This window comes from Euleptes europaea, chromosome 5 (genome assembly GCF_029931775.1).
Source record: "Euleptes europaea isolate rEulEur1 chromosome 5, rEulEur1.hap1, whole genome shotgun sequence".
In the NCBI taxonomy this organism is placed as follows: domain Eukaryota; kingdom Metazoa; phylum Chordata; class Lepidosauria; order Squamata; family Sphaerodactylidae; genus Euleptes; species Euleptes europaea.
Window position 1 is genome coordinate 24,024,330 of NC_079316.1, and position 72,089 is coordinate 24,096,418.

The following is a 72,089-nucleotide window of genomic DNA, read 5'->3' on the forward strand; positions in this document are numbered from 1 at the left end:
TGTCCACACATCTTCATCTATTTTTAATATATATATATATTTAATTTATTTTATTTATCAATGATGGGGACCCAAAGCAGCTTACATCATTCTCCTCTCCTCCATTTTATCCTCACAGCAACCTCCTGAGGTAGGTTAGGCTGGAAGTGTGTCAGTATCCCAAAGTCACCCAGTGAGCATCATGGAAGAGTGGGGTTCAAAACTGGATCTTCCAGATCCCAGTCTGACACTCTAACCACTACACAACACAGTGTTTCATGAGATAGCTGCTGTTGAACAGTAGCAAGCAGCTGGGCCTGGTAGTAAGTTGCCTGGTGATTGCTACCTGCTGCTCTTTCTAGATTTTAATTTTTTCCTGAAAATCTGGGACTGTTTCTGGGTTTGTAGAAAGACCTGTCTGTCCATGGCCCCAATCTTTGGATTTAAGTATCCACAGATGGACCTATGTTGGGAATTAGATATAGTGGTGATACTGGTGAGTCTGAAACTATTAGGCTTTGTCTGCACAGTCTTTCATATAAACTAGGCTATTTCTCATGCAAAACCACTAAGTGCACCAGAGGCCCATAGTTCAGTCTAAGTGCTACACTGGTGTCCTAATTAAGCATGTGTAGCTCAACATGTTAAGGTCTGATTCTCAAGCACCTGCTGCCTGGGAACTTGCCTATAGAAGTGAAGCATGTAGTGACCAGAGACACTTTTGGGGTGATGGAGCCTCATCTTTGGAATGCCCTCCTCCTTAAGGCCCACCTGAAAACTACCTTACTTTCCTTTAGGCACCAGATCAAAACATTACAAATTTAACAAAGTTTTAACTAAGGAGTTAAATATTTTAAAGGTATTTTCTAGTTTGCTCCTAGCACAAGAACCTAGTTTGTTTTTGTTTTTTTCCAATGTTATTTTAGACTGCTCTGTTTTATGTCCTTTTATGCCCCGGATTGTTTTTATTGGTACGTTTTAATGGACTTGCTAGATTTATACACACACACACATTTGACTTGACTTGTTTTATTGGCATGGTTTGTTTTTATTGTCTCCATGTTTGGTTACTAATTTGAATGGTGAGCTGCCTTGAGCAGGTCCAGAGAGATTTCATACACATTTTATGAATTAATAAGCAAACATGAGTTGTCACCCATTTTCAATGAACTGCTGTATGAGTGCAAAGTCACTTGGCTCCTTTCTGCTGCCTCCTCAGCATCATGTTTAAACTATCCCTAAGTCAAGGCCACAGAAGGTGAGTGCAGACCACCAAAGAAGACTCTTAGACTGCCATAGGTCAAATTGAGTCATGTGATAAAGCCTTTCAGCATTCAAGAAAACAGAAACGCCTGAGCACAGGCCAAGATGAAAGGCCCTTTCCTACAGAGTTTGGATTCAGAAGGATTTATACAACAACAAGGACAATGCCTTGGAGAGGATATATTGTGTTTTGACGGTGCTTGTTCTGTTGTCAAACGTCCTATGGAACAAAGCTTTTTCTTTGTACAGACTGAGACGTGGCAGTGTTGCACGGCAGCCTACTAAGGGCACTGCCATCTCCATTTTCGCCGAGAAGCTGCAATAAAATTTAAGACTTCTGTCACAGGTCTAATTTTACCTCGGTAAACAGTGCGCTACCACATTTGTCAATTCACCGATTCACTATTTGCAATGAGAGTTCAATTATCAAGAGCTGAGCAAACAGCCAAAATAAATATATTTGCCTCCAGAGGGAACAGGAGATATAGTGCCGTTCCTTTTGAAGCATTCTTCGGAGGTCTTTGGGAAGGAGATTGTTTAATTTAATTTCAAACAAAGATTCTATCTGGAGGGGGGAAAAGGTTCCACGAGTCCGAATAATAACTCTCTCGGATAATTTGGGGTTGCTAATTTCATTAGGGGATTAGAGCCACCCGAAGGTTTCTCAGGACACATTTGGAAAACAACATAAGAACATAAGAAAGGCCCTGCTGGATCAGACCCATGCCCATCAAACCCAGCAGTCTGTTCACACAGTGGCCCACCAGGTGCCTCTAGGAAGCTCCCAAACAAGACGAGTGGAGCAGCACCATCCTGCCTGTGTTCCACCGCACCCAAAATAATAGGCATACTCCTCTGACACTAGAGAGAATAGGTATGCAGCATGACTGCATACAGAACTGACTGTAATTTTTGAAAAGTGGAGTTGATATATTCTGTCCATCTATTGCCAAACTAAGTAGCATCCCAAAGGAATACATTTAATTTCTGTATTGCGCTAAACTAATTTTAATCTTATTCATCTCTCTAGGATAAACACTCTTTTACTTTTGGCAAGCTTTCTGACCTGGAAAATCAGGCTCTACTTTAACATCTGTTAAAAATAACTCCAAAGCTTTTCTTTTCTTTTTTTTTTAAAAACAACAACAACAACCCAAACTACAGTGTATTTTGAAGAACCAATTATTGTCAAACAGCTTGGGAAACTGAGTTAATCAGAGAGACGTTGAGAACTCCATTTCCTAGGCTGGTTGGTGCCAATGCACATACCAGAGGTGCATTTGGGCTATAATATGAGGCCTCTGTCTTAAACATTTAGACTTCCTCTACTGTCACCTCTCACTTTCCCTGAGGGAGGAATGGAGGGGAGTTACTCCCTGGGATATAATATCTCTTTTGTAGAGAAATCTGTTCCCCTTTTCTCAATGTTAATACAGAGGAAACATTTAAGTGCAGTGTGGCCTGTTTGAAAGGATGCTTATTCTGTTTACTCCAAATACAGCTTTTTCCTGGTTCTGTGACTGTCGCTAGTTTGGTCAAAAGAAAATCTACTGTGGCCTACTGGCCACAGGACCTTTCAATTTCAGAACAGCCCACCTAATATTTAAAAGAGGGGCAAGATCCAGACTTCAGCTTGTTGAAATGTATGTCACTATTGCATAGGATTGCCAGAGCCCTCTCTCTGATCTCTATCGGCTGGAGATCAGTTGTAATAGCAGGAGATCTCCAGCCACCACCTGGAGGTTGGCAACCCTACTATTGCTTGTTTTGAAGCTTGTAGCTGAAAGATAAATTATGTGGGAATCCATGACTGAATCGTCCAGCATTTTTTTAACTAGTAAAAGGGAAATACTAATTGAATGTGGATCAGGACTGCAATAGAGGAGGAAAGGGTTTAACTGTTTCCCTTGTGCCCTTTTCTTGATAGAAATCATACTCTGCCCAAGTGGGAAAAGACAAGTGCAATATGTCTGGCTAACTTTCCTTCTCCCCTACTGGGTCCTAAATAGCAACTAGGAGGGGACTTCTATTGGTAAAATGGCATGGGGGAAGAACTGGATCCAAGCCTATCACAGATCTCCCATTTATTGTGTAGTTCATTTTTCAGGATTGAAGCGGTCCCCACAACTGCTCATAAAATTTTATATCATCTTCACAATGGGTACCATATTTTTGGATTTGATTCAGTGCATGTGGTGGCCAGAAATGTTTACGCATAAAGCAACATATTCTGAATGGTTCGTTAGCATTGTGCCACAGTTCTAGGGTTGCCAGGCAGTGCCTGGCAATTGGTGGGTGAGTTGTTGGGGGGCACAGTGTCATGTACTTACTGGAGGTTTTACCAGAAGTGACAAAGGAATTGCTGGAAACTCTGCAGTAAAACCATATGTTCCCGGCAATTCCTAAAGATACCCTTTGTAATTTCTGGTAAGAATTTTCAGTTAAGTACACAAGGCTACATTAAAAAAAAAAAATCTTCTGCCACTGCTGTGAGTGGAGCAGGCAATAGTATCTGAGGCTAGGGAATCTGTCATCTGCCAAACTAAATCTTTAAACCATCCTCAGTGTCATTTGGGTGACTTCCTGAAAATCTTGATCTCTTAATGACAAATTTCAAAGCTAATTATTTCCAAGTGTTCAAGACCAACATTCCTTCATCCAAACTATGCCTGGGACTGGTATTTAATTACATAAACTGTACATTGTGATGATTAGGCAGCAGTTTTTTATACCCTGGAGTGTGTTAGCAGTGTAATGAAATACTCAGTTGAATTATATAAAAAAGAATTCTGAAGGAAACAATTGTGTGAAACAGTTGTGTGAAATGTTCTCCCCACCACCGCAAAGTGTTCACAGAGTGGCCAGGATTGTGCCTTATTGTAATAATTTGCATTATTTTTCTTTGCATGAGAGGTAATAGTTAGCATAATCAGGCCGAACAATGTCATCCACCAACCAAGCCCTTAATAGACTTGCTTCTGTTTCCTGTGTGGGACTCCAGAAGCAGGGAGATTGTCAAGTGCCTGGCAGGTCACAATAAATGGCTCGTTGGTTGAATTTGCCTTGATGGACCACTATGTGTCCAGGCCTGTCTTACTATCAGAAGCCAATACTCATTTCTAACATGTTTTCATTTTAAGGGGTCATTGGATCTGCAAGTCCCTGATGAAAATCCTTTCTATTCAATAACATGTGTCATTATCTCAGAAGGCATTCAGCTACAGAAAACTTATGTGGTTACTCTAGTCCTAAATTGTGGTAGCACCCACTTGGTGTTCTCAAAATTCCAAAAGTGCCCACATCCTCAAAAGAGCTGGGTACCTATGGCCTAGAACTTTTATCCATGATGTATACGTTTCATATGCACCAATCTTTTTTTATTCATGAGACCAGTAGAACATCTAACATATGCTCATACCCCAACTGCAGTCTACAGTAGTACAATACACTGACCATATAGCTTGGCTCTCAGTCCCTTTAGAGGGTTTAGCCTAAGAGATATATTCATACAACAGTGAACTATAAACTATAGCTCCATGTGGTAGATCTAACCAAATGGAAAAGCAAAAGTCTGTGTTGACTCTGCCCCCACAATAAATCCAGTGATACCTTGTTCGGTATTTCCTTGGATTTCCGAGAGGATTCAGAAATAAAGTACATAGCTGGAGGCTATAGACAACTCCCTTGGCAGGTGATTAGATCTGCTTTTATGAAGCTTTTGCATGGAAGCATTTGAATCTGCCTTGAAAGCCAGCTTGAATAGGGACCACAGCAGGGATCAATTAGTTTGCTCACTCAGGACATATATTTATGTTTGAAGGATACCCGTATCACTGTTAACTCCACTGTCCCCTGCTTTTCTAAAAGGTATAGGATAGCTTTCCAGCCTTCAGAACAGATAGTGAAAAGCAAAGGGGAAAATGATTTTGTGAGTACAAAACTATTCAGGAATGGGCACAGGTCATTACTTCCTTACATGATTAGTAAAGAGTTACCAATGAAGAAAGAGAGTTATGTGAGCAGGGAAAGACAAAGATTATTGGAGGAAAAAATAACCCCCTAGGAGTCATGTAATGTTATTATATGCTATAGCCTGCATGCAATATGTTGGATACTGATAGGACACATGCTAAGAAGGTAACAATCCAAAGAAGAGTATATGAACAATGAGAAAAGGAAATGGATTTTCATTATGAATTTGACTAGCAGGCTAAATTTTAAAATACTGGAGGTCAACCAATCAATCACTCAGTCAGCAAAGTTTCAAAAAGATGACCTTTACTGTGAAGAATGCTGGTGGTGAAGAGACTGAATTCATTTTGGCTCCTTTGCAGGTGGTAGCGAACTTGCTCTGTGAAGTAGTGGGTTCCTTGTAGGAAGTAAACAAAGGGCAAAATAATGAAGACGGAGCAGCGAGGAAACAAAGCACAATTTGGGTTTGTTTTCCCACTGGGACTCACAGTTTCTGTGTCTGTGAGGTCACACCTATGACTCAGCCTGATTTCTGTGCATTTGAAGTCATTATATAATTTTGTTGCATAGCCATTTCTGTTATGGGCAGTGCAGGCTCCCGCACAGGGAGAATTGTCTTTCAAGAAAACCGTTTCATGACATGTAAATTATGTGCTCAAGCTCAATTAATTCTCTTGTCTTTTCTCCAGTAGCTAACAACATCTTGGATCTTTTTGAACACATGAAAGCATGAAGCTGCCTTATACTGAATCAGACCCTTGGTCCATCAAAGTCAGTAGCTACATAGAGGCAGGCAATGGTAAACCACTTTTGTTTGTCTCTTTCTTTGAAAACCATGTAGGGTCACCATACATCAGGTGGGACTTGATGGCACATTATACACACATATGCAACCAACATGACCTATTGCATTCTGTACCAGTATTCTACTTAACAAATAACTGTTTACATAAGTGGTTGTCAGGATCATACGTCTGTCCCTAGCATCCCATAAGCAAACTCATCCAGGCAGGTTGTCCTGAAGCAGTAGTACTTTATTAGGAGCAAAAAGACAGATTAAAGAACTGACTTCCTACACGCAGGTGAGGCTAGTAATGGAGAAACACAGGCAGGTTACATGCTTAAAATGCTACGGAGAGGAGGCACTTCAATGGGGTATGATGCCATAGAGTCCACCTTCCAAAGCGGCCATTTTCTCCAGGTGAACTGATCTCTGTCGCCTGGAGATCAGTTGTAATAGTGGAAGATCTCCAGCCACCATCTGGATGCATAATCTCAGTGCAATGATTTAAGCATTTTGAACACAATACACTGGATCAATATGGTGTTTGTCGTCAAATGTTGGGTGGAAAAAAAAATACTCCCCACCCGACTGGTCTACCATGACTCAGAGCAGACCTTCTTCGTCATTGCTGGCAGTGCTGCAGAAACTAACAAGTCAAAGCTGCACTGAGCACCTTATTGTTTAAAAGATTAATCTGGAAGTTTTCCCAGAACATGCATCTGTCTCTATAATTTACATCTCAGATAATGAGTCCAACTTGAGGAGGTAGCAAGGATGAGTACATTTATTTACAGTGGGTGAATCTCTCTCTCTCTCTCTCTCTCTCTCTCTCTCTCTCTCTCTCTCTCTCTCTCTCTCTCTCTCTCTCTCTCTCTCTCTCTCTCTCTCTCTGGTAGGGGGAGCTCTTCTGGTATGCTCCAAATGTGTTAATGGGCTCCATCTGCAAAATGTGCAATGCACCATCTGCCAGTTGACAAGTAGTTGATGCTTGGCCTTATTTACTTGTGCGTAGGCAGGTTGCCTCCACTCTTTGGTGATCGAAAATCCCTCCACCAGTTTCACTTTCGTTCCCTTTCCTGCTGTTGTGGCACTGGCGATGTTTGCTAATCTGTGACTAATAGTGTAGGTGGCATTCTGGGGTGGAGAGGCATTTTGCATTCTCTCTCATGGGAACTGATAAAAAGAAAGCAGATATTCAGCTTTGAGCTGTGTGTCTTCTTCTGCCACAGTCATTTTAGCTTATGGATCAGCTGTGCTAAATTGGGTAAGAGTGGGAACTGGGAGGTTCCTGATTCCAATCTCCCCTCAGCCATAATGAGCTCCCTGGGTAACCTTGGGCTACCTGTGGGGTTGACAACTTCCAGGTGGTGGCTGGAGATATTACAACTTACCTCCAGGTAACAGAGATCAGTTCACCTGGAGAAAATGGCCACTTTGGAAGGTGGACTCTGTGGCATCATACCCCCGTCCCTCCTCTCCCCAAACCCCAGCTTTTTCAGGCTCCACCCCCCAAATCTCCAGGTATTTCCCAACCTGGAACTGGCAACCCTAGCTACCTGTCATTTCTCAGGGGCTAATGACATGATACAGACCCCAGACACCAGTTTGTTGTGTTTTAATTTGACTCCATTAGCATTAGGAGTTAAGGATTTGCCTCTTCAATCTCTTTTTTCTGTGTCTGTGGTTCAAAATACGTTTGCCTACCTTACATGATTGTTGTCAAAAGGTATACTTGTTGGCAACCCAGTGCATGTTAGTTACTCTTACGAACTTCACTGGAGTTCACTTCCCAGTAAGTCTATCTAGGATTGCAGCCTTAATAGATGTGAATGGCTTCATGGTTGATGCAAATGCCATTAAGTCACAGAATAAGCTCTTCCCAGTGTACACTAAAGATACAACTTCCTGCACTCCCCACTTCTACTACCACAAAAGGTTTTTATACCCCCATGTCTCAGGACAAGTTATCCAGTCAGCCAAAGTTAGCCAGTCGTAATACCAGAGGACCCAACTTCCACATGGATATGGTGACATTTAAAGGTTTCTTACTGCCTGCCTACTTGTGTCTTCTTTTCACATGTGTAAAGCACATCATGGCTGTTAGCACGAGAGTGTGCACTTTGCACATGATTGCATGACCCATGTTGTAAGATGCATCGAAGGTGCTTATGTCTCTTCTTGCTTCCCACTGCTAGGTAATTGCTTGAACTGATAAGAGAAGGATGGCAGATAGGAGACTCGCACATTTATTTAATCATGTGGCTCGACATTTATTATGATGCATGCCCTTCTGTGCTTCTATCAATCAACATCAAGGGCGCAAGGAGGAAAGATCTATGCACACCTAAATTTGTAGCCTGTTTTTTCTGGCCCTCGAGGCATTACAAGGCGAGGAAGCATTACTCTGAGCACCCACCTGTGAAGTATTCGTGCTGCAGACTGTGCCCTTTTGTGTGGTCTCATAGGTACTCTGTACAGCATGTGCAGTCAGTTCTGTGGCTGCTCAGATGTTGAACACTGGCTGCCCACCATCTCAGGGGTCCAGGAACGCCAAACGGAAATGATTCATTGTCTCCTCCCTGATAACTTCAGCATAAGCAGCCATTCCCCCAGTCGACAATAATTTGAAGCAGAAGCAGAGCTAGTAACCTTCTGAGAACTTTTCATTGTCTGACTGTATAAGCAGCTCACTAGCAACACTGTCGTCAGATACAAGCTGCAAGGAACTTGTCGGGGGGTAGATGGTTAATGTCCCTCAGCACCTGATGACAAAGGTGGGACTATAGTATGATAAACATAGTATATAAACTCATCCTCATTTAAAAGATGAGAATGCAAAGGTATCTTCTTTGCTTACTTATTGTAGCATAGTAAATTGTGGAACTAGGGCTGTTGATTCGGTTCGGCCCGAACTGAAAATCAGCCGACTTTCCCTTGATTCGGTGGTTTTTAGTTCCGGACGAACCGAACTCAAAACTGGCAGGCAACCGGGGGGCCCGAATTCAGCGATTTCGGGAGTTCATGAATAAATCCGGCAAATTCGGCCGTCAGTAAGCAGCATAACTGTCAGTAAGCAGCATTCTCCTCCCCCAGCCAATTGGTGGCCAAGCTGGGTCTTCTTCTGGCCAATCAGTCAGGATTGAGTACTGGAGGAATCAGCTGATGTGCGGCCCCGCCGGGGAAAGAGAGAGAGAGGGAAATCCTTGTGTGTGTGTGCGGGGGTGCTTGTGCACATTCGCTCCTTTCCGTGGCTGCAGGGGGCGCATTTTTTGGAGTACAAATCCCAAACTTTCAGGGGATATTCAGACAAGCCTTCTTAAGAGACCACCCAAGTTTTGTAAACATTGGGTCAGGGGGTCCCGAGATATGGGCTCCCCCCTTTTTCTTTCCATGGCTGCAGGGGGTGCATTTTTGGGTGTGCCGACCCCAAACTTTCAGCGGAGCATCAGACAAGGCTTCTTAAGAGACCCCCCAAGTTTTGTAAACATTGGGTCAGGGGGTCCCGAGATATGGGCTCCACCCCTTTTTCCTCTCCCCCCTTTTCCATTTCCGTGGCTGCAGGGGGTGCTTTTTTGGGGGTGCAGCCCCCAAACTTTTATCATAGCTTTGAAGTTACCACTCAAGTAGCCGAGTTCCTGGCCAAGGTCCTAAAGGAGGGAGAAAGAAGGAGGGGAACCCTCATTTAATTGTTTATTATAATATTTACCGATGAACTGTGTATTCATTCTTTTTTAGATCCATATCTAGCTGCTTTACATGTTTGTTTTGTTACTGTTAATGCCAATAAAGGTTCTGTTTTCTGTTTTCTGTTTCATAGCTTCAGACAATCCTTCTTAAGAGACCACCCAAGTTTTGTAAAGATGGGTTCAGTGGGGGCAGAAATATCTGCTCCCCCCCTTTTCTCTTTCCGTGGCTGCAGGGGGCACATTTTTGGGTGTGCCGACCCCAAACTTTCAGCGGAGCTTCAGACAAGGCTTCATAAGAGACCACCCAAGTTTTGTAAACATTGGGTCAGGGGCCCCCGAGATATGGGCTTTCCCCTATTGGGATGAATGGATCACCCTCGAGAGATGCATACATATGGATCTCATATTGGATACAAATGGAATCTCATTGGATTACCCAGCCTCCCAGCCGCTCCTGATGGAACAGAAGACAGCCACAGTAAAACCCCTTTGGGGGCTTTAATCTGTAATTTTTCTTTTCTGTGTGTGTGGGGGGGGGAAAGCAGAGTCTGTGTGTGGGGGGGGAGGGAGCAGTTTCTGTGGATGGGGGGGGGAAGCCAAAGGGGGCTTTTGCCGGTTCTGCCTGGGGTGTGTGTTCCCCCTCCAGTCTCTCTCTCCCTGGTTTGAGGGGGGGGGGGCTTCATTTTTATGTCTTCAGGTTTTCCCACATTCATACGATCAGTTAGGTTATTTTGGTGCTTGCTCAAAACTGGTTTTCAAATGGTGACTTAAAGAATGCATCTGCCTGGTCCCAAGTCCAATGCAAAAGGAGAAATTCCACCCACTCCTGCTCATTAAGCATAGCTAGCTGCCTCTGTCCCTTTCCATGGTTTGCAAACTCCCAGGTGTCAGGTGTTGCTTTGCACTGTTGCAAAGGTGTTGCATTGCGTGCTTGTGTTGCTTTGCAGTTGTATTGTTTTGCAAAATTTTTCACACCTGCCCCGCCCTTTGCATGTTTGCAAAGGTGTTGCTTTGCAGTTGTGTTGCTTTGCAAAGTTCTTAGCACCTGCCCCGCCCTTGCTCTCATCAGCTGTTTGTCGGGGCTGGGAGCTTTGTGCTTCGGTGGGAAGCTCTGCCCAGAGATGCACATTAAGGGTGGGGGGACCCCTTTCAGGGCCCATATCTCAGCCCCCCCGACCCAAACTTTACAAAACTTGGGGGGTCTGGCAAGAAGGGTCCTTTGAAGCTCCTCTGAAAGTTTGGGACCTCTACCCCCAAAAATGCCACCCCCAGAGCCATGGAAAGGCGCGGTTGTGTTTTTAATGGCTTTATTCGGCCGAATTTTTTTCCCGAACTTTGAATTCCCGCTGAATTGCACGGACCCGAAGCGGGGGAGTTCGGACTTCGACATATCCCGAATCTAAATGGGCCGAATTCAGCCGAATCCGAACTATACCGAATTTGTTTTAATTGAACAGCCCTATGTGGAACTCCCTGCTCCAGGATGTGGTGATGGCTGCCAACTTGGAAGGCTTTATGAGGGGAGTGGACATGTTCATGGAGGAGAGGGATATTAATGGCTACTAGTAAAAATGACTAGCCTGGGTGGCCCAGGCTAGCCTGATCTCATCAGATCTCAGCTGCTAAGCAGGGTCAGCCCTGGTTAATATTTGGATGGGAGACCACCAAGGAATACCAGGGTTGCTGTGCAGAGGAAGGCACTGGCAAATGACCTCTGTTAGTCTCTTGCCATGAAAACCCCAAAAGGGGTTGGCTGCGACTTGATGGCACTTTACACACACACATTAAAAATGGCTACTGGTCACAAATCAGGACTCACGATGCATACCTATTCTCTCCAGGATCAGAGGAGCATGATTATTATATTAGGTGCTTTGGAACACAGGCAGGATGGTGCTGCTGCAGTCATCTTGTTTAGGGGCTTCCTACAGGTGCCTGGTTGACTGCTGGACTTGATGGACCTTGGTCTGATCCAGCATGGCCTTTCTTATGTTCTAACAGACTGGAGAGGATGTCAAGAAACATGTGAATAGTTAGTCTATGCCCTTTTATGCAGGGATGTTTCCACACAGTCACCCTTGCCAACTGCTTCGGGGCTTCCTTTTGATTATGGATGCCTTTTCTGACTGTCAGAGGTCACCACATTCTCCCAGTACGTTTTGCCCACATTGTCCAGATTCTGGCTAAAAAAGCATCCAGAAAACAGGGGCAAAACATGCAGGGAGAGTGTGGCAGCATCTGATTGTTGGAAAAGGCATGCATAATCAAAAGTAAGCCCCGAAGCAGTCGGCAGGGGTGAACACCGGGAAACATCCCTGCAGAAAAGGCCTATATTCATCCTTCTGAGGTCGGTAAAATGAGTACCCAGCATGCTGGGGGTAAAGTGTCATTGACTAGGGAAGGCAATGACAAACCACCCCGTAAATATAGTCTGCCTAGTAAACGTCATGATGTGATGTCACCCCATGAGTCAGTAATGACCCGGTGCTTGCACAGGGGACTGCCTTGCTATCTAACCAACAGACTTCAAGACCCCTGCCTGAGACACTGGAGAGCCGCTGCCGGTCTGAGTAGACAATACTGACTTTGATGGACCAAGGGTCTGATTCAGTATAACGCAGCTTCATATGTGTTCATGTGTGTTCATTTTGGACACACCAAGCCTGACTCAGACTGTTCCAGTGTTACAGTTAGACATGGCTTTGTTTACCTGAACCTGCAGTACTGAAAGGTATTAAATCTTATCACCCTCCCATAAACACGATGCTCAATCAATTAATGGCTCGGTTGATGCAGCGCAACACCAAGGATGTTCCTTCCCCTTAACCCACCTGGCTTCTAATGTCAAGAATGGCTTTCTTTGGGAATGCCCTTCTTCCGTAGATACTTCAGTGTTCTTGCCAACTGCCATACCTAAACTGTAGCAATATTGAGACCAGGTCAAATTATAAGTAACCACCAACCTCGAAGGATGTGGAGCGGGGGTGGGGGGGTGGGAAGGCCTCCCTCTGTGCCCACCTAAAGGAAGTCAGAAAAATCCTACTCAGTTCCTAGAACGTGATCAGCTAATAACTCATTATTCCATAGGAATGGTGGAAGTGTCAAAGGCTGCTAAGGGGAAGGAAACTGGCTAAAACATGTACCCATTGACAACACTGCATGAGAACTGAACAATCCAGTCTGGTGTGTAGTGGTTAAGAGCGGTGGTTTGGAGCGGTGGACTATGATCTGGAGAATCGGGTTTGATTCTCCACTCCCCCACATGAGCAGTGGATTTGTTTCCCCACTCCTCCACATGAAGCCAGCTGGGTGACCTTGGGCTAGTCACACTCTCTCAGCCCCACCTACCTCACAGGGTGTCTGTTGTGGGGAGGGGAAGGGAAGGTGATTGTAAGCTGGTTTGATTCTTCCTTCAGTGGTAGAGAAAGTCGGCATATAAAAACCAATTCTTCTTCTTCTTTTTCCTCCCCCTCCCCAATGGGAGCCTTGTGGTCCATTCATAACAGCAGCTGTCACAAAGATGCGCCCCAGCTTTTGCTAAACTGCGAATTTCGAAATGTCTTGTGATAGAATAGTGCATTCCTTTGGAGAGGCCGGTCTAAACCAATTGTAATCAAAGAGCTTATACTGGAGTATCTATGCATGGGACTGCACTGTAACACTAACAGTGCAATCCACAAGGGGGGAGTGTTGAGGAGGGGGCGTGACCCTGGCACTGGTGCAAATGGCCCTTGCTCTGGCATAAGGGGCATTTATGCTGGTGCCGGGGCACTTACATCGGTGCTTGGGAGTGGCGTGGAAGCGCCACGCATGGGTGCGGGTGCAGACGTGGCAGCAGAGCATGCCGGAGCACTTCCAGGGTCAGGGCTTACGCTGGTGTCAAAGGGGGTGTGCCTAGCGGCGGGGCTGCCATTAGTTAGCTCCCTGAGCCCTTTCACCTCGGGAACGCCCACATTTGCCAGCGTGAACTTACGCCAGCAAAAATGTAGGCACAGCCACATGGAGCTGCAGACAGCAGCTCTACGGGGGTTGAGGGAGCGTCCCTGTTGGGTTGCTGCCTGGGGTGTAGCAAGCTGCTTAGGAAGCAGCTCAGCTGTGCCGTGGCAGTACCGTCCCAGCTGTGGCTCAGCTCCCCCTCCTCATATTGCGCTGTTTGTTTTTTGTTTTGTTTTTTAAATAGAGTTTATCCAGATGTTTGAATTGCTTGAAAATCATGCTTTAAAAAAGCACTTATTAAAATATTTATTGGAAAGTTCTAAGAGATGTATTTTTGAAAGAGGCAATATTTAGTTAACTGTTTTGAGGCCAACAGCTTAATATATTCAATTATGCAAAAGAAATAATGAGCTAGATATTGTTATGCAGCTGAATACCTGCGGCAAATCTTAATTTGTCCAGTCATAATTGCTGGCAGCTGAATTACCACATTGTTGCTTGCTTGCTTTTCCAAGCTAAATAGCAAAGAAGTATTCCATGTTAAATAAACATTAGGAAGCTACACTGCAGAAAGTCAAAGAAAAACTTTGACTGCTCTAAGAGGCTTTGACTACCTATTCCTTTGTAGCATCACATTCAAGCAGATAAAATAAATATGCAACCATCAAAAATACATAACCACGAGATTTTTGTCCCTAAATTACATTGAATTTATTATTTTGTGTACTATTTGCGTGTGTGTAAAGTGCCCTCAAGTCATAATTGACTTATGGCAACCCCAGCAAGGGGCTTTCAAGGCAAATGAGAAGCAGAGGTTGTTTGCCGTTGCCTGCCACTGCGGAGCCTTCCTTGGCGGTCTCCCTTCCAAGTACTGATCCTGCTTCCGAGATCTGAAGAGATCGGGCTATACCATGCTGCCTTCCCTCCCCAACTCAGTATGAAAGGTGAGGTATTTTGCAGTGCATTCTCAAGCAGAGTTAACATTCTTCTAAGTTCAGTCTAGCTTGATCTCACCAGATCTCAGAAGCTAAGCAGGGTCAACCCTGGCAAGTATTTGGATGGGAGACCTCCAAGGAATACCAGTGTCGTGACGTGAGGGAGGCAATGGCAGACCACCTCTGAGCGTCTCTCGCCTTGAAAACCTTACCAGTGTCGCCATAAGTCTGATGGGACTAGATGGCAAATAAATAATCAAACAAACAAATAAAAATCAAATTATCTGAATGGCTTACCTTATGTAATTGTTTAAAACTGCTCTCTCATTTCCCCCACCAACATTCCTTAAAAGGATGGGAAATGTGCAATTGTAACTCTGCACTGCATGTTACACAGTCACATACAAAACACGTTAACACCATGGCTGCTGGGTAAATGCTAATACTGGTGTGATATGTGCACTTTGCCTGTGCTTGTGTATGCATGTGCTGAGGAACTTTGAATCACTGCTGCACAATCAGGCACAACAGGATGGCCCAATGTTTTTAAATCTATACAGGAATCAAGAGAACAAACTCCAAACAACATGAAGAGGCAGTTCCCTATCCCATCCAAGACTTTCAAGACAATGTAAAGTACAAACTTCCTCATTCTTAGAAGACAATGCTCTAGAATGATTGCCTATAGAAGGTGTTCATTTCTTTTCGCCTGCACTCGACAGCAAATACATCTTGAGATTCTTGATAATTCTAGGGATCCAAAAGAACCTTTGTTGGAGTTGGGTCAGAGTAGTAGAGGGCAGGTGCTTTAAATAAGCCTTTGTCTGTCCACCCTTCACATATTGCGTCTACACACACTAGTGCTGTGACACTCACCAACTCCCCTCTCCATGTGGCTAGCAAGCCCTGCTACATATGTAGCTTTAACCCCAGGCTGTTGTTCTTGACTGGTCACATGTATGATTATAGTACAGAGGCTAGATTGTGGTGTATTGTCAAACTGGATAAATTCAGTGTAAAAGTCTGGTTAAGAGCCCCGTGGCGCAGAGTGGTAAAGCTGCAGTACTGCAGTCCAAGCTCCGCTCACGACCTGAGTTCGATCCCAACGGAAGTCGGTTTCAGGTAGCCGGCTCAAGGTTGACTCAGCCTTCCATCCTTCCAAGGTCGGTCAAATGAGTCCCCAGCTTGCTGGGGGTAAAGGGAAAGATGACTGGGGAAGGCACTGGCAAACCACCCTGCAAACAAAGTCTGCCTTGGAAACGTCGGGATGTGACGTCACCCCATGGATCAGGAATGACTCGGTGCTTGCACATGGGACCTTTACCTTTTTACTTTTCAAAAGTCTGGTATGAGTGATTCTGCTAGCACAGCACGGTTGCCTGATTCCCTGAGCCTCCAGGGGGCAGCTTCCAACCAGAGGGCACTACTGGTGTAATTGGTGGTGAACATTGCCACCACTGCAGATGGTTGTGGATTGTAGTGCAGCTTTCAGTGCAGAGGGAGTTCAAGGGACCTGAGGTGCTAACATGGTTCCACCTGCCTTTATACCAGTGCAACATCTAACTCTGCTTTTCAGCGCTCATCATTGACAAGCTAGCTGAATCTCTGCAAGAACATCTACTGAATTGCTGCTTTTCTAACTACCTGCCAGCCTCCAGGCAAGCAGATATGGCATAGAGCTAATTTTTAGGACTAGAGATTGTGTTTCTCCAGTCCCGCAAAAATTACTGCATCCTGATTCACACAGCAATCCAAGAACAAGACTCTATATGATAAAAAAAAATTCCAACTGAGTAATAGAAGCTACTTCTCTATAGCTGCTACATATTTATTTTATTAATTTTATTTTATCCCATTTTTCTCCTCAATGGGGACCCAAAGCAGCTTACAAACAAAAAATATTTACACAAATTTACATAAAACATAGTATTAAAAAACAAAACAAGACAGGAAATTGACAAAATATCCTGGATTGGTGTCTACCAGGTGGACATTTGACTAAAGCTATGGGTTGTGATCCACTTTGGCTCACACCTCCAAGGTTATAAATACCTGCAGCAGGAGAGAGAAAACCCTCAGCCTAGATGTTTCAAGTTGGCAGCTATCTAGCCTCAATTTCTGCTCCTGTTGAAAGAGTGTAGGGCCCTGCCCAAGCAATGAATACTTGCAGCAGAAGAGAGAACAAAACACTCAGATGTTTTCAAGCTGATACAGCTAGCAGCAGAGACGTGAACACATGAAGCTGCCTTATAGTGAATCAGACCCTTGGTCCATCAAAGTCAGTATTGTCTACTCAGACTGGCAGCGGCTTGCCTGGGTCTCAGGCAGGGGTCTTTCACATCACCTACTTGTCTACTCCCTTTAACTGAAGATGCCGGGGATTGAACCTGAGACCTGCATGTCAAGCAGATGTTCTACCACTGAGCCACAGCCCCTCCCCTTCAACCTTCTGTGACAGCCTCCATGTTTTTGCCTGCTCACTCACACATGACTTCTTCTTGGACTCAAAGGAGAAGTGGAAAACAAGGAGGCACCAGAGAGTAATGCTGCTCTGAGTTCAAGAAGAAGCCAGGCCATGAAGATGGAGGGCAAATGTGTGAATGGTAAGTGGGCACAGAATAGCAGTGCCGGCAGAAGGATGGCCATTGCAGTCATCTAGAAGTTTCTCACATAAATCAGTTCACTGACAGTGGACATAGTGATGGTCACTAGCACAGATGATGACTTTATAAGGACCAGATTAAGGTGGTAATACCAGTGTTAGCATGCAACACCTGGGGAAGACCTTGGCCTCTATGCTCTGTCGGTTGCCTTCGGGGCAACTGGTTGGCCATTGTGTGAAAAAGGATGCTGAATTAGGTGGTGCGTGAGTCTGAGCCAGCAGCACTCTTCTTCGTCAGCCCATACGTTTCCCATTGGCCCCAAACTCAGCTCATGAGCAACTTTGTTGGAACACAAAGCACATATTTCCAATTATGGTAACTCCAAAAAAGGTCTTCACTAACTGACAGCTGGCAAAGAGTATATTTATGTAGCTGGGCCATAAATCCATTGCCTTTGCAGAGGTTAATTAACACTTTTCCAAACTCCTGTAAATCAGCCACATCACGAAACTGTCTCCGTTATAAAGCAGTCTTCCTTCTGTTGTCAGCTTCCCATAGATCACAGGGTTTTCATAGCTTGATGTGATGCTAATTAACTCTTTCTGAAGGTGATGCTGTTGAACTGTTCCATATAAAAAGGCAGAGGAATTATGACTGAGTTTACATACTATTCCATCTGTACATGCAATATGAATGTTGAACATACATCATCATGTCTAAAGCAGACACGTCTTTAAAAAAATCATTTGGACAATTATCATTTTCTTGTAATCCTGATTGAAATCTCCAGGATCTTATTTGCATATTCAATTGTGAATCATATTCATGTGAATTGTGTATTCCCATGACGCATGCATGTGGTAGAAAGTGCCCTCATCACAGCCGACTTATGGTGATGCTATAGGGTTTTCAAAACAAGAGATATTCACAGGTGGTTTGCCATTGCCTGCCTCCAAGTAGTAACTCTGGACTTCCTTGGTGGTCTCCCATCCAAGTACTAACCAGGGCTGACCCAGCTTAGCTTCCAAGTTCATGACTAAGAGCTCAATCAAAAAAGCAATATTTTACCTTGTAATATTTTCCTCTAAGTTGCCACTTAAAGATGTATTTGAAATTTTAATAAATATTGATCTACCAGGAAACCACAGCCAGGGCCTGAAAACACCACCATCACACAAACAGAAGCGCAGCTGATTGATAGGGTTGCCACCTCCAGGTACTAGCTGGAGATCTCCTGCTATTACAACTGATCTCCAGCCGATAGAGATCAGTTCACCTGGAGAAAATGGCTGCTTTGGCAATTGGATATGGCATTGAAGACCCTCCCCTCCCCAAACCCTGCCCTCCTCATGCTCCCACTGATGGTGAAGAGGGACCTGGCAACCCTACTGATTGACAAAACAGCCAGATTGCCAATAAGTGGGCAAAATGGTGAAAGAAGCAGGAAACCTTTTGAAATGGTAGAACAATAGGATGAAAAAGCAGACATGGGGAGGAAAGCAGGCTAAGGTAAGCAAAGCAACTGAACAGAAGTCTTTGCTGAATAGATGCTTAGCCTTTCCATTTATACATTTGAACTAACTAATCTGCCACTGCCCTCACCTTGAGGGCCCAGGCTGCTAAGCAGGGCCAGCCCTGGCTGGTATGTATGGATGGGAGAAAACCCAGGAAGTCCTGGATTGCTATGCGGAGACAGGCAATGAGTAACTGCCTCGTTCCACCACCATTATGCCACTTACTAAGGGTAAAACTTCATGTAACAGGGGTAGAAAATATGTTTCCTCCTCCTGGACCCATAATATATAAAAGCTTAGGGGAGAATGACTTAGATCAGGAAAAAAACTCCTCTAAAAGGTTTAAACACTTCATCCCACGGTAGCACTTCTCTAACCCTAACCTCCCCTATTGCTTTGAAGGGTTTTGTTCATTTGTTTAATAGGATAATCCAATTATGATCATGGTTCTCTCTGGTATTTGTCTAGACTGACTAAAACTATAGTTTTGTTGCTTAATTTTAACCGGACACAACCATGGTATGCTTCAGAAAATTCTAATACGAGAAGCTCTTTAACTTCACATCTCTTGGCATTCATCTGTAGTTCCCCATAGGTCATTTACAAAACTATGCACTGGATGTTGTTTGAATACTAAACATGTGAGGTGATTATTTTTTAAAATGAATATTTCCATCTCATTGTTAACTTCTTTCATATATTTTTCTTCTGGAAGTAGAGCATGAAATTAGACTGGGGGGCTACAAAGAATCATGGAGTGAAAGGGATAACTGAATATGAGCCAATGCCATAGAGTCAATGCCATAGAGTCCAATTGCCAAAGCAATCATTTTCTCCAGGGGAACTGATTTCTATCCTGGAGATCAGTTGTAATAGTGAGATATCTCCAGGCACCACCTGGATGTTGGCAACCCTAAGCTACTCCTATAGGGTTGCCAGGTCCCTCTTCACCACTGGTGGGAGGGTTTGGAAGCAGAACCTGAGGAGGGAGGGGTTTGGGGAGGGGAGGGACTTCAATGTCATAGAGTCCAATTGCAAACTGATCTCTACTGGCTGGAGATCAGTTGTACTAGCAGGAGATTTCCAGCTAGTACCTGAAGGTTGGAAACTCTATACTCCCACCTTACCATAGTGAGGGTGACTTGGCCAATTCACAACAACAGCCTGCTGCAGAGTGCAGGGCAGAGCACAATAACTTCTCCAGCACCCTTCTGAGTGGCAGATCCACACAAGGCAGCAAATGGCTCATCAAGAGCCAACAGTGTTCTCATGCCTTATTTAAAATTGGGAGTACCACGAATCAGTACCCTGGAATTACAGGCCTGGAACAACATATTCATATGGGAGGAAGGAATCCTGTCACCAACATAAAGAGAGCCAGTGTGGTGTAGTGGTTAAGAGCAGTGGTTTGGAGCAGTGGAGTCTGATCTGGAGATGGAGAACCAGGTTTGATTCTCCCACTCCTCCACATGAGCGACGGATGCTAATCTGGTGAACTGGATTTGTTTCCCCACTCCTCCACACAAAGCCATCTGGGTTACCTTGGGCAAGTCATGCTCTCTCAGCCTCACCCACCTCACAGGGTGTCTGTTGTGGGGAGGGGAAGGGAAGGTGATTGTAAGCCGGTTTGAATCTCCCTCAAATGGTAGAGAAAGTCGGCATATAAAAACCAATTCTTCTTCTTCTTCTTCTTCTTCTTCTTCTTCTTCTTCTTCTTCTTCTTCTTCTTCTTCTCTTCAGAAGAAGCCTTGCCAATTAGTGGAATGGCACCATTCGTTTCAATCCCATATTTATTAAAATTCCAGTTATAGCTCCACATGACACCTTCAAGGAAAACATTACAAGGTACAATATCACTGATCTGATTGCACATAAGGTAGGTAGTGGGTATAGTTTGCAAAACAAATCAATCCAGTTATTAAATATGCAGTGAATATATAATTTCAAGAAACGGAAGAAGCCGGGTGCTCAACTTTGAGTCTACGGACAATACAAGTACCTATAAGCTGGATAGCTTGATGGGCTTATCTGGTGGTGACTATTTTTTGTAAATATTGTATATAGTACACAATTATTGTTCAGCACTGTTGTTTGTTTGCATAGTCCTTGCTTTGGCATGTTATTTTGAATACACTTGATATTGTTTGATATAAATTGACCCTACTGTTGTATATCGTATTGAACTACCTGGAGGTTGGCAACCCTAGGTGCAATGCCTTAGAGTCCATCTTCCAAAGTAGTCATTTTCTCCAGGTGAACTGATCTCTGTCACCAGAGATCAGTTGTCAGAGCTCCAGCCACCACCTGAAAGCTGGCAACCCTGCATACAGTCCACCTTCCAAGTGTTCATTTTTTCCAGGTGAACTGATCTCTGTCACTTGGAAATCAGTTGTAATAGAGGGAGATCTCCAGCCACCACCTTGAAGTTGGTAACCTTAACTGTAATGTCTAGTTGCACCCATAACAGGGAATAACTCTGTTTTGGAAGGCACTGTAAAGTTCCATCTATTTCAGCCTTCTGTTTCCAACAGCAAAGAAGTTTGCATACAAGGCATGAAAAAACTACACATCACCTCATTTCATAATTTATGAAAGTATGAATTATGTTTGCAGCAAGATCCTTTTCAAAAACATGCTCAGTGCCCATGTTTGTATCTCAATGCAGACATGCAATTCAGAACAGCTTGAAAAAATGGATGTCTTACTCCAGATTCTAGGTAGAATATAAAAATCATTTTGTATCCATCCAGAGTTGAAGTGTTGTACCAATCAATAGTTGGGCGACATCTTCCCCTAGCATCTATTGTCAAAGCTGCTTCCCAAACCAATAGACCTTCAATTAGAAAGATGGAGATAATGTGCCAAAACAAAATCCCCAAGAATTTCATGTTTACTTCATTTAAATGGAAAATCATGAGTGTTATTTTTCAAGGACAAAAGGTCAGTTGACAAAGGTACTTGAATACTGATTATAGGAAGGACTCAAGTTGATTATGTGAACGGGTTATGGCTGCATCAATAAACATTAAGCACAGGATGGCATTCATTAATTTTCAGCAAAGGTTACATTTATTATTCCAAAAATAATGAGCATGCTGTAAGAATTCAATTTCAGAAAACTGGGTGAGGTCGAAACCTATTTGTGTTTTTTTTTTAATGCTTCAGTTGAAAATCCCAATTGACTTAAGGAAGAAGCTTCGCTACTGAGTTGTTAGGTAGAGGAGCCATGTTTACAGGCTGATATACAATGCTTGTTTTCATTTTAAAAAATTCCATTTATCTCAGTAGGTGGTCTTTAGAAAAACCATGGAAATGTAAGTAATTAATAAAGAGCAGCGTATGGAATTTCTGAGGGAACAATCAGGGTCCAGTTCTGTACCTCAGAGGAGCAGAAGATGTAACATGTATCTCTGAGGGGAAACATGTATCTTATGAGTTGGGATTAGGGTTGCCAACCTCCAGGTAGTAACCAAATGAACGGCTTGCAAGTGCTTACAGGAGTATGGAATTCAAAATATGGCACAAGACAAATATTTCCAAAATAGGAAAATAACAATGCAATTCTTGCTAATAGAAGAATGTATTGAGAACAAATAAGAAACAAATACACTTCTGGAGCAACAAATATGTGATAATGGGTCAAAAATGATCCTGAAATAAATACAAAATATAAGAATATACTGGCGCAAAGGCTCAGTTCATATCAAATTCGTTGTAAATAGAGTTCATAGATATTGCATCACATGGCAATGGAAACAAGACGTAGTACAATGGAAATCCGGTATAATTCCATTTCGTGTAAACTTTCTCAAGTTTTCAGTCTTTCCGTGCAAAATTCATTCAACGCTTAAAGGAGTGTACCTTTCCTATGTCTTTGGACGGCAATAGTAAGACGTCTCACTATTGCCGTCCAAAGACATAGGAAAGGTACACTCCTTTAAACGTTGAATGAATTTTGCAAGGAAAGACTGAAGACTTGAGAAAGTTTACATGAAATGGAATTATACCGGATTTCCATTGTACTACGTCTTGTTTCCGTTGATATGAACTGAGCCTTTGCGCCGGTATATTCTTATATTTTGTGTTTATTTCGGGATCATTTTTGACCCATTGTCACATATTTGTTGCTCCAGAAATGTATTTGTTTCTTATTTGTTCTCAATACATTCTTCTAATAGCAAGAATTGCATTGTTATTTTCCTATTTTGGAAATATTTGTCTTGTGCCATATTTTGAATTCCAACCTCCAGGTAGTAGCTGGAGATCTCCTGCTACTACAAGTGTTTCCCCCCGATCAGTTCACCTAGATCAAATGGCCGCTTTGGTAATTGGACTCTGTGGTATTGAAGTCCCTCCCCTCCTCAAACCCCACCCTCCTCAGGCTCTGCCCCAAAAATCTCCAGGTATTTCCCTACCCTAGTTGGGATGCAGAAGACAAAGAGTCAATTTCAACAAGAAAGCCACATTGAAATGTGTGTGCAACCAATTCATTTGGGATGTGTGGGTGTGGGATAAGACATGTTGATGCCTGAAAAAGAGGAACGCAATCAGAGGTAGGGAGGCATTTACAGAGGTAGGCCAGAACAAATCCATGGCTGAAGAATGTATACACTGTATTCACTAGTGTATGTATATATCTGTAAAAAAAAAAAAACAGAGGGAGGGAATTCTTTTTAATTCACTGAAGTCACTATTTTGCTAGCACAGAATTTTTGTCCAGTCTGCATGAGCTGGCAGGCATCGAAAAGTAAATTAGTACTGTCGATGTCATAGACTGTGTTCAGGGAATGAAAATGTTCCATTTGATTTATCAGCTTAGAAGGCATTGAGAAAGGTTTAGAGAAAGATGCTACACTGAGGGAAAGCGTGTTATGACCACATGGCCTGGCAGTGAGGAGAGGCTGGGGAGAAGCTCACTTGGGTTAGCTGCTTTCCCCCTCCTCCCTCTCAGTCTGCAGCCTGACTGATTTAAATTTTCTACTCAGAAAGGGGTTTTTTCCCCCTCTGTTGCCAAGCTGCGTGTTACTGTTGGCAAAGAGATGGGAAGAAGTCAGTTCTGTGGGAGAACGGATTAATACTGTGATTGCCAGCCAGGGTTGCCAGGTCCCCACTTACCTTGGGCGGGAGGTTCCGTTGGGCGGAGCTGGAGGGAGGGAGTCCTGCGCGCTCCCGACTCCACTTCCGGTTTCCTTGCCTTGCTGTGCATGTGCTCAGAGTGCGCGCACAGCAGGGCTGGGGAGGAATGCTGCAGGCTTCCTTTCCCCGCTCCCGATCAGGCTTGTAGTGTTGACCAGGAGCCTGGAGCCTTCAAAGCCCCGCTGTGCACATGCTCGGAGTGCGCGCACAACAGGGCTGGGAGGAACGCTGTAGCCTCCCTTTCCACGCTACAAGAATGATTGGGCTTGCAGCATGGAACAGGAGGCTGGAGCGTTCCCGGGAGCGTGCGGGGGATCATCCCCCCCTTTCTGCTTCCTTCCGCCGGCCATCAGCTGGTCAGCGAGCAGCCCGGTTGATTGGCAGGCAATTGCCCGCCACAACCAGGCAGTTGGCAACCCTATTGCCAGCCCAAAGGTATATTCACAGTCTCAGACTGAGGAATTCTCTTATGAGAATGCATGAAGCTGACCCATATAAAATCTGACCATTTGTCCATCAAGGTCAGCATTGTCTACTCTAATGAGTGAGTCTGCATTCTTTCAGCATTCTCTCTGAGGCTGCATCAAAATATATTCTTGTGAACAAGTCTGAGAAAGATTGCTAGCTGACCAGACCAAAGAACCATATTTGGTGAAAGCCAATGTGGTGAAGTAGAAATCAGGAAACCTTGGTTCAGATTTGCTCTCAGCCATGAAAGTAACCGTGGGAGCTTGGCCTGTTAACTAACTGTAACCCTAGGGCTGCCAGATCTGGGTTGGGAAATACCAGGAGATTTTAGGGGTGGAGCAAAAGGAGAACAAGGTTTGGGGAGGGATGAGTTGTAATAACGGGAGGTCTCCAGCTACTACCTGGAGGTTGGCAACCCTAACTTTACCCAAATTCTCCCTGAAGTCGAACGACTGTATAACATAAAGCAACTGCAAGGGCAGAAGTTACAAAAGGGTGCATTAGTTTCTTTTCAAAGAGAAATATAAGAGAAATGAAACAGAAATCCCCCTTTTAAAAGAGAAAAAAGAGAAACAGAGGAATCAATGGCTATAGGAATCAATGGCTATATCTAAAAAAAAGTGAATTGCAGAAAAAGAAATTGCCTCTCCATAACAATTCTAGATACTGCATATTTGGATGCTTCTTCTCAAAAAACAACCCCCTGTTCACACACAACTACAATGATACAGAGAAGCTTCCAGGCTACAATCTTTTTAGAGTGATATAATAATCTCACGTGTGGGGGGAAATATTTTTTATATGGAAGACCCTATAAAGGTACAGTTTTCCAGTCTGAAATGGTGCTCTGTTCTGATAATGCAGTGATTCCCAGCACAGTGCCTGTGGGAGCTAGGAGAGAACTGGGAGGGCAGGCATAAGGGGAGCATCCATCAGCAACAGCATGACATCACGTCCAGGGAACACGGAAATGGTATCACACCTCTCTATGAATAGTAATAAGTTCTGTGGTTGAACCATAGAGTTTTCTGTGGTTCCTAGAGAGGACTGATATCACTTCTGGGTTTTCCCTGGAAGTAACATCAGTCCTCTCTAGGAATCACCCAGAGTTACCATAGAGTTTTTGGTGATTCCTAGAGAGATGTGACATCACATCTGTGTTTCCCTTCCAGTTTTTCCCCAAAAGTGGCATCATGCCATCAGCCTGATGGCCATTAAAAAAAAAAAATCTTGCTCTGCTTCACGTGGTGGTGGGAAAAAACAGACAGGGGTGGGGATTTCAACCCTTGTGGGTGCTATTTCTGATGCATTTCCTGGTACCCACTTTCTTCTTCCCTAAGCATCTTTCCCCTAAAGGGTCATTCCTGGCCTCCTCCCTCATCATTGGAGCAGGAGGTGTTTCAGAAGAGCCCGAGGGGCATCACCATTTTGTCTGCAGGAAGCACCCATTTGGAACCAGCTGCCTGTGAGGATGCTTGGCTCAGAACCTCCTAACATTTTGTGGAATCTCCCCCCAAAAAAGTGATTGGACCAAGCTCCCCATGGCAGTTATTTTAGGCTTCCCCCCCCCCCGCCATGACAGCTATTTTGTTGTGGTTTCCCACTCCCTACCTATTCTCAACACTGCAAACGTGCCCACAGGTTTGACAAGAGTAGGCATCCTGCGGTAGCAGTTTGCCTCTAATTTTGCTGCGACAGCCTATATATATATAAAAAAAGATTCTGGCCCCAGTCTAGTGTAAATTAGTTATGACTAAAGTAGTCATGAGTGATTAACTTGTTCCATTGAGTTAAATGGACCTTAGCTATACTTGACCTTAGATGTTTCAGGATCTCTGCTTCTAAGAATCACAGTATTCCGACTGACAACACACCGAACTTTCTAATGGGAAGTCAACACCTCTCCTTTATTGCTCACTGGGAAATTGCCACAACTTTCTCCTATATTTCATGGCCCTTTTAATATAATAGCACCTGTCTTGCTGCCAGCGAGAAATCCCATTGCACCTGTATTTTGCCTTGAGGGAAATGGTTGCAAATTCTGTGGCATTCAAGTTTAGTTTCAAGTTTAGGTTTATGCACCATAAACGAATAAAAGGTAACACTGCCTTGTTCAAAACATTTGCCGTTTAAAAGACAATTTCCCCACCTATAGATTTTATAGCAGTATATATTTCTCTGTCGGAAGGTGCTCTATGGAGCTGTTCTCCAACACACACACCCCTTTGCAAAGCATTGCTTTTTAAGTATGAGCGAATATAAAAGGTGGAAAGTTTCTTTCTCTTAGTTTTACAATCACCAGCAAGAGGAAAGGAGAGGAAAAACTTTTAATTTTCTGCAATAACTATTTGGATTCAGTTCAGCTCTTGCATAAAACCCAGCGTTTTCAATATTATAATTACAGACAATGAGACCATATGTTCCAGTAAATGAAGATGCACCTTGTTCCTTAACTATGTACAATTCCTGTAGAAGGAGAGACCTTTATGAATGCAGCTGTGTGAGAAGCGTATCAGTGGTGCCAGGGAACTGAGCAGCCAAATTTGATCGAGCTGTTGGGCCACCAAAGTTGAAAATTAAGGGTTAGTAAATGGAGCATTTCTTGTGCCAATGCAACAAGTCCAGTTGTCCTCTGTTGGCATCACAAGTCAGCTTAGGACATCATGCAGGCCGGTTGGCACTAGAGAGCTGGCAGCAATCAGGTTTCAGAATCATGCAGGCAGTACCCGCACACACACTGCCAGGGGGGTCCTATACATGTGGCAGTGGAGTGGGTGCAGATGAGCTGCCTTGCAGGCGGAAATTAATGTGTGTGACTAGCAGGGATACTGAGAAATTCAACGTGAGAGGACATCAGTGAGAACTTCCAACACCAAAGCCAGCCAAACATACCTTGGTTGACCTAATTAGCAAATGAATTTTCTAACAGTTAGAGTGGTTCCTCAGTGGAACAGGCTTCATTGGGAGGTGGTAAGCTCTCCTTCCCTGGAGGTTTTTAAGCAGAGGCTACATGGCCATCTGTCAGCAATGCTATGAACTTAGGCAGTTCATGAGAGGGAGAGCATCTTGGCCACCTTTTGGGCACTGTGAGTGTGTGTGAGAGAGGTAGTTGTGAATTTCCTGCACTGTGCAGGGGGTTGGACTAGATGACCCTGGTGGTCCCTTCCAACTCCATGATTCTGTGATTGTATGAATCAACCCTGCTCACCTCTCTGTAAGGGTTCCATGTTTACTCTGAATGCTCTGCCAAGGAGCTTTGTGGGTGTCATCACAATACCTGACTGTGCCACATGGCAGCCAATAAACCAAATCTTCTTGATCACCAGAGGATAAAGCACATGCTCCCCAAGGTAATGGTCAAGTACAGAATCACTCACAGTTCACCACTTCTCTGTGACTTGCACAATCAACTGCATCCTTTGCATGACTAACATTGAACACATTTCCTGCTTTTTGCATTCGGAGAGCCAGCATGGTGTAGTGGTTAAGAGCGGTGGTTTGGAGCGGTGGACTCTAATCTGGAGTACCAGGTTTGATTCCCCACTCCTCCACATGAGCGGCGGATGCTAATCTGGTGAACCGGGTTGGTTTCCCCACTCCTACACACTAACCCAGCTGGGTGACCTGGGACTAGTCACAGCTCTTTTAGAGCTCTCTCAGCCCCACCTACCTCACAGGGTGTCTGTTGTGGAAAGTGTAAGGGAAGGTGATTTAAAGTTGGTTTGATAGAGAAAGTCAGCATATAAAAACCAACTCTTCTTCTTCCTGTCCTGGTTGCAAGAACTAATCACAACATTCATCGCTTAGGAAAATGGGCCATAGGACTGAAAAGCCACATGGTAGGATAGCAAAACTCCATTGTAAGTTCAACAAGGATGAGGTGTTGGCATGGTGTCGTGGTAAAGAGAGGCAGACTCTAATCTAGAGAACCGGGTTCGATTCCCCACTCCTCCACATGAAGCCTGCTGGGTGACCTTGGCCTAGTCACAGTTCTCTCAGAACTCTCTCAGCCCCACCTACCTCACAAGATGTCTGTTGTGTGGAGGTAAAGGGAAGGTGATTATAAGCTGCTTTGACACACCTTAAAGGTAGAGAAAAGTGGGGTATAAAAATAACTCTTCTTCTTCTATACGTTAGGCATGAAAATAGTTTTGAAAGATTTTTTTGGCATATAGGAAATTGCCATTTCCATGAGGTGACATGACAATGTATATACACAAATGGATCTTGTTCCAGACAGTTCAGTAACTATTGATGGATGTTGTGTAATGGTGTCATAAGGCAAAATAGTAAGGCTCAACTCAAAATGTCATTTTTTTTCCTGTTCACAAAATACCTTTATATTGAAGGAAGTGGTGAAAAGCATGGTGAGGATGGAAGCACCTGCAACAGTATGGAATTGCTCATGGGCTTCTGTCTTTCCGAAATGGGACTTATTTGAGCAGAGAACCAATATGTTGAACATTAAGCTTCCATGTTTGCTACCTGCAAGTAGAATGAGAGCTGACCCAGTGGGTGATCATGTGTCCAGGTTCAGAAGATGGACATGTGCATCATTTTACTTTTTAAAAAGGAAGTAATAGTGTGCATCAGATATACATGCATGCTTATATACACTTTCTCTCCACATAACACACTGTGTGTGTGTTGTGTGTTAAGTGCTGTCAAGTCGCTTCTGACTCATGGTGACCCTATGAATCAGCGTCCTCCAAAATGTCCTATCTTTGACAGCCTTGTTCAGGTCTTCCAAATTAAGGGCTGTGGCTTCCTTTATAGAGTCAATCCATCTCCTGTTAGGTCTTCCTCTTTTCCTACTGTCCTCAACTTTTTCTAGCATGACTGTCTTTTATAGTGACTCTTGCCTTCTCATAATGTGACCAAAATATGATAACCTCAGTTTAGTCATTTTAGCTTCTAGGGTCAGTTCAGGCTTGATTTGATCTATAACCCACTGATTTGTTTTTGTTTTTTTGGCAGTCCATGGTATACATAACACTCTCTTCCAACACCACATTTCACAGGAGTCTACTTTCTTCCTGTCAGCTTTCTTCATTGTCCAGCTTTCACACCCATACATTGTAATAGGGAATATGATGGCATGACTTTACTTAATCTTAAGTGTAAGTGGCCTTACACTTCAGAATCTTTTCAAGCTCCTTCATGGCTGCCCTTCCCAGTCTCAATCTCCTTCTGATTTCTTGGCTGCAGTCTCCCTTTTGGTTGATGATGGAGCCAAGGAATAGAAAGTCTTCAACAATTTCCATTTCCTCATTGTCAACCTTAAAGTTGTGTAATTCTCCTGTAAATCTCCTGTAATTCACACACTACCCCATATGAATTGCTAGAGGCATGATCTTGTGTCATTGCATGGAAGCACATCTCTATGGATGTCAACCTGCCTAGAGAGTTGGAAGATACCTAAGGCTGAAAACGCACGGGCACTTACTCTGGTCTCGGCCCAGTCTCCTCCCATTTTATTTCCAGTTCCAACCAGGACCAAATTCTTGCAAACGGATGACACCTCAGATGCTGCTGGCTGAGCGTTGTTTCGACCTAAAATGAACCCGGCTTTGCGAATGAAGACCCCAACCGTTAACCCTGGCTCACCTCAGATTAACAGGAGCCTATTCTTCTGAAGTCATGACGTCCCGCATGCCTCCAAACCCCTCCCTGCGCAACCTCACCCCCTTTCGTTTCCAAATTTTTTGAAAAGTGAGAGCGCAGGGCTGTCATTGGTCAGTGAGTTGGCCAATCACAACCGGGAGCGTGCTTTGCTGAACGGCCAGGAAGTGCGTGTCTCCGGCGTTTTCTGTTTTGATGGGCAGATCAGCACGCTGATTCGCCACGGATCAAGAGAGGTTCTGTGCACAGTTTGAACCGGTTTGAACTGATCCTGGCTGGAACGGGGAAGACACTGGGAAGAAACAGGAGTAAGTGCCCATGCGTTTTCGGCCTAAGGTCCTGTGCCAGCATTCCATGAGATAGTTGTCTACTCTTCTTTTAATGATGTTGATAAGTGACATTGCACAAAATAGGTATAAAATGAGAAAGGTGTGTGTTAGAGACAGGACTCAAGTAGGCTGGAAATCTATTGATCCAGATGCTACTGCTCCCAACAGTGGAGTTGTCCTCTAAAACAGGGCTGGTTCCAGGTAAGGGGCTGGGCAGAGGCTGTCTCTTTGCCAGTGTGCCTTCCATTCACACACATTCTACATATATATGCCATATGAAACATAACCATAAAGCAAAACTACAGGAATCTACTGCAACAACGAAACCATCAGTGGAAAATAAAAAACCGGAGTTGTTAAAAAAAGAAGGATACAGAAAGAAATACAATGGGGAATATTTATTTATACATAGATATGGCTAGAAGGGGTATCTCTAGTCAAATATGTTCATTGCCACACTTGAGACCATCACCCATTAAGTCTGCTGTGAATGATGCTCCTGTCTGTGGAATGTAGGGTTGTCAGAACCCTCTTTGCCACCAGCGGGAGGTTTTTTGGGTGAAACCTCAGGAGGGTGGGGTTTGGGGAGGGGAGGGACTTCAATGCCATCGAGTCCAATTGCCCATTTTCCCCAGGTGAACTTATCTCTATCATCTGGAGATCAGTTGTAATAGCAGGAGATCTCCAGCTAGTACCTGAGGTTGGCAACCCTAGTGGAATGCTTTATTTAAAGGACAATATATAAATAGGACTTCTAATGTGGGTGCTATTGAAAGCATCAGTGAAGTAAAGGAAGTCTTCCCAGTTTACAAACTCAGTTCTCAAATTAAACACATCATGATTCGAAGATAGTTTCAGAGGGAAGCCATGTTGGTCTGCAATAGAAGAACTAGTCCAGTAGCCCCTTAGAGACCGCCAAGATTTTTGGGGTATAAGCTTTCGAGAGTCAAAGATCCCTTCATCATATACTGTCTGATGAAGGGAGCTTTGAGTCTTGAAAGCTTATTCCCCAAAAAATCTGGTTGGTCTCTAAGGGGCTATTGGACTCAAACATGATTCTTAGCCTCCCTAACTACTGCTATATTGTCCTTCCCGTCAGAGGACTTTGTTCCAAAGTCATACACAAACTCTGCATTTTAAGATCAGCCTTGTAAGCTCAAGATTTTAACTAAAGGTCAAACATATTTATTTAATATAAGAGCCTCAGTGCAGTAGAATGATGAGCAAGCCAAGAAGATTTAGTTGAGCGGTCCGTATAAATGTCTCACTGATCTATCTCAGAAAGTTAATCTCCTCTTCTTCAACATCATTTTTTAGATTAAGAGTTTTATTCCTTAGTGGTGAAGCCACAGATTTTTCAGTCCAAAAGCAGAGAGGGTCTTATATCTCCAAAGCAAAGACTGTCTTTCTTCTTTATTTGGGGGGATTTTTCTCTTCCTTCCCTCCACCCCCTCCCCACACCAGTATTCTAATATTTTAACAAATGCCGCCTAAAGCCAAGACCTTCTTAAGCATCCCTGTCACCTTGTCATCACTACTTCAACAAGTGCAGTCTCAATTTTTTAGGGTTGGAATACCCACCATATTTATCTCAAATAAAATTCCAAGATGGAGGGTGCTGCTTGGGCAAAGCATCCAAAGAATTTCAAGACAAACAAAAAGGATTCCTTAAGGCTTGGGAAATTGCTTAAGGAAAGAGTGTTCTGCATATCACATGAACACACAAACACATGAAGCTGCCTTATACTGAATCAGGCCCTTGGTCCATCAAAGTCAGTATTGTCTACTCACACTGGCAGTGGCTCTCCAGAGTCTCAGGCAGAGGTCTTTCACATCACCTACTTGCCTAGTTCCTTTAACTAGAGATGTCAGGGATTGAACCTGGGACCTTCTGCATGCCAAGCAGATGCTCTACTACTGAACCACAGCCCCTCCCAAAGCTTTCACATGAACACATGAAGATGCCTTATACTGAATCAGACCCTTGATCCATCAAAATCAGTATTGTCTACTCAGATCGGCAGTGGCTCTCCAGGGTCTCAGGCAGAGGTATTTCACATCACCTACTTGCCTAGTCCCTTTAACTGGAGATGCTGGGGTTTGAACATGGGACCTTTGGTCAGGATAGAGATGGGGTGGTCTAGTTCAGGTGTGTCAAACTCAATTGTTATGATGGCAGGATATAACATAAATGTCACTTGGTCAGGCCGGGCCATGCCTTGACTGCCCAGATTGAGAGTGGGGGGTATGTGTGGCTGTCTCTGCTGGCTCGCTGGCTGAATAAGAGCTCTCAAGGAGCTGGATCCGGCCAGCAGACTTCATGTTTGACACGCCTGCTCTAGTTGGATTGCACAGTAGTCCATGTGTACTTTACACCATAGAAAGTTTAAATGGATCTTTTTTTCCCCAGGAGGTAGATCCACAGTCAATCACTCTGGTGACATTTTGGCGCTACAAAACCCTGCACACCGATGAATGATAACAACTGTAGCTGGTACTCCTTGGAAGTTAGATTGTGGGGGGAGGGAGGGATGGCTTTGTGTGAAATACATTGATTGTTTCTTTCTCTTATCACATGGTTTTGCAGGTTTGCTAAGTGGTGCTTCCCACAATTCTTTGGAGAAATGACTGGACATAAATGAATGTGAACCAGCCAATCCTTGTACACAGCATGTAACACATGACTGTTTTCCCTGCCAAAGAATCCCCGATCTCATACTGATACAGTGTTTGCCATCGAGCACAAACCCTTGTGTATGATTGGTGTTAGGGTTACAAAGCTATGGCATAAATATCTCACACAAAAACACACTGTACACATTGATATTGCCGCAATTAACAGGCCACGCAAAGGAGATGGCAGGTATTTCCCCAAAAGAAGATAGATGGGGTACAGCTCACCAAGGAAGATATTATCAGAGAAGCTGGTACATGTCCAGAGGAGGGCAACAAAGATGGTGAGGGGTCTGGAGACCAAGTCCTATGTGGAAAAGTTGAAGGAGCTGGGTATGTTTAGCCTGAAGAGGAGAAGACTGAGAGGTGATATGATAACCATCTTCAAGTACTTGAAAGGCTGTCATATGGAGGAGGGTGCAGAGTTGTTTTCTGTTGCTTCAGAAGGTCGGACCAGAACCAATAGGTTGAAATTAAATCAAAAGAGTTTCCATCTAGACATCAGGAAGAATTTACTAACAGTGAAAGCGGTTCCTCAGTGGAACAGGCTTCCTCGGGAGCTGGTGAGCTCTCCTTCCCTGGAGGTTTTTAAGAAGAGGTTAGATGGCCATCTGTCAGCAATGCTGATTCTATGACCTTAAGCAGATGACGAGAGGGAGAGCATCTTGGCCATCTTCTGGGCATGGAGTAGGGGTCACTGGGGGTGTGGGGGGGAGGTAGTTGTGAATTTCCTGCATTGTGCAGGGGGTTGGACTAGATGACCCTGGCGGTCCCTTCCAACTCTATGATTCTATGATTCTAGGTTTCATACAATGGGACTTACTTATCTGGAATTCAAGAGACAACTCTTCACCAGCAAAATCAATGATCCGAAGGTGAACCATAAACCCTGTACAAATTTGAGGCATTTGTACTTTTTAATTATTAAGAAGGAACCAAAGCTGTAGACTTTCTCTTATGGCTTTTGAGAGTAGGTGCTGATGCCAGGAGTGTAAACCGAAGTGAAATAAATATCTGTCATTTTGAAGAGGACAATGACTATTATGATTAGTGAGTGGATGCAACAGTCCAAGAAAAGAGGTTTCATGCAGCTTCAGCCGCAGCAATAAATAGGGCAGGATGATAATATCAGTAATTTGTTTGCTATGATTTTTCAGGGTCACAAATTGGACTCTTTCAAGCCCAAGAAACAAAAAAAGGAGAAGCAGCCTTGCTGTGACTTCCCTCACCGGACGCTGTAGGACTTATTCACATTATCAAGCTCGTTTAGGTAAATTTCATTAAATATTGAAGAGCACCATAATGGATTTGAGAAGCAGGTCTTTATGTTCAAGCATTTTATCTCTACAGTTATTTTAAGAAGCTAATTTACTGTATGCCATTGAGGAGTAAGCTACTAAAATACAAGGCCATTCCCACATGAATCTGTTCCATTAGCTGTGTTCGAAACCCCCCTTACAGCTTGTCGCAAAAGACTTGTGTTACCCCCAAGTGGGGAAAAAATAAACTCTTATGGGTAATGCTGATGGGCATGCTTTGGGAGGTGAGAAATAGCCAGAGGTCAGGTCAGAAAGTTTCATTAGCTAGTAATTTCCAGGCTAATGTGTAAATAGATACGGTTGACATTTAAAGCTAAAAACTTTTTCTGCATTTCTCTTCCACCCATTTGCACAATAGCTATTACTTGGAATCATTATTTTAAAGATGGAAGGCAGTGGGAGGAAAGGTAGCAACTTGGTGGAGCAGCCAAGTTTTAAAATCTCTGACCCCAAAGACATACCTAAGTCTAAGTGTTGCAGCAATATACCTTTGCAACAGCTGGTACCTAGCAAGTAAAGTGATATCAGAGCAATTACAGAGCAATTTTGTTCCACTGGCATGTACATATGCCCACATTATCTTGTGTTCTTTTTCGATTTTTAAAATTTATTAATATATTTTTTTAATCTTGAGAGATTTAGGAAGCGATCTTATGCAGATCTACACAGAATCTCTGCTCAACATGTGAACTAGCTACTGAGCAGTCCATGTTGATTCCTGATGATTTACCAAAATCGAAACAGGAGAATACCGGCATTTCCCAAATCAAAACGGACCAAATTTTGCTGAATCCGAATTTTACCGTTTTTTTTTCAACAGTCCTATTACTTTTGCACTGTATTTGATGAGACTGAAAATGGATAGAAGTTCTTTCTTCTTGGAGCAGGCAGTTCTGTTTAGGGTTGCCAGGTCCCTCTTCGATGCTGGCGGGAGGTTTTTGGGGCAGAGCCTGAGGAGGGCAGGGTTTGGGGAGGGGAGGGACTTCAATGCCATAGAGTCCAATTGCCAAAGTGGTCATTTTATCCAGGGGAACTTATCTCTATCGGCTGGAGATCAGTTGTAATAGCAGGAGATCTCCAGCTAGTACCTGGAGGTTGGCAACCCTAGTTGTTTTCCATCTCTGAGTTAGGGATGATTGAACACTCAGACCTGTTGCAGAGGTAGGGTTGCCAAGGTCCAGGTACTAGCTGGAGATCTCCTGCTATTACAACTGATCTCCAAATGATAAAGATAAGTTCACCTGGGGAAAATGGGCAATTGGACTCTATGGCATTGAAGTCCCTCCCCTCTCCAAATCCCACCCTCCTCTGGCTCTGCCCCAAAAGCCTTTGGCAAAGAGGGACCTGGCAACCATATGTAGGGGTGTGGCCGAAGTATTCTTCCTGGTGGAGGCTGACTGGAAACAATTCAGGGCAGAGCAGCACTAGGCAGCCTTCTACGTACGAAGATCCTTTGGGCTCAACGTATGTTTCAATGTTGTAATTATTTCTCAGGGCACAATAGTAGTTATATGATGGGAAATATCAAGGAGGCAAGGGTGCTTATTGATGTTTGTGATGCATGGGTCAGAAAGGGAGGAGATGACCTCGCAGCCTGGAGAAAAAAAGGGGTTGTCCAATCTGTCCGGGAGATACCTTGCAAGAGCAGGATGTGTGGATGTGCTGTCATTCTGTTACCAAGGAAACATGAGCTGGTGGTAAATAAAGTTCTCTAAGCAAAAACTGCACCGAGGGTAATGACTTATCAAGTCACTAACACAAGCTTTGGGGCAAGTTGTTACCCCATAAGAGGAAATCCATTCACGACTGAGGTAATATGTAACTATAGGCAGTTCCCCCCCGTCCCCGCAACACAGAGCAAATTATTTATGGTCATTGATTGTGCTTTGGAGATTGTGTACTGGGTCAGTGACAATCTCTTAAAAGGACAAAATTATAGATCTTCTATCCTCAGAAGCTCTGTTCAGATGTTACAACAGTGAGAAGTGGGAGGCTACCAACCACACGTATCAGGAGTGCATGCGACCCCTGATTCTCCCAATATGCACCATCACCATGTTGTGGGGAAAGGGGTAATGTGTGTATTTACCATATATGTACAGCTTTAGTATGTATGAACGACTGAAAAATCCAGCGGTTGGTTTGCATATACTGGAGCTGTACACATATTGTAAATAAGTGTTTCCCCTTTTCATGCAACCTGTATTGGGAGGATCTATGCATGGCTGGTAGATTGTTGGTATGTGTGACTGCAGGCGAAAACGCATGGTCACTTTAGCCTCCTTTATTTCCTGTTTCAGCTAGGATTCAGTCAGGATCAAACGCATGTTTGGCGAAACGCATGCGTTCGATCCTGGCTGAATCCTGGCTGAAACAGGGAATAAAGGAGGCTAAAGCGACCATGCGTTTTCGCCCTGCATCTTCTGAAAAGGGTTCAAATTACAGCCAATGACAGCTCATCTGGGGTTATGAATTATTGGGGTTGCCAACCTCCAGGACTAGCTGGAGATCTCCTGCCGATAGAAACCAATTCATTTGGAGAAAATGGCCACTTTGGCAATTGGGCTCTATGGCATTGAAGTCCCTCCCCAAACCCTACCCTCTTCAGGCTCCACCCCTAAAATCTCCAGGTATTTCCCAACCTGGATCTGTAAATCCTATGAATTATGCCAAAGCATTATGCTCATGTCAACAAAATGTACTCTGTATGTTACTGCACTTTCTGAACTTTCCTTTTTCTATCATATTTTTCCCCTTGCAACTTCCAGTTTTGCATCCTGTGCAGTTTCATTTAATGGACTATGACTCCCTCGTCCAAATCATTAATGAGCAGAGACCAGCATCATCACAGCAATCACCTCCTTACGCTATTATATATGACATGATCACTTGCATTATGTTTGCTTTATAGCCTTTGTGACATATTTCTCACTCCGCAACTTAAATTATTATTTTTTTATATATACTTCGTGAGGAAATGAAAGTCTTTGCAATGAGAAAGGCAACTGTTGCCTGTGCTGCAGAGTGAGATTACAGTATCCTCATTTATTCTGAAGTAAGCTCTTGCTCAGAAATCAGTTTGCACTAAATCATACGATCAAATGCAATTTTAAATACTTTATTCCCCAGTAATGATCTGGCTGACAAGTTGGGCCAAAGGTAGAGCATGGGCTGCCGGCCTACAGGTAGAACCTGGAATGAGGGTTGCCAGGTCCCTCTTTGCCACTGGTGGGAGGTTTTTGGGGCAGAGCCTAAGGAGGGCAGGGTTTGGGGAGGGGAGGGATTTCAATGCCATAGAGTCCAATTGCCGAAGCAGCCATTTTCTCCAGGTGAACTGATCTCTATTGGCTGGAGATCAGTTTTAATAGCAGATGTCCAGCTAGTACCTGTTGATGCCATTATGTCTACTTTGGCCTTCAGTATAGGGTTGTCATCTCCGGGTTGGGAAATACCTGGATATTTCAGGGTGGAGCCTGAGGACGGTGGGGTTTGGGAAGGGACTTTAATGGGGTATAACACCCTATAATCCACCTTCCAAAGCAGCCATTTTCTCCAGCTGAACTGATCTCCATCGGCAGGAGATCAGTTGTAATCCCAGGAGATCTCCAGCTACTACCTGGAGGTTAGCAACCCTACCTCAGCAACCAAGCTCACTGACAGCGCATTCCTGAGATGCGCTGGCAGCCCGCACCAAAGACCTTTGAAGGCCAGCGAAGGCCTACACCAGCACAAGGGCCCTCAGCGCCGGTGTCCAGGTGGCACATGCCAGCGTTTGTGGCCCCAGCACCGGCGTGCAGTGCCGGATGCTGGACGCCAGCCGCTACCATGGCATCGCCGGGCCCAGACGTTGACGAAGTCTGCCACCGCCAGCCAGATGGTGGCAAAGGCTGTGGCGGCATCCCTGGAGGCGTTCCCGGGGTGTCACGGTGCTGGCCAGGGGGTGGGGCAGCCATTAGGCGGTCTCCTAAGCCATTATGGCTCAGGGACGCCCCCTTTTTCCCCACCAAGATATGCCACCTTTTAGGTGGCATATTTCCCATGCAACCCTATGGGGGTTTCACATTTTTTTGGTGCTGGGCGGAGGCAACACCGCTGTGTTGCCTCCTAAGTCAAGCGCAGGCATTCCAGTCAGGAATGCGCTGTGAGTAACCTTGAGCTCGTCATTTTCCTGCAGTCTAACCTTCACAGTGCTGTCTTGAGAATAAAATAGAGAATAATCAGGTACACTGGCCTGAGCTCCTTGAAGAATGGCTAAAGAAAATATGATACCGGGGTTTAACGCATGGCCAATTTGTCTCGCCTTTGTGCCTTAAAAGTAGCGAATTCCCGTGGTCTAAACGCATGACCGTTCAAGGGCTGCACATCGGACCCACCTTGGGTGCGAATTAAGCACACAAAAAACGGGTTAAGCAATCCCTGTTTTCTAGCGATCTTTTCAGTGCTAAACCACTACTTTTTTATTTTGCTACATTACTGGAATGCCAGCGTGTGTGTAATCACATGACTAGCCCGCTACTAACCTCCTTTTGTTCAAGCTCCCAGCCCCGACAAACAGCTGAGCTGCGGGTGAGCAAGGGTGGGGCAGGTGCGAGCAGCGCTGCTGGCTAGGAAGAGAAGTGACGTGACGGGGAAGGAGAGCTCCTTTTATGGACTTCTGGGGGGAGGGCAGAGGGTGGAAGGGGCAGAGCTTCTCTGGCCTGAAGAGTATAAAAGGCCATAGGAGAGCTGTAGCCAGGTAGGAAGTAAGCTGTGACCCGGGCTGGCTAAGCATAGAGCCACCAGGGTAGTCTCCGAGGGAGAGGAAAGCTCAGACTCTCCCTCGGACTGGTCTGAGGCTGAAGAGGTGTCTCAAGCCCCGACCCTCTCCAGGCCAGACAGACCCCCCCCCGACCAGCCCTGTAGGGGGGGTACTTAACACCGTCATGATAGTATACCGGAACCCTGGTGTCCCCCCCAAAAAAAGGGGGGAGAATCGGCCTTTGATTGGATAACCCCTCAGCCAATCCTTGGGCAATGACATGGCTGTCACTCCCCTACTATCCCACATTATATGGGTGGCTCAAACGCATGGGGAGCCTCCAGCAGCTACTTGCTTCAGACTTATAGTGGGATGGACTAGCGTCATGTGTTTGACTATTCAGTCTCGGATTAAAATATTGTGAGATAAGGGAGGGGCGAACCAAGAACATTCTGCCCATGCGTTAATCCCCAGAGTTGCAGCTCTACCTCAGCAACCAAGTTCACTGAGTAACCTTGAGCCCATCATTTTCCCACAGTCTAACCTTCACAGTGCTGTGTGAAAATAAAATAGAGAATAATCATGTACGCTGGCCTGAGCTCCTTGAAGAATGGCCAGGGAAAATATGATACAGTTGCAACTCGAAAGACCCTGAGGAAAGCATTTATTGTACTTAGAGTTGTAGACACTCATCATTTAGTAAAAAAAAAGTTTACCTATATTAAGCATAGAAAATATGTATTCTGTAATGGGTAAAGGAGTGCAAATTTAACATTATTTTTCTCATTTTGCACAGGTACAAAGAAATATGCATACAAGAACCCAACGCCCAATTCCCTGACTCATTAATGTAGCTTGGCACTACCTTCACTCCTACTTTTTCTAGTTTCTGAAGACTTGATCTGTACTGCCTGCAGAGTTTCACATCTGTCTTTACAGTAGTTAGTACTAGATATTTTTCTCAACAGCTGAATATCCTGACATTAGATCCAATCATGGCAAAGAGTTTGAGCAAATTTTCCTAGATTGTCTTTAGAAGAATCAAGTGGGAAATCCTCGACCATTCTGAAATAAGTAAGTAGCACTATGAAAATTATATACTACAGACTGCTTAAGGAATTTTGTTCATTTTCAGATTGGTTTTTTTTGTATCAGATGGGGGGCCACGATTTGACAAACAGAAAACCAAAGCTGCCTTGGCATATGGAACTAGTCACAATGGTGTATGGGTTTGGGGATGAGTTGCAAACTTGCTTAGGGCCAAGCTACACATTATGATCAATGTGTGCCATGTCATAAGTTTGTGACCAGACTTCGCAGTACAAGTACTTTAGGAGAACTCACCATAAAAAAACACTTGTTTGCTCTGTACGGTGAGGGAGAGCTGTGAGGGGAGACGACAAGGAGCTTCCAGTTTCCCTCCCAGCCCAGTTTTCACCAGTGGAAAAGGCAGTGCAGCCCCTTCCGCTGGTAAAGGCAGGGATCCTCCAACTACTTCTTTGCAGCACTCCCCTTTCCACTGGTGAAACTGGACTGGGAGGGAAACTGGAAGCTCCATCCTCCCAGTAGTCCCTAGCAGCACCAAGTGAATGAATGCTTTTTAAGAGGAGAAGGAGGAGGAGGAAGAGGAAGAGGAGGAAGAAGAAGAAAGAAGAGTTGGTTTTTATACCCCACTTTTCTGTACCTTTAAGTAGTCTCAAAGCAGCTTACAATCACCTTCCTTTCCCCTCTCCACAAGGTGGGGCTGAGAGAGTTCTGAGAGAACTGTGACTAGCGCAAGGTCACCCAGCAGGCTTTGTGTGTAGGAGCAGGGAAACAAACCCAGTTCACCGCATTAGAGTACGCCACTCATGTGGAGGAGTGGGGAATCAAACCTGGTTCTCCAGATTAGAATCCACCGCTCCTAACCACTACACCACACTGGCAAGTTTCCCCGATGTACATTTGACTGTGAGTCAGGCCGCGTACCTGTGTTGAGTGTATTGTGTAGTTGCACTCTTTCTTGTCTGTGTTCCTGTGTCTTTAGCAGCATCTCAACAGATGCAAATGAAGCAGATGTACCTTTTTTTTAAAAAAGCACCAACTTAAAAGTACTAAGGAAAATTTTAGAAGCTTGATTTTTTGCATATTAGGCACAGGAACAGAGCCAGTAAAATAAAAGAAAGGGCCAACATTCTTTCCTTCTTATATCAAGAAAGTTAACTGCACTTAGACCTCTTTGGACTGGACCATTTTCTCAGGCTCTGATTTCTTAACTGCTCTATTAGCTAATGTGTACAGATACAGTACCTGTTTTAAAGGCACTTTTCCACTTCAGCGAAGTATATAAATACACTTAATGTCCTACTTTACTTTGAACAGCAGAGAGATCTCGTATGTTTTGATTTGCGTTTAGAATCGTTCCTCGCCTCCTAATGTCACATTATGCACTTTATAATGAAACCTGATTACAATGAAACTTGTGAACCAGCTGTGCTTCTCGCTCTGCTCAGTTTTTCCTCCCTCCCTACCCTTTCTTCTAAACAGATTCATCTTCCTCCAGTTCCCAAAGAACAGCAGATGCTCTCGTCAGGAAAATCACCTGATGAATACCATATTAGTTGTGAGTGGCTGCAGAACAAGGACTGGCAACCAAGGCCACTGTTTACATCCATGTACAAATTTATTTCTTTCCCTCACACTTGCTAATCTGTCCTCTGGATACCAGCAGCACAGTCCTAAACGGAGACAGACCCTTCTAAGACCATTAACTTCAATTTACTTGAAAGGGTATATCTGTATGTAGGGATAGACTGTAAGTCTCTGGTTTTGGACATATTCTTATTATGGACCACTGGTTTCGAAATGAGCCTGCCCAGTTATTAGGGTGGCCAACCTCCAGGTACCAGCTGGAGATCTCCTGCTATTGCAACTGATCTCCAGCTGATAGAGATCGGTTCCCCTGGAGAAAATGGTCACTTTGGCAATTGTACTCGAAGGCATTGAAGTCCCTCCCCTCTCCAAACCCCGCCCTCCCCAGGCTCCGCTCCAAAAATCTCCAGGTATTTCCCAACCCCGGAGCTGGCAACCCTACCGATTATTAAGATTTTTTTCAGAGACCTTGCTCAAAGTACCTCCATTTCTGACAGGTTTTTTCCCCTGCTGTGGCACCTTAATTGTTGTGTTTTTAACTGTAGTTTTGCTGTGGCCATGGTTTGGAGGCTTTTGATTTATATCGAGATGATGTGACAGTTTTTTATTAATACTTTTCCTTGTTTTCTTGTTTATATTAGGTAAGCTGCCGTGCAAACTTGGTGGAGTGGTGACATAGAAAATCCCTTAAACAAGTTATAAATTATGTGACTTACTTCTGAGTAAGCAGGTGTGAGATCATTAGGTACAAAGCTTTGGGCTCAATGGTGTTTGCCTCCATACGACAAAATGAAGACACTAGATAGAATGCAGGTTAAATGAGGGTTTATTCATTATAATACAAATGGTCCATTAAACTCCCTCCCTCATTGTGAGGGCTTCCCATTGGGTTTGCCAGCATTTGGGTGAAAGGGTCTCTGCACCATTACCTGAGGGCTATCTCTAAGGAGGTATGCTTGGTTGACAAGCATGGGACCTTAGTAGAAAAGTCTCGTAAGGTAGAGAGGCAACTTCTTGAAATAAAATTCTTTTTATTGCTATTTCCATATTTTAAAAGTGAGCTCCAGAGATTAAGGTAGAATATAATTTAGGCAGAGGCACAGCAGACTATTACAGATCTTGTGTGTGTGTGTTAAGTGCCGTTAAGTCGCTTCCGACTCATGGCGACCCTATGAATGAAAGTCCTCCAAAATGTCCTATCTTTGACAGCCTTGCTCAGATCTTGCAAATTGAAGGCTGTGGCTTCCTTTATTGAGTCAATCCATCTCTTGTTGGGTCTTCCTCTTTTCCTGCTGCCCTCAACTTTTCCTAGCATGACTGTCTTTTCCAGTGACTCTTATCGTTTCATGACGTGACCAAAATACGATAGCCTCAGTTTAGTCATTTTAGCTTCAAGGGTCAGTTCAAGCTTGATTTGATCTATAACCCACTTTAAGATTACAGATCTTAAATATGCATAAAAATATAGAAAATACATACCACACCACTGTGGAAGACTCAGGCTGAGTCTCTAGAGAATAAACAATTTTTGAACCCTTATATACACTTTTTCATGAGAAAATTCTCTATAAAAATGCTCTTATAGCCCTTCTTCAAGGACAGTGATGAAATGGAATTTGATGGAATGACCCCATAAAATGCTTGCCCACAAACTTTTTTTTACAGTTTGTGTTATTTGTGTCAGTGTTATGTCCATTTAAACTCTTACTCTAACATAGCCCTGTCTGTCCAACCTAAACTGGTAATGGGCAGTTTCTGCCAGACATTGAGCAGCCAGCAATGGAAGAATCACATGTGTATGCACCCTGGATGTGGTGGATGGTGGAATCAGATCTTCCAACTGTATCGCTGATACTGAATAATGGGCACAGTTGGTACTTCATTCTCTTACACCATCACATAGTATTCTTCCTACACAATAACGACTATCTCTACTCTACACATTTTATCTTCTGTGGATAACTTAAAACACTCACAAGCATGAGTAAACATTTTACGAGAGATATATTTAGAGCTACCCTCTAGTTAGGGGTTTAAATTTAATCAAAGTGAGGTCATTTAAATGCATAAGAGAGGGTTTTCAGTGCCTGTCTAGACACAAATCTAATGGTGGAGTTGCCATCAACGTCTTCCTGATATTATTTACTTGTACAACCATCATATTAATGAGTTCCAGGGAATGGGGCTGAAGTTAAAGAAGGACTATTTAAGAACTTTTCGGAAACCGCTGGGTAGCTGAAGCAGAAAAGAGACTGAAAGATTTATAACACAATATTGAAATTAAATTTCTGGCACAATCCCCATTAGCTTCAGTGAAATAATACCAGCAAAGATTCTGGTTTCCAGGATATACGATACAACTTGTGGAGAAGAGAATGCTTCCATCCAAGGCCTAGTTAATGCATGCACGATAATAAGGTTGCAGAAATCTGAGGAAGTAGAACACGGGTGGAGGATCATGGAGAATCACATTTTGGAATGCTCCACTCTGCTAGAAACTTTCTTCAAATAGAAGACCAGCACAGCAAGCAAAGAAAGGGGGTAGATCTTATCTCCTTACTTACATCGACCAATCCACCTTTCCAGTTCATGTAGGCTTACAATGTTCCTGCCTGTGGTGAAAAAAAATTGCTGCCTTGCCCACAATCACCCATTCTCAATCAATTGAGCAGCGTGAGAAAAGATGAGAGGGGATGACACCACAGGTGCTGTGATGTCACTTCTGTGATGCTCTAGCAATCTGCCCTAATCTCTATGCTCTTTGCCGTAGATATTCGGGAAAATCCTAGAGCATTGTGTATGTGTGATGTCATTTCTGGGTAATTACTTCCTTCCCAGGCATGTTTCCCCAAAACTCCCAGCATTTGCGGGCACAGGGCTGGTGACCTTAAATTCATCCTGTCATGGGCCACTCTAGAATGTAGCTGATAGTGAGGTGTTAAGTAATATTGAGCTTCTGAGGTTGGAAAAAAAGTGCATAGGAAGAATAAACCTGCCTTCCAAGCACAGAACTGTTCCATTCAAAGTAATGATTAGGAACCACGTGCTGTAATTTCGAAGGCCTGATTCAGCCCAGATGCCACACGATGGCCATCATTAGTGTGCAAGCAAGAAACCATCCTCATTTTTGTACAACTAAAAATCCTTCCCTATTTAAATGCAATGGTGAGGACTGCTTCAATATTTTTAGCGTGCCTTTTTGTTCATAATTGTCAGTTACAAGGAACATCTTTCTTTTGGCCTGTAAAACGTCAATTTCAAGCTAAAGGTACATTTACATTCTGTAATAAATAAGATTTCATGGACGCCAGAACGTTTTTGCACTGCAATTTACATCACTTAGGCCATAAAATAAACCAAATTTTTTTTTATAAACCCTAAATAAGATGGCTCATACAAGTCATTGTTGTCTCAGAAAAATCTGGATAAGGGAGAATATATTTTAACCAGTCTTAGAGGTCTGGTTGGACAGCCCCACACTTTCTAGAAGAAGGGTCCAATCGCTTCAGCAATGGAGGCTATGCAGCCTGCTGCAGGGAGATGGCATTGGCAACGGCTTGGGGCTGGAAGTTCCAGGAATGCTGTCAAGTCACACCTGACTTATGACAACCTCTGGTGGGGTTTTCAAGGCAAGAGACGTTCAAAGGTGGTTGGCCATTGCCTGCCTCTGCATCATACCCCTGGTATTCCTTAGAGGTCTCCCAATCCAAATACTTGCCAGAGTTGAACCTGCTTAGCTTTTGAGATCTGAGGAGATCAGGATAGCCTGGGCTACACCATGCTGACAAAGAACCACTTCAGGTTATATAGAGACTAAATGAATTTTTGTGTGTGTGTGTTTTTCCCCCTTTGAACAGCTAACTCCCATCATATTTAGGGTTGCCAGGTACCTCTTCGCAACCGGAGGGAGATTTTTGGGGTGGAGTCTGAGGAGAGGGGGGTTTGGGGAGGGGACTTCAATGCCATAGAGTCCAAAGTGGCCATTTTCTCCAGGTGAACTGATCTCCATTGGCTGGAGATTAGTTGTAATAGCAGGAGATCTCCAGCTAGAACCTGGAGGTTGGCAACCTTTATCATATTGCAAACATGGGATGGGGGAATAATGGCCATTTTTCAGCTGTGCGGCACATGCTTTGCATAGAGATGGTGCCGGGCCCTATTCCTTGGCAGCTTCAGGGTTCACAGGTGGGAACACTGATAAAGACCCATGTCTGAGATTTCGGAGACCCGCTGACATTCAGTACTGACAGCCCTTGGATAGATAAACTGAAGCTCCCTTTCAGTACGAGACAGCTTCATAAATGTTTTTGATAGTCCCTTCCATTTTCAAAGTCACTTGCCCCTCTGTGACAGACAGCAGTTGTCCTTTGAAAAAAAAGACCCTTGAGCTCATGGAACTGGTTCCTCCGTTCTTTGGATCCTGCCCCTTGTCTGACTATTGACTAGGGATATGTAGGCATCAGTACATCAGTCATCTCCTGCCCACACTCTTGCGGGGTGTTTGGGGATTATTTTTCAGCGAAGATCAGCCTAAATGCTGCCTTTCACTCAGGAGGCTTTCTTTATAGCATTCTGTGGCTGCCTCTTCTGATTTACTGGTTGCCTCGGAGCCATTTAGGTTTACAAAGGAACAGGCCATTGTTTTGATAAACGCTGGGGTTTGGCCAAGGGAAAGATTGTGACAATGTGGAAAGCTGCCGCCTTGCCTTTCTTCCTTCTGAATTCTCACTGACAGTCAATGCCTGACATAGTGGGAGAGGCTGGGGAAAGGCCCAAAGAAAGACAACAGTGGCAAAATTTGCCTTGCACCCTTGGGGAAGGACACATACACACACTGCAGGCTATAAACGAACAGCCTTCATCCTAACAGTTATCAGAGAGAGTCAGTTTCTGAACATATTGATTTAGGGTTGCCAACCTCCAGGTGGTTACTGGAAAATCTCTGGCACTTATGGCAAAATGCAAACACAATTATGCGGTTATCCAAACAGTATTGTATGCATAAGCACAAACAGTATAGTATGCAAAAGCACAAATATACATATTTGTGCTTTTGCATACTATACTGTTTGTGCTTATGCATACAATACCATTTGGATAACCACATAATTGTGTTTGCATTTTGCCATAAGTGCCTGAGATTTTCCAGTAGCTACATTTGGGGCACTCGTTGTTGTTTTGATTGCCAAACCTCCAGGTGGTGGCTGGAGATCTCCTGCTTTTACAACTGATCTCCAGCCAATAGAGATCAGTTCACCTGGAAAATGGCCGCTTTGGCAATTGGACTCTATGGCATTGTTGTCCCTCCCCTTCCCAAACCCTACCCTCTTCAGGCTCTGCCCCCAAAACATCCCACTGGTGGCAAAGAGGGACCTGGCAACCCTATCTTGATTGCATCCAGAATCCTCTTTCTTGGTTTTGATGGAATTTTAACTCCTTGACTAGGTAAAGGTGGAAGGTTTTTTGGGCAGACCCTGGAGGTTTCTCTTTCTTGCTCTTGGCCTCATTATGTTGTGCTCATTATCTGCATGGGGCACATAAATATTAGGTGGCATAATATAAAAAGAAGAAGAAAACAGGGAACATTCCTCCCTATTTTATGTTCAGTACACTGTGCTCGTTAGAGTTTCAGCATTGTTTGCAACTGTGGCCAGTAATGGTAGCTTTTAAGACTCTTGAAAAGCTACATATATATTGATACTTCATAAGAAGAAGAAGTGTTGGTTTTTATACCCCACGTTTCTCTACCGTAAGGAGTCTCAAAGCAGCTTACAATTGTTCCCTTCCCCGCCCCCCACACACACACAACTGGCACCTTGGGAGGTAGGTGGGGCTGAGAGAGTTTTGAGAGAACTATGACTAGCCCAAGGTAACCCAGCAGGCTTCATGTGGAGGAGTGGGGAGTCAAACCTGGTTCTCCAGATTAGAGTCTGCCCTGTCATGTGGAGGAGTGGGGAATCAAACCTGGTTCTCCAGATTAGAGTCTGCCGCTCTTAATCACTACACCACACTGACTTTTTTCCCAAGGTGATGCTGTAGAAGGCTTTTTATCAATTGTCCTCCTCCTTGAGTCAAAGAAAGCTGTTGGAGGCAAATCTGCCTTTTGATTCAATTAGTGATTAATACTGACTGATGTTCAATTATATTGTCAGTGATAACAAAGTTTTTTGGGGACTACGGCTTGCGACGGAGCTTTGCAAACGCAGGGGGGAAAGGCAGTGATTTGTGAGATGTCAAGAAACGATCCATTTTCTTCTATTCAAAACAGCACATCAAAACCATCTCATTTTGGAAACAGGCAGCCGGATCCCCACCAAGGAAAGCATAAGTTGAAAGAAAAGCATCGTTTAGCTTTAACAGACAGAGGGAATAATAAGGATGGTGTAAATAATTTACAGCGTCCTCATCCTATAGGGAGCTCAAGAGAAGCATGCAAGAATCATTAAGATTCAATACATTATTCAGCCTCTTCACTTTCTGTTTTCTCATTCCACTCGTGTGCCTTTCAAATGTGCAGGCCCATATTCAAGCACTCATTGAAACGATGTTACTGTCTTGTCTCTATGCAACCAGAACTGTAAAACTTAATGAAATCTTCGGATCGCTCTTTTAACAGCTTCCTCCTCTGCCGCTTCTTAGTGGCAAGCCGTAAAGTACAATTGAGAGCTCATACCACAACACTTGGCAAATTTGAATGTTACCATGTTGCAATTGTGTTTTACGTAAATGCATATTTCCTAACGCACTGATGCTTGGTATTCTATGGATGTAGCATGTGTCACATGCAGCCTGGCCATATACCTGTTTACTCAGAAATAAGTCCACTGGCTACTCCAAAGCCAGCGTGGTGTAGTGGTTAAGAGCGGTGTTTAGGAGCGGAGGACTCTAGAGAACCGGGTTGGATTCCCCACTCCTCCACATGAGCGGTGGACTCTAATCTGGTGAACCGGGTTGGATTCCCCACTCCTATACATGAAGCCAGCTGGGTGATCTTGGGCTAGTCACAGTTCTCTTAGAGCTCTCTCAGCCTCACCTACCTCACAGGATGTCTGTTGTGGGAAGGGGAAGGGAAGATGATTGTAAGCCGGTTTCATTCTTCCTTAAGTGGCAGAGAAAGTCGGCCACTTAAATCAACTCTTCTTCTTCAAAGTAGATGTGCACAGGACTGTATCGTAGAAGCTGAACTCACCTGGAATATCCTTGAACACAGGCTAGTTGGCATTAGAAGCTACACAGAACCAAAAGAACCCTCTTCTTTCCTACCCTGTCTTCAGTAGTGCACAGGGTTGCCAGATGCCTGGTGGGTAGGAGCAAGCTAGCTGAAGGGGGGTAGGGATTAACATAACTTCTGGGTTTACTGTATATTAAAGCACATGTACATCTCTAAATGAGGGTGGTAGGGTTGCCAGCTCCAGGTTGGGAAACACCTGGAGATTTTTGGGGCAGAGCCTGAGGAGGGTGGGGTTTGGGGAGGGGAGAGACTCCAATTGCCAAAGTGGCCATTTTCTCCAGGTGAACTGGTTTCTATTGCTTGGAGATCAGTTGTAATAGCAGGAGATCTCCAGCTAGTACCTGGAGGTTGGCAACCCTAGGGGTGGGGGTATATGAGCTGAAAGCAGTGCCACAGTGGGCATGCGCTGGGCATGCACTGCACTTTGGCCATTAAATGGAGAGCGTATCATTCATTCATATTATTTGGAAACAAGGACCAGAGAATTCCGATCTCCAAAATCAGAGGAGCAGTTGGGCTGAGAATAATTTGGGAAGCATTCCTTCTCTCTATATTTACTGTCTTCTCCTGTTGAATATCCAAATTCATGCCTAGCTCTGTTCAAACCTTGATAGCATTTGCTTTACCCCCCCCCCAACCTCTACAAATTATTGCTACAGTAGAATGCATTATGAGTTTCTGTCACCTGCAGAAATCCAGGGATAATTAAGGTGGAGTAATTGCTGTCTGATTGTACGGCAGATAACCACCTTAATCCAATGACAGGAATGTGATTTAAAATGAACCCTATTGTGCAACTGATTTAAGAATAATTACTTTTATTATGTGTTTCAGTAACAGCCATTGTCAGACAACCACTTGAAAATAATGTGCTGCACTTACTGAAAAAAAATATACATCTGATGTTCTTATGTATCTCACGTTCTTTGTGTGTGTCTTCAAGTTGCATGAAGATGAATGTATCATGTTCGCTAGTGACCTGAGCAACTGTGTAACAGGCTTAGTGTACTTTGTAATAATGTGCATTTGAGTAGAAATGAATCCAACCCCTCACCCCAAGGGCCTCATTCAGTCATGTTATTGTAACAAATCAGAATGGAAAAACAAACAATTGGTGATATTTGAACATTTTTGCATTTGGCCATTATTCTAGTTATTGCTGGCTGGCTTAGGGTTCAAAGAGTTCACCTTACAAAGCAGTCATTTTCTCCAGGTGAACTGGTCTCTGTTGCCTGGAGATCAGTTGTAATTCTGGGAGCCCTCCAGCCACCCCCTGGAGGTTGGAATTCCTACTTAGAGGAGACATGGTGAGCACAATCCCCTTTCCCCCACTACCTTATGGAGACATCTGCACCCATGTGAGTTTTGCTTCTACTGAATTCAGGTATTTCAGTATTTCATCTCCGAGCTGCTGTTCCAAGATGTTTAGTGATGTCTGTGCATATAGGTAGTTCCAAGTCTAGGATAACTGTATCTGGTAGTCAATGCGTATGGTTTTACTGCCGCCTGTTTCTCACATAACAACAGGGAGAGGCAGCAAGGTACCTTCCTCGGGAGGTGGTGGGCTCTCCTTCCCTGGAGGTTGTTTAAGCAGAGGCTAGATGGCCATCTGGCAGCAATGCTGATTGTATGACCTTAGGCAGTTCATGAGAGGAAGGACATCTTGGCCATCTTCTGAGCATGGAGTAGGGGTCCCTGGGGGTGCGTGGAAGGTAGTTGTGAATTTCCTGCATTGTGCAGGGGGTTGGACTAGATGACCCTGGTGGTCCCTTCCAACTCTGTAATTCTATGATTCTATGAAATGCTGCAAGATGGTGATGCAAGTCAGGCGTGTGCACTTACAGTGGGGGGAATGCAATCCCACATTTCCCCCCCTTTTGCTTCTGACTAGCTCTTCTCTGCTATGCATGATGACCAGCAATATCAATCAGGCTGACATTAGAGAAAAAATAAATCTTGCAGCCTGTGTTATATAACAAGAGCATCGAGTGTCGGATAGGCTTATTTATGTTCTGAACCAATAGTCTTGATTACTGTTTATCACTTGTGTCAAGTACTGTTAGATACACACTCTGTGAAACCAAATCAAAGTTGGTGCCAGTGGCATCGAATACAAAGCTGAGCCCCCCCCCCCCCCAACTTGCAACAGACTTTTTAAATGAAGTCTTTCAGGTGCTTTCACACATGCAGGGCCATTTCTGGGGGGGTTAGGGGGCAGTTGCCCTGGGCAAGGGAAGTGAGGGGGTGCTGGCAGAGATGGGGTGACATCTCTGCCAGCACCCCCCCACACTGCAAAATATTGAATGAATATGTTTGTTTGTTTGTTTGTTTGTTTACCATAAGAAGCTTGGAGTCTCTAACCAGAGTTGATACCAGAATGCTGAATGAATCAGACTTTCATGCACTGTTTCATGAGGAAGGGAGGGGGGTGATTTGGAACTCTTTGTCAGTAAATGTGTTAGCACTTTTTATGGAAAACCATTCCTGCTCAGGCTGCACAAACCACAGGTAGTTCATTCATCCAAATCCATATGAAATGTCAGATCAATCAGCAAAATGAATTGTGTATTTGATTTATTTATTTTCAACATTTTTACACTGTCTTTCTACCCAGTGAGGGTCCCCAAGGCAGCAAACATTAACCATGCAATCTTTAAGGGGCGGGGGGTCAGAGCCGTTTGGGAGCCGGTGTGATCCCACCCCCAGCACCCATGACACTTGCACCATGTAAAGTGGAACGGATGCCGGTGCAGGCCGACTTATGCCCGTTCCGGGGAGTGATGCAGCAGCTCCAGCCTCGTCCTCCAGCACTGCCTCCCTGGTGGCATTTTCCCAGTACAAGTGCCCGCGCCAGCCTCCAGGGGGGCATTCCTGGGGGCAGAGCTTCTGTGAGGCAGCTTCCAAAACCCTTTCACCCCGGGACCGTGCCATTTTGTAGGCGTAGATTTATGCCTGCAAAATAGGTGGCGTAGCCCCGTGAAACCCCATGGGGGAATTTCACGGGGTTTTAAAATCTATTTCTAATTGTGTTTTTTCCTGGCTGGGGAGCCTCTCAGGAGGGGGTGTTCCCGGCCATTGGCTAATGGCCCCTTCCTTCAGGAATGGGCTGCCCAACAGTTGAACATTAAAAACAATGTTTGAAATTCTAAAATAGCTCAATAGAAACACACAAATCTGCAAAACCAAAATCAAATACATACATACATACATACATACATACATACATACATACATACATACATACATACATACATGTGTGGTGTAGTGGTTATGAGTGGTGGTTTGGAGGGGTGGATTCTGATCTGGAGAACTGGCTTAGATTCCCCACTCCTCCACATGAGCAGGGGAGGCTAATCTGGTGAATAGGGTTGGTTTCCCCAAAGCTACACATGAAGCCAGCTGGGTGACCTTGGTCAAGTTACAGCTCTCTTCGAGCTCTCTCAGCCTCACCTACCTCACAGGGTGTCTGTTGTGGGGAGGGAAAGGGAAGGGGATTGTAAGATGGTTTGAGTCTCCCTTAAGTGGTAGAGAAAGTTGGCGTATACAAACCAACTTTTCTTCTTCTTTCAGGTGAAAGGAAAAGAAAAGCTTGAGGTGTCAAACACCTTAATGCAAATAATCAGAGAAACAATGACAGAACGCAACTAGAAGCATTCATTCATTCATAGTGGTGAAAAATACCTCCACTTCCAGGCAATTGTTTAGGAGTCTTTTCTGAATGTGTTTATGTATCCATTACTGTTGTTCTCACTTGCTTTGAACAACATCATGTTGCCAACTCTGATTGCCTATAATCATTTATTTATTTCATTTATTCCCTGCTTTTTCCCACAAAGGAAACTAAAGTGGCTTACAACATTCTTCCCTGCTTGTCACAAACACCCTGTGAGGTAGGCTAGCCTGAGTGTATGTGACTGGCCCAAGGTCACCCAGCAGGATTTCATGGTAGAATGGGGATTCAAACCTGGGTTTTCCAGATCCGAGTCCAATACTCTGACCACTGCAACTGTTTCCTGTGTGATTCCCGGGTAGGGACTGACCCACGAAGATGCAAAAAGCACATGGATGAAACTGGGATTTTTTTTTTAAAGGCATATAGTATTCACACATGCAAACTAGGTTTTGTTTTTACTTTTAAGGGATGGGGCGGGGGAGTCTGCCTGATCAAAATGGCCAGCTTTTCTGACAAATGGAAATGAGAGAATTTTGAGCACACCAGTACAAAAACAGGTGGGGGATTCAATACAATGTTTATGTGAAATCCCCTTTTTATGAAAGCTCAAAACATGCAGATCTCCTGTTTGGTAAGGGAAGAAATGTGGGGAAATGAATCCGGCTTCCCCTGTCAAACAGCCTGTGGTGGCATTTTAGCATGTTTAAAAGGTCCAGCTGTTAGGAAGGGCTGTCTGCACAACAGTTTCTCACCCAGCTGTGATATAGATATAGTGAGCTCCATGGCACAGAGTGGTAAGCTGCAGTACTGCAGTCAAAAGCTCTGCTCACAACCTGAGTTCAATCCCAACAGAAGTCGGTTTCAAGTAGCCAGCTCAAGATTGACTCAGCCTTCCATCCTTCCGAGGTTGGTAAAATGAGTAGCCAGCTTGCTGGCGGTAAAGTGTAGATGACTGGGGAAGGCAATGGCAAACCATCCCGTAAACATAGTGTGTCTAGTAAATGTTGGGATGTGAAATCACCCCATGGGTCAGTAATCACCCGGTGCTTGCACAGGGGACTTTTACATTTTTATAGATATAGATAGACATGCCTGATTTCCCAAGCATCTAGTCCCTACTGCATCAGAGTGATACTTCCTATTAGAACCCTTGTATAAGGCTGAAGATGATCTCTGGATTCCTCTTGATGAATATATGCAAAGTAAGCTCATTAAAAGTTTCCAGAAGAAGCAGAGCAATGTTGGGTATGACCCATCCATGCGTAAATTTAAATCTGAATAAAAATACCAAACACCAGCTAAATAAACAGGCAGCTGGCATTGCTTGGGTAGTCATCTGCCAGCAATCAAGTGTTGCTGTTTTTTGTTTTTTAAATGCAGCTGAAAAACACACTGGGGGGAAAAAAATCAACACAAGTGATTGGAAGAAATGGAGACATTTATAGCACTAATGTCTGTTACTCCCAAGCTTTTTTTTACCTGTTAAAATTCTAATCTGACATTTACTTGAACTACTCTTTTGTCAACAGGTAAGCAAATGCTTTTAAAAAGTGCTAAATAAGATTATGTCCAGGTTTTTTTTGGGGGGTGGGGGGTGGGGAGAGGGAGACAAGACAATCTTATAAATGTAGGTGCAGCTAGTCAAGAGGATTATGCTGTTATGTACCAATTGATGGGCAGTGGATTCAGGACCAAGAAAAGAAGGTATGTCTTCACACACTATGGAATTAAGGGATGGAACTCACTGCAGGATACAGCGATGGCTGCCAATTTATGTGCATATGTGCCGTCAAGTCACAACAACCGACTTATGGCGGTTCCAGCTAGGCTAGTGAGAAGCAGAGGTGGTCTGCCATTGCCTTCCTGCATAGAGTCTTCATTGATGATCTCCCATTCAAGGACCAATTCTGCTTAGCTTCCAAGATCTGATGAATTCGGGCTTTACTGTGCCACTTTCCTGGCTACCAATTTAGATTACTTTAAAAGCAAAACACATTTATGTGAAGCCTCGGTATTATCATTAGCCGAGATGATTAAATGTTTCCTCCAAGTTCAGAAGTAGAATACCCTTGAGTATGACCTACAAGGGGCAACAATAAGAGAGCACTTAGCCTCTGTGCCTTACTCGTAAGACTTCCAGGTAATCTAATTAGCCATTGTGTGAAAAAACATACAGCACTACATGGATCTGATCCACAGGAGCTGCTCTTCTGTTTGTGTACATTCTTCCCCTCGTTCATTATCCTGGTGAGTTGAAAAGTGCTCCAACGAAGATTCTCAGAATTGTAAAAGAATATTATTACTAACGTGTAAAACTTTGTTTTTAGTATGCTCCGGTTTTGCGTTGCCTGCCTTCCTAGTGACCATGAGAACTAGGTCGCATTTATTTATTCCCATGATATAGATAGACAACTGAGGCTGAGATGGTGGCTTGCCCTAGACCACTAAGAGAGTTCATGGCTATGCAAAGTTTGGATCCCCTGACTCTGAGATCCCCTGCCCAAGGTATGAAGGGAGAATACTTAGCCAATAACGCAGACCATGCAGATCAATGTGTCCTCTGTGTGCTTTCTTGCCCCTCTGTATTGTTCTTTATTGATTGGACTTTCTTCCCGAAATTCACAACTGTAGGCAAGCCTATGAATAGTGTTGTCATTTCTGTTTTTCTAACCCTTAGTGTTGTGGCCATATGTAAACTCTCATTCCAGGAGCCAAGAGCCAAAAGCTAACAGTCTGCTAACAAAGCTCGACTTTCAGACTGTCAAAATGGGAATAACAGCACAAGAGTGAATGCTGGCCACAAGCATTATCTTTGAATCTCAGCCTCCCGGGCTTATTAGAGATTTACCAGCCCAACTCAAAGCACAAAGGCATGTGGTTACTGTTTCTACTTCTGCCTTTAACCATTAACCTTGGAATCTGTGAAAGGCTAGAACAACATCTTGAAGGACTTGATAGACTGAGACATAAATATCGGTTGACACGTCACCATGTTGAAATGAATGGATAACACCACGGCCTCCTTCTGCCTTCCCTCTCTTTCCTAGTGAGATTGCAGCTAAAATCTATCATACAACTTGTGAGGCACAGTAGTGCATGGCTGAGGTCACATAGGGGGAAAAGGATCTGGTTAAGCCAGGAATAAGATAACCAGAAGTTCAGAGGTAGTTAGCAAATTTATAAAGTACATCACAAACAATATCAGCAGGAGGTCAAAGTCAGCAAGCATCCTCAAAGTAGAAGCCTGAGACTAGATAGGAGCACCGTAAAGGTCAGGCAGAAGTTCAGAATCGACAAGGCTGTTTGGAGCAGTGGCAAGGCATGAGTTCAAGAGCCAGGATTACCAGAGTTAATACAGTCTTCACACTACATTTATTCAGCATGATGGCTCCAGCTATACCTCCGGGCTAAATACTGGACATTTCAGTTAGATATTCCCTGCAACTCTCATAGGATTCCTCCAGGCAAAGTATGTTTCTCGTGCTGACCATCTTGAGTAATGAGCCATGATACAAAGGAGACATGGGGATTTTATGCATTCTCTTGGCGCAGGAGCAGTTGCAGATCCAGGGCTTACACGGAGAAAGCTACAGACACCACTGAGACCACTCCAAAGGTAAGTACAACATAACTTTATGTTTGCAAAACTTTTCAAGATAGAAGATTTTTCTTGTTGTGGAATAAAGTTGGCCACAACGTTTAACATTTTAACATTATAACAAAACAGCTTATGAGACTTTGGCATTTTGCATATGGGCTGGATCTATACTTCAGCAGCCTGATGCTGACTGAAGTTACCTGCTCCCAGCGGTCACGCTGGGAGTGATTAGGAACAGCACTGATTGGGCCCACCTGGGCGTGAGCCGCTTGGTGTTGCCCCTGCTGCTTAGGAAGTGGCCTACTGCACCCTCACCCCCTGTGCCTCCTGTCTTGCCACTTCCTAATCCCTTATTGGGACCCAAATTCTGGTATAAGGGGGCTCGCAGGCCACCTAATCCAAAGAGATCCAGCCCAAATGTTTCCTTCCGCCAAAGAGCAGGTGGGTAGGGGAAACATCATCATCCCCTCCCACCTTCCCTGCCAAACTCTCATAGCTGCAACCACGCAGCCAACCCTTGCCGAATGCTGAATAACCATAAATCATTTCCCCACTCTGACAGATGTACCCCCTCACTCATAAAGAGGAAAGCCTGCTTAAATGAAATGTCCCAGTGAGGAAAAACGTCCCATCCCAGGGTGATAACTGCCTGCCCTATAGCCAACGTGGCCTTTTTCCTGGCCAGATCAACTTTCTGGGGGTGAAACGCCCCCCTCCAAACTCGGCGCTCCAACATATCCGACCAAATATTAACATTCTGGGAAACAGTTCAGCTAGTCGTCGAAGGTCCGCAGAAGCTGTCTTGGATAAGTTCTTCCCTTTTCGTTGAGGCAAATCATTTTCACCCAGATGGACAACCAGCGCTTCTGGTGCGCCATGCCGCTGGACTGCCATCAGCAACGAAGGGAGCAATGACGCCCACCTCATGCCTCGTGTTCCCATCCAGAACAAGCAGACAGCGTGCTGTAGACCCAAATGTCTGCCCCATCCCGACACAGCTGCATACTTGCTGGCCCAGTGTACAATGCTGTGGCCCACCAGCCAAACCCACTTTTTTGCCATAGCTGTAACTCAAAAAACATTACGTTAATGCGAACCGGACTGCGGCCTGATGTACCCTTGGAAAGCATCCGAATGCCACCTCCCGATGCCCTGGATCCAGTCATCCGGCAGCCCGTATTCAGCTGCAGTGGTTGCTGCCCCAATGCGGAAAGAGTGAGTTGCAAATTCTAGGGAGGGCAAACCCATCATATCTAAACCTCGCCTCAGCTCCCGCATGAACTGAAAACGTGTCAGGTAGGTACCGTCCCTGTGCACAAAAAGGGGGCCCGCCTGCAGTGGCCTCCGCCTTAAATAGTCCCTCATGGCCGATACTGGGCACGGAACTGGTCCCCATGCCTTGTTGACCCGCACTTGTGCCCGTGTCCCCCACTGATCTGTCTTGGAATACTGTGTAGTCACCACCATGTGCTCATAATGCACATCCATGTCTTCCAGCCTCAGTGCCCTGTCGGACTGGTCCCTGGCTGACCCCGGCACCAGCTCACTAACCCTCAAGGCCCCGTAAAATGCCAACGTGAAGGCTGATGTAAACAGCAGAACTTCATAGTTGGACCAGCAGATATGCCGGAGCGTCCCCAACACCCAGGTCAGATCAATTACTCTAATTGGCCTACACCAGTCCTTAGCTGCCGGGCTCCCACGTCTCTAATCCAGAATGGCTCTCCTGGCCAGGAAACTTGAAAAAGGATCAGGATGACCATGAGCTTTGCTAAAGAAGGACACCGCAGCAGCATGTACTCTTATTGTTCGTGCCGCAAACCCTCTTCCCCACAAACTTGCCATATACTGCAGTGCTATACTATCAGGGACTGGCCAGCAGTCCAACCCATCCCATGTTGCGGAAAATTCCAGGAACTTTTTGGCCACAGATAGGGCTGTCGATACGGTTCGTTCCGAACCGAAAAACCACTGAATTTCCCCCGATTCGGTGGTTTCCAGTTTGGGACGAACCGAATTCAAAAAAGGCGGGAAACGGGGGGAGCCAAATTCACCAAATTTGGGGGTTTGGCAAATAAATTCGGCAAATTTGGGGTTCAGCTCCCCCCCGAGCGCCTTCAGGGGGCTTCCCTGAAGGCAGGGGGGGGCTTTAAACAGATCTGCGCCTAACAGCTGAAGGCGCGGGGGCCCCTTTAAACAGATCTGCGCCTAACAGCTGTTAGGCGCAGATCTGTTCCACACACACCCCGGGCACCTTCAGAGAAGCCCCGTGAAGGCGCGCAGGCGGGGGGGGGACAGATCTGCGCCTAACAGCTGTTAGGCGCAGATCTGTTTAAAGGGGCCCCCGCGCCTTCAGGGGACTTCCCTGAAGGCATGCAGCGGGCCCTTTAAACAGATCTGCGCCTCCCAGCCAGGAGGCACACATCTGTTCCACCACCCCCCGCGCGCCTTCACGGGCATCCCTGAAGGCGAGGGGGGGCCCTTTAAACAGATCTGCGCCTCCCGGCCGGGAGGCACAGATCTGTTCCAACACTCCCTGAGCGCCTTCAGGGGGCTTCCCTGAAGGCACGTGGGGGGGGGGAACAGATCTGCGCCTAACAGCTGTTAGGCGCAGATCTGTTTAAAGGCCCCCCCCCCCGCATGCCTTCAGGGAAGCCCCGTGAAGGCCCGCAGGAGGGGGAGAATTTTCCCCCTCAACCGAATTTCAGGGATCCGAAGTGGGGCAGTTCGGACTTCGGCGCAGCCCAAATTTAAAAGGGCCATATTTTTGCCAAAGCCGAACTGTACCGAATTTTTTTTTCAACAGCCCTAGCCGCAGATACGTAGGCGTGGAACGTGGTGGGAGACACAGACATATATACTCCTCGACTTATGGTTCTTTCCCAAGGTCCCACAATTCCACAGGAAACACTTCTTGTGTTGGGTCTGCCTCCGGCGCCAGCACCTGGAACCAGTCCTGCTGGGCACTCACGCTGTCCTGGACTGAGGGGGGGGGGTTTCAGCCGTCCGCCGTATCCGTCTGCAGCCCACAGCCGTCCGCGCAGCCCGCTGCCGCCTCTCAGCTGTTTGTCGGGTGCGCTCCGAACGCTGTCAGGCGAAGCGTCACTTTGCCCCTCCGGCTCCGTTTTTATGCTAAAGGGGGGGGGTGAGCGAAGCTCGCTCAACCCTCTCTACCCCCTCCGCCCAGCAACAGTCCCTCCCCTGATTGGCCTGCTTAACTTTTGGCCAATCAGGTTACAGGAGTCCTCCCTTTCCCCGTCATGCTTCCCGGCCACGTGCAGCCTGGTCAGCAGGCATGCACCTGACCAGAGAGGGTGGGAAGCTGAACTTCCGATGCCCCTCCGCTTTGCTCCCGGCCCGGATGCCCAACCTCGGCTCCAGGTAATTCTTGGAACCTTCATTTCTCTCCACTGATTCCTATGAGAGAGAAGGGACAGCACCGGCCACCAGCATTAAAAAAAATAAGTTCTGCAGCATTTTATTTTTCTACTTTTAGTGGCTGACTGACAATATTTTGTGTTGCCTTTCCACTGAAAACTGCATTTACTATGCTTCCTTGTTGTGGTCTGTTGGTTGTTGCACAAAGTGAGAAAGGAAAATGGCAGCTCTTCCATTATTCCCTAGGGAGTGGACTGGCTGCTTTTCAGACAAATGACGCTGAAATAGTATGGGAGTGAGAGCTGCCTGTCCACTAAGGACCACCCAAATTTCCAGTGAGATTCACCAGGGGTTCCAGTTCTACAGACCACTCAACACGGTCCCCCCCCCTCTTTTTACTTTCAGAGTGAAAGACGTCTTCAGCCCCAGAAAGAATGGGCAAGCTGATATGGCAGTTCTGCTATTTTTGCCTATGGGGGAATTGGGGGGGGGGTTGGTTAGCTTTTTTTCAACCAAATGACACCAAATTTACAGAAATGTGAGCGCTGCCTACTCACTAGAGACCACCCAATTGTCAAGTGAATTGGATCAAAGGGTACACTTTTACGGGGCCCTCAGCAAGGTTCCCCCAGGCATTGTACTTTCAGAGAAAAAAGTTCTCCGCCCCCACAGAGAAGGGAGTGAAGGAGAAGGCAGTTTTCTGCAACTTTGTTCCAAATATGATTGGCTGGGATTACTTTGTGCTCCTCCACTGCAAGGATGCAATTGGAAGGGAGAAATACCAGTGCCCAGGAAATCAGTAGAGTCAAAAACAAACACGAGCACGTGCTGCATTGCTGGTAAGCATCCAAACTATACCAACAACCCCGGATTTGTGCTACCATTCTGGGAAATCACTGTATCGAGGTGGACCAGTGGTTTTCGTGTATATCTTCAGCTCAGGAAGTATGTTATACACACCCTACAGCAAATAAAAAAAAATATTACAACCAGAAATAGGTTAGAAACAAAACTACTTATTCTTATTGACAGTTCAAAGAATTCAAAACTCCAAACATCCCTCTTGCCAAAGGACCTAAGAAAATTTAGTTACTGTAGCAAAGTTTGCAGATGACAATAGATGTTAGATTATGAACAACTGCCAAAACAAATGGCAGAACACTTTCTTTCTTAAATTAAAAATTAAAAAATTTCTTTAGAAATTTTTTAAAACTGGAATGAATTTTATGATTGTATAGCCTGGAGCTCCTCTTACCTCTTAACTAATAACCAATGAATAAATAAATAAATAAATGCTACTTAATCTCCAAACCCCGAACAACAAGGCATCAATACTGTCTATTTTTTGCACCAACATTTGTCTATAAATTGAACATGACTTCAATTGCACTTTCAACCCTCAGCTGAAAAGATCTGACTTCAGCAATCACAGGTCAAGTTGATGCAATGACTTTCTGATTTCTAAAAACATCATGGGTGGAAATTTTAACTCTGTACTGTTAGCTCTACCACTGAAATTAATGGATGTAGAAAGTCCTTAGCTTTGCCCTTAACTTTGAAATGAAACTTTGAAATCCATAAGGCATTCAAGAGTGCAACATATATTTCCATTGATAACCTTCAGTTAAATAACTAAACTCATCCAAGTCCAGCAAAAATAATTTCACACTCAACCAGGGATAAAGTTGGAGGATCCAGTAATGATCTGAGGGGATTAAAAGTAAGTAAAATATAGACTTCAGTTCATACAAGCCATGAATCTTTTATAAAGAAAGATTAGTCAACAAGGGATTCTTCTGCTTCATTGTGTCTCTCTGGAATGGCTCTCCATAACCTTTCTGTATTGTTCAGGATTTCATTTTTAAGCCTTTGTTTTGAAATGATGGTCCTTTGCACTGCCCTGAGTGACCCACTTACTGCAGGATAAACATTTGCTCAGAAGAAGGACATCATGAATTATCCTTCCCAGGTCTTCCCAGGCAACCTATAACACTGAGAATCTACCTTCTAAATACACTAAATCATTGTGGTCACATTGTGGTTTATGGCAGAGACTCTCTAATTTAAAAATGATATAATGAGTAATAATACTGAGTAGTAAAGGTGAAAATCATCCTTACCATAAAGAGAGGGGAAGCAGCAGAAAGAATGCCAAGGAGGTATTCACTTCATTAGTTTCCAGCATCTCCTTTGATCAAGAGATGAGACAGGAATTGCATTCCATCCGAACCAATGCTTTGTTTTAAGTCAAGCATGCAAAAATATGCAAATATTCAGTTCATTAGGAACTCTTTAATGTCTGAGGAGCCCTACTTCCTCCCACTGCATAAAAAGGGTTCAGTAATATGAGGGTTGTGCCAAACAAAAAGTAAATTGTTTATTATCAGACCAGCACAATCCCCGCCTAGCTTCTGTTTAGGCTTTCTAATCCTACTACCTACAAGCTCCTCCCGTCTAGTCATCTGGGATCCTCTGTAAACTCCCATCTGCTGTGTTCTATGTAAGTACGTGTCTCTAAATTACAGTCACTACAACTACTCTAACATAGTTCATCCCAAGCACCTTCCTCAAATAAGACATAAGTAAACCAGATATGGGTTTGACTAGTTTATTAAATGGCCGATCAATGTCTCAATCTTATTTATATTTCAAGAAGGCTGCCGTCGACAGTTAGTCATGGCTACATTCATTTGGACAACGCCATCCTGGTTCTATTAACAAACACTGGTCTATCGAGGTCAGTATTGTCAACTCAGACTGGTAGTGGTTCTCCAGGGTCTCAGGCAGAGATATTTCACATCACCTACTACCCAAACCTTTTTTAGCTGGAGGTGCCAGGGATTGACCCTGAGACCTTCTGCATGCCAAGAAGATGCTCTACCACTAAGCCACACCCCTGCTCGTGAACCATGCTGAGAAGTGCCAAGCTTCATAACATCCCCAAAGTGCTATATGACAAAGCAGGGTTTATCTGATCCTGCCCAGCATCCAGGGTACTCCTTCTCAATCCACCACACCATAAACAATTGATGGGCTAGCTATGTTGGTCTGTTGTACACCAGCTAGATTTGAGCCTAGTAGCATCTTGGAGCCCAACAAGATTTTCGGGATATGAGCTTTTGAGAGTCAAAACTCTCAAAAATGTCTGATGAAGGGAGCTTCCACTGTTGAAAGCTCATACCTGAAAATCTTGTTGGTCTTTTAAGGTTAGGGTGGCCAACCTCCAGGTAGTAGCTGGAGATCTCCTGCTATTACAACTGATCTCCAGCCAATAGAGATCAGTTCACCTGGAGAAAATGGCTGCTTTGGCAATTGGCCTCTATGGCATTGAAGTCCTTCCCCTCCCCAAACCCCGCCCTCCTCAGGCTCCACCCCAAAAACCTCCCACCAGGGGCCAAGAGGGACCTGGCAACCTTATTTAAGTTGCTTCAGGCCTTGAATCTAACTGCAGCTATTGCCGTGTGGCCCTAAAAAGGAAGGGTGGCCAACAACATGTGGGAAATGCCTGCAGAGGAGAGGTGAGAAGCAGCTTATATGCCTCCTATTTGCCAGATAGGATTGTCAGGTCCCTCTTCACTACCAGCGGGAGGTTTTTGGGGCAGAGCCAAAGGAGGATGGGGTTTGGGGAGAGGAGGGACTTCAATGCCATAGAGTCCAAATGCCAAAGCGGCCATTTTCTCCCGGTCAACTGATCTCTATCAGCTGGAGATCAGTGGTAATAGCAGGAGATCTCCAGCTGGTACCTGGAGGATGGCAACCCTTCTGCCAGGCTTCCCTAGGCTGGACAACAACTCCTGTCTTGCACCTTATTTAATTTTTGTAGCACCTAGGACAAAAACATAAAGGCCAGGGATTATTTTTCAAAGAATCCAAATCTGGATTATGCTTTTGCATTACTATAACATGTGTTGTAGGCTTGTTTTTGTTCCATCTGATTTTTAGCTGACTCTTCTATCTCAAGGACTGTAGGAGTTCTTAAATGGAGGCCACCTGTCAACACGTTTGAGCTTCCATATGTGGGAGATGTGTCTGAGTCATCACAACTGCCAGAAATGCAGGAGGCAGTTGAAGACAATTTTATCGAGGACTGCATTTGACTAATTTTGTTTTTGTTAATGTATTGGCAGTCCTAATTGAAGAGTTCAAATTGTGTCCTTTAATGTGTTTTTAAAATAATTGTGGTTTTATTTATATCGTAAACTGCTTTGAGTTCTGCAAGGTAGAAAGGCAGCCAATAACTGTTTTAAAATAACGATAAAAACAAAGCTTCCCCATGGATTTCTCTGCCATGGAGTTCTCTGACTCTGAGGTTCATTAGCAATTTCACTACCGGTACTTATTTTTCAGCTTACCGTCAAAATTTGCCAAACGCTTGGGGTGCAAACCCCTTCAAGGCTCTCTGGACATCCTAGACTTGTGCATGGAAGCTTGTTTCCTTTCTTTCATTTTATGTTATTTATTCCCAAAGGACCTGTGTTGTTATTAGGCTGTTTTGCATGGTTTTGTTTTATTATTATTTCCTTTGGTTACTGTTGTGGCATTCTCATAACTCTATTTGATTATAATTTCCCTTTGGTTTCACTGGAAGACCCCGCCCCCTTTCTTGGGTCAGTAACTTCATGGTTTTCCATTCCAATTAGAGAAAACTCAGAGGTTTATAGTACTCCCTAAGGACACCAACCTTTGTCAAAGTTCAGACAGATGTTTAGACAGATGTTTCCCCACCTGTGGGTTGGGACTAGGGGCGTGCATGTGGCTAAAGCTGAACTGGAAAAAAATCCCCCAAAATACCATTTTTGGTATTTTTTCAGTGTTTTTTATACTGGTTAAAAAATGGCCACAGTAAAAGAGAGCTGAAAAAGCGGATCCCAAATAATTAGGCTTACCAGTTCTCTTTGCTCCACCAGCAGGAGCTCTTCAGCAGTGCATGACCCGCGTGACGCGGATGCTCTATCAATCTCTGCCGAAACTCTATGGTTTCCATAGAGTTTTGGTGGAGGTTGCTAGAGCGTCCGCGTCACTTCCGGGTAAAACTGAAAGTGATGTGGGCGCGTCGCACAGGCATGCGTTGCCTGCTGGCTTTCAGGTGGTCGGTGGGCAGCCCAGTGGATTGGTGGGATTTTACCCACCACCACCAGGCCCTTGGCAACCCTACAAATAATACCGATTTTTCTTGGCATTATTCAGGGCCTCTTTGACCCCACCACCATTTCCCCCCTCCCTCTCCTCTTCCCTCCCCGCTGCCATTTCCCTCCTCCCTCCCTTCTTCCCTCCCCTCTTATTTACTTGCTGGCTGAGTCAGATCCCTGGCGCCTGGCCTTAGAGGCCCCAGGGGGATCAGATCTGTGCTGCCTGCCGACTCCTCGAGGAGGCGGGAGCTGACAAGCAGCACCCATCTGAACCCCTAGTTTACCGATGGCTTACAATGGCTGTGTTTCGCTCTGGTAGATTCAAATTCCTGTTCTGAGATGTATCTGTGTGATAGCAGCTATCTTGGAGTAGCTGCTCTTATAAAATATTCATTTAAAATGTATTTGATATATATTTTAAATAATACTAGCTCCTTGGCTCGCAAATTTAGTTCAATAAAAAGGGTCATTATCAACACAAAATGACCTGAAGTACCACTCACTATCTGAGATAAAGGATCTTAGGCATCTATGTTATTTCTACCTCCAGGCTATATTCAGTATCATGAGGAGCTAAAATACAGCTATTTGGGCACTAGAATGCAGCAAATATGCGCCTTCTTGAAAGTTGTTACTGGTGCTTTTTAGCTCCCATTGATACCAGCTTTGTCAGAAGAATGAAAACAGGCATTTAAACACCAGATACGGAATCTGGAGCTCCAGAGCCTGTCATTTCCAAGTATTTGCAGCTATATTTTTGCTCTTTCAAAAGCTTATCACTACTTTTAAAGCCATAAACAATCCCATAGGGTTAGAACGAGAAGTAGAAACCCTAAACATTTACAAAAAATATAAACAGATTAACAAGAAATGAGGGAGGGAATACTCATCACTGTTAAGATTGGTTCTTTACTAGGGTTGCCAGCTCAGGGTTGGGAAATACCAGGGTATTTTGGGGGTAGGGTTGCCAAACTCCAGGTAGTAGCTGGAGATCTCCTGCTATTACAACTGATCTCCAGCCGATAGAGATCAGTTCCCCTGGAGAAAATGTCCGCTTTGGCAATTGAACTCTATGGTATTGAAGTCCTTCCCCTCCCCAAACCCCTCCCTCCTCAGGCTCCACCCCAAAAACGTCCTGCCGGTGGCAAAGAGGGACCTGGCAACCCTATTTGGGGGAGGTGCCTGAGGAGTTTGGATTTGTGGAGGGGAAGGACTTCAGTGGTGTATAATTCCATGGAATCCACCTTCAAAAGTTGCCATTTTCTCAAGGTGAACTGACCTCTATCAGCTGGAGATCAGTTGTAAACCCTACAATCACATTACTAATAGCCTGATTTAACCACCATAGTTAACCACATGCCAGACTTTTATTTTTGGATCCAATAAATCAAATGAAGCCGCAGTGATCACACATATATTGGGTGACCCAGATCACAGCCATTTCCCTGGGTTTCTCATATGCCAGGGACAAGTTTGACAGCATGCCAAAGCCAATTTGCTTCTTAGCATTATATGAAATATCATTATGTTATTCTCTTTTAAAAAGGAGACCTAAAGGAAGTGAAGATAAACACGCTACAGCTGCCACTGGATTAGTATAATACAGCACTTGCCTCAGGGCTAATTTTGAGGTGTGGACAGTCTATCAGAGATAAGAAAAGGATGACCAGATGTTCAGTTGTTGGCTTATTTCCTGAGGGCCCTAAATTGATAGGTCTTGTCAGATGCTGAAATAAATTTACATTATCATTTTTGATGGAGAAACGTCACTGTGAAGAGTTTACCATGTCTATTTTCTGTTATGACTGTTTCATTAAAATGTACCAACCATGCACACTGGGGCTATCTTAAATAGCTGCTCCTCTGTTGCTGTGCTTGAGATGGGCTTTGGCAGGAAACACTGAGGTGACCCAATCAAGAGTTCACCTTGCATTAATGGAGCAAGTTCAAGCAAGCCAAATTTGCCTGGAGATGTTATTTATGTCCCAGTGCTCCACATGCCTATATTTAGTGGTTATTTATTTATTTATAATCTGCTTTGCTTTTCAATGGGCCCCCAAAGTGGCTTACAACATCATTCTCCCATCCTCCATTTTATCCTCACAACGACAACTCTGTGAGTAGGTTAGGCTGAGAGAAAGTGACTGGTCCCAGGTCACCCAGTGACTGGCCTGAAGCACACACACACCCCCACTGTGAGAAAGTGATTGAAGAAGAAGAGTTGTTTTTTATATGCTGTCTTTCTCCACCACTTAAGGAAGAATCAAACTGGTTTACAATCACCTTCCCCTCCCCACAACAAGCACTCTGAGGTAGGTGGGGCTGAGAGAGTGGGACTAGCCCAAGGTCACCCAACTACCTTCATGTGTAGGAGTGGGGAAACAAATCTAGTTCACTAGTTTAGTGTCCCCTGCTCATGTGGAGGAGTGGGGAATCAAACCCAGTTCTCCAGAGTCCATCGCTCCAAACCACCACTCTTAACCACTACACCATGCTGGCTCCAAGGTCACCCAGTGAATTTCATCTAATCTCAGGAATGGGGATTCAAATCTGGGGCTCCCAGATCCTAGTCCAACACTCCAACCACTACCCCAGGCTGGCTCTCAACAACCATAGTTGGAGCTATGGTTTGTTTTTAGCCCTGTTTTCCAAACAGGATGTGTATGTTTATCTGGCAACCTGAAAACTCATCAAGGCAATTTTTTTCACTATAAGAATATTATCCTGAAAAAAATGTATGTAAATCCTGAATGCATGTAAACCCTGAAAAAAATGCATGTAAAAAATGCATGTAAAAGCATGAAGAGCCCTGTGGTGCAGAGTGGTAAGCTGCAGTACTGCAGTCCAAGCTCTGCTCACGACCTGAGTTCGATCCCAACGGAAGTTGGTTTCAGGTTGCAGGCTCAAGGTTGACTCAGCCTTCCATCCTTCTGAGGTCGGTAAAATGAGTACCCAGCTTGCGGGGGTGGGGGGAAGGGAAGATGACTGGGGAAGGCACTGGCAAACCACCCCGCAAAACAAAGTCTGCCTAGTAAACTTCGGGATGTGATGTCACCCCATGGGTCAGTAATGACCCTGTACTTGCACAGGGGACCTTTACCTTTACCTTTAAATCACATTTAATTCGGGTGTTGGGTTGCACATTCCGGATTTCTGCATATGGTGCCTATTTAAATGTACACAAAACATTTGGAAAGTTGGAAGTCTCTCAGCCATAGAGGAGTGTTCTCATGCAAAGGTCACAAAAGAGGAAGGTAGTACATCGAAGCTCAGTTCCTCAGGAGCATCATTATATATCTCAGTGCCTGTTTTCCCTCTCTCTTTTGTTTGCTTTGTCTGGATAATTTATACACTCTTCAGGAGATGACCTTGCTTCACCATATGCTTCTATGGTGTGTAAAAAACAACAACAACCCAAATACAACAAACTCTTGAAAAGACCATCTTTAAACTCCTTACTCCAGAGTCAACCCACTGAAGTCGATGGCGCTGCCTTAAATTACAGGGTTTGCGGAAGGTCGCCTTGGTCTCGGCTTGAGCTTTAAAATGTCAACAAAATGTACATTATTGCCTGACAAGGAAGCAATATGTACTGCCATACTCTGCAGGCAATACAATAGCCTGAGCAGCATGCCGTATGCGACTAACAGCTGTATTTCTAAGTGGCTTGGCAGGAGAGATTTTTGTTCTATTTGTTAGTGCTGTAGAGTGAAAAGGGGAAGAACAGGCAGGCCCCACTGCAGTGTTGACATCTCAGCTCTTTTTATGGTAACTATATTATGAAGAATATTGTATACGCATGCAGATTTGAAAAGCACACCTTTTAAGTTGGGCTCTGCAGACTGGACGCATTATAATCTCTCTGTCTTTCCCTGACCGCAGCTCAAATGAGTCACCTCACTGGACATCGCTGAGAAGCAGGACCCCAGAAAGAGTCAACTGCAAAAGGGGGGCTGATCTCTGAGAGGCCCCAGAGCTCAGAGGAGCAGCTGCGTGGCCAAAGATCATACTATCCACAGCAGGACTTGAACCAAAATAGCAAACCAGGCCCAGAATATCCCATCAGCAAACCTGTTAAGGAGATTTGATGAAACAGTACTGGCTCCAAGGCCATAAAAATTTAACCTACGTATGGAAGTGCCATCAAGTCGCAACTGACTTATGGCAACCACAGCACAGGGCTTCGAGGGCAAGTGAGAAGCAGGGGTGGTTATCCATTGCCTTCCTCTGCAGAGTCTTCCTTGGTGGTCTCCCACCCAAGTAATGACCCTGCTCAGCTTCTAAGACCTGACGAGACTGGGATATACCCTGCTGCTCTCCCTCCCAAATTTTAACATTGTGTATGATAAATACAACCTGGCTAAGGTGCATTAAAGCCACACTATTGAGTGTGGTTGTACATGATCTGAGCACCAATATACATGTACAGCAATTAAAAGATGCTGTTGCACATTTTCTCCAGGTGAACTGATCTCTATCGCCTGGAGATCTGTTGTAATCCCAGGAGATCTCCAGCTACCACCTGGTAGTTATTTGGGTTGTAACCACCTGCATTACAGGTGGCATGGTATAGCCCAAACTCGTCGGATCTCAGGAGGTAAGCAGGGTTGGTACTTGGATGGGAAACCACCAATGAAGATTCTGCAGAAGAAGGCAATGGCAAACCATCTCTGCTTCTCACTTGCCTTGAAAGCCCCATGCTGGGGTTGCCATAAGTCAATTGAAACTTGATGGCACTTTACACACACACACACACACACACACACACACACACACTGTTCTTAAGATCCAACCCAGTAGGCTCATGATACAGAAAACTTGTCATTCTCAGTTAAATTCAGAGTGGTATCACCTCAAGCCATTAATGTATACCTTTAATCCTTTAATCAGTTTAAAAGGACATCAGACTCGATGCAGACTGAAAATTGCTCAAGCGCCCTGTGAAACGTGTCCTCCGTTTTAACCAAATACACCTGTTCTCTTCTTCAAAGATTTACTTGGAAATGTCTTATTAAAAGCAGTCGATTTCCCTTGCAAGCTCGGCTCCTTGCAAGCTTGACTCCTTCGCATCTATTTTAATGCAGCAGGGTAGATTTCTCACCTCGCAGGCCTCTCTCTCAGATAAGACAGAGAGCGAGAGAGACCCGTGGAATCTCAAGGGCAGTAAAGAAAAGGAGCGGAACAGTTGCAAAGTCAGAGACGGAAAACAGATGCTCTGGCTTCAGTACAGGGCCTGTTACAGTAAATGGAGGCCAGCAGCGCTCGCACTGTGCCCGGGTGTTCAACCATGAGGTTTTGATCAGCCCTCCAAAAATGGCTTCTGCTACTGGCCCAGCTGACGAGAGGAAAATCAAATGCTTGGACATCGGATATGCGCCGAACTACGGCATTAGGAACCCATTTGCGAAACAATATGAGCAGCTGGACATGCCGGTTGCTCTGCTTGGGTGATAAGCTGGCTGCCGCAATGAAAGGATAACGAACACATGGAAGAAACAAAGGCTCTTGCTCTCCATCAACTCCTGCCTTGCATATTCATTTGTGTTTGCTCAGACTTGAGTGACTGTCAGCGCTATCCTAAGCGGCGTTATACCCTGCTAAGCCCATTGAAGTCAGTGGGTTTAGACGAGTGTAACTCTGGTAAGGATTATTGCACTGTGTCATTGGCAAAATACGAGATTCACTTCATGCCGGCACAAATGGCTATTGAAGATTCGATCATCTTGGAGCATCACCAAATTCTTCCCGGTTTAGTTCATCACTGCATTCATTTGTTGGACTTACATTGGAAATCGGATGCCACGTAAAACATCTTCATCTAAAAACACTCTGATGCCTAAAGCAACGGAGGCGTGACAAGGTATCAGATCCCAAACCCCATGCAAACAGAATAGATGTGCTTCCCAGCCAGGAGAGAACAGCAGAACTGCTCAGGCAGAAGAGACATGTGCTTTGCAACAAAATTATTAACCAGCAAAGCAACAAAGCATTCCTCAATATTTGCGGAGATCACGGATTGCACAGGCATTCTGCCATTGAACCTTGGCAGCACAGAGAGGCATGCACCAGACCTGTTTTCTTTTTAGATCTTGCCATTATGTTGAAGGGAAGCAAAAAGGGAACTGCTGTATGCATGTCAAACAACATCAACCACAACCCTTCCTTCAGCACACAAGATTGTTTCTCATCCCAAGGGACTGAAGTGAACCCTTGAACTACTGGTGCTGCTGCTGAGGCTTAGAGTATGCTCTGTAAGTAGGCTTGCCAGATCCCTCTCTGCCACCGATGGGAGGTTTTTGGGGCGGAGCCTGAGGAGGGTGGGGTTTGGGGAGGGGAGGGACTTCAATGCAATAGCGTCCGATTGCCAAAGCGGCCATTTTCTCCAGGTGAACTGATCTCTGGAGATCGGTTGAAATAGCAGGAGATCTCCAGGTACTACCTGGAGGTTTGCAACCCTATCTGTAAGTTTGCACAAGTAAAGGCCTTTTCAGTCCCCTCCTTTTGTCCATCAGCACACCTGCATCTACTCAGACAGACCTTTTATGGCACTTGGGTCTAAAACTATTTGCTACATGGAAGATCTGGGACTGATCTCTCCACTTTTGTTGAATAGCAACACAGCCGCATGGAGCTGCCAATTTCATTGCTGCAGCAGTGAGTAGCAGAGGGGATAACTCTGTCCTTTTGTACCATTAAACCAACCAAATTGCCTTCCCAAGCTGCGGTTTGCAGCTTTGAAGAAATAATAGAGTGACATATTGGTTTCTGTAGGTTATCCGGGCTGTGTGACAGTGGTCTTGGTATTTTCTTTCCTGACGTTTCGCCAGCAGCTGTGGCAGGCATCTTCAGAGGAGTAACACTGAAGGACCGTGTCTCTCAGTGTCAAGTGTGTAGGAAGAGTAATATATAGTCAGAAAGGGGGGGGGGTTGAGCTGAATCATTGTCCTGTAAAAAGTATCAAAGTTAATGTACTAATCATTGTCCTTTGATACTTTTTACAGGCAATGATTCAGCTGAACCCCCCCCCCCTTTCTGACTATATATTACTCTTCCTATACACTTGACACTGAGAGACACTGTCCTTCAGTGTTACTCCTCTGAAGATGCCTGCCACAGCTGCTGGCAAAACGTCAGGAAAGAAAATACCAAGACCACGGTCACACAGTCCAGATAACCTACAGGAACTAATGAATTCTGACCGTGAAAGCCTTCGACAATAGAGTGACATATATTTGGGGATTTCTACATGTGCAAGAATGGCACATCTTCTCCTTCGGCCAAACTAATTGTTAGCAGCCTCCTCCCCACACACACATTTCACTTCCGTTGTTTTCTCCCATATAATATGTACTTTGTCATTAAGTGTGTGTATTGTCAAGTAGGGTTGCCAGTTCTGGGTTGGGAAATACCTGGAAATTTTGGGGGCAGAGCATGAGGAGAGTGGGGTTTGGGTAGGGGAGGGACTTCAATGCCATAGAGTCCAATTGCCAAG